Consider the following 65,946-nt stretch of genomic DNA (forward strand, 5'->3'; position numbering starts at 1 on the left):
CATGATAAAAATCCAGGAAGACATCTGGAAAGAGGAATATTTTAATTACCAAACAGAAACCTTTCACCTCAAGGCAAAACTGCACACACACACCCCCGCCCGCCCCGCCCCTGCCCTGACCAGCCCCACCCCAGCTCCCTTACAGACAGTGTTAGAATCTACAGATGGGCCTGAGACTGTCTAAAGCAATGTTATTGCTAAGCTTGATAGCGATTGTCTAGGCCAAAAAGGGACCTAACGCAGTGAGCCCATAGTTCTGACCTCCTGTGATCTGGGGAATTCATTAGTCGTTTGGGGATGCTGAAACCACCAAACTTCACAGATCAGTCTCCATAATGTGAATAAGACAGGCACTGGGGAGCCACTGAGAACCCACATTCCTTCCTCTGTGTATGCATTTTGCATTGCTGCTTTGCTCACTTCCTGATTTGCTAGCAAAACAAAGTCAAATTAACTTCAGCTCAGTCTGTGGACAGACATTCTGGACAGTCCTCCAGTGAGACCCACTCTATGTAATAAGTGTATGGATAGTGAGTTGAAAGGACATACACTAAAAACACAGGAGCAGTGTGGGACAGGGAGAGGGAACAAAAGGGAAAACAGTATGGGACAGGGATCCTTGGGATAGGGAAAAAGACAATTAACAATTTAAAAGGTTCTTGAATAAACTAACGGTGATAAGGAGCCATGAACCGAGGAGTGTGAACAAGTCAATTCACTGTCCCTGATGGCCGATAGAAAATAAGTGAATAAATAAATAAAGTGGTCTGTTTCAAATTAAATTCTGAGAGAGTGCACTGGATTGAGACAAAAAAGATGTCACCACTCATTCACAAAATAGCCACTGGAGATTTCGGGAAAACTCATTTATATTTACACCCTGATTCTGATTTGATATATTTGAAAATGTAAAAAATAGCCCATGGAAACATTCAAAGCATTGTGGGAAAACGTTCAAATCATTGTAGAAAATTCTACCACTTTTCTTCTGTTGAGTGCAGAGATATATAGTAAAAACGCCAAGAAAGGAAGAAATACCATGTGTGTGCCTGGTATACAGCAAATGCTTAATAAATTTTTATTGCACAGTAAACAAATTCAGCAATGCATATTTTGTATACCATATGTATTACAGACACACACTGTTGTGCAGGTTTTATGTATGTTTTCTTGCATTGGCTTTCTTAAACTAACATTTTAACTAACTCATGAAATCTTCCCTCTATGTATCTTTCTTGCTTTAGTTTTTAATTGGAATTTGATTTCACGAAGTAACCTCAAGAAACTTACTTTCCAAGCCTCTCTTTGCAATGTGTCTCTGTCCCATTTCTTCCCTTTCTTCCTTACACATACACCACACTCACACAACACACACTACAATCTAGTCCCCTTTATTTAACTCATACATAGTTCAAAATATACCTTTTTATCAGAATTTAATAATTATCCATGACATTAACAACATTTTATTGAGTTATTTACATATCTTATTATAAACAAAGTAATCTTGTTCTTCCCATATACTTAACAGGCCCAATGATAAAAGTCTTTGGAGAGCAACACATAGTTATTAATTAACACATAAATAAATGTTTTTGATGGCATAAATTGTTTCTATATAGTGACATTTCCTGTGACAGTTTTGAAGCATGTTCAATTTTCAAATATACTTTTATGTCCTATATTACATAAAAATGGATAGTTAATAAGAATTCTAAGATTATTTTTTAAAAGACAAAGTAAAAAAAATGCTTCTAAACAGAACTTCTTACCTGTTAACTTGTCAAGATCTAAAATATGGTTTTCTTGCAGGATATAAAATGAATGTGCAGAAATCTGTTGCATTTCTATACACTAATAATGAAGCAGGAGAAAGAGAAATTAAGGAAATAATTCCACTTACAATTGCACCAGAAACAATAAGATACCTAAGAAACAACCTAATCAAAGAGGTGAAAGATCTGTGCTCTGAAAACTATAAAAGACTGATGAAAGAAATTGAGGACAACACAAAGAAATGGAAAGACATTCCATGCTCATGGATTGGAAGAACAAATATTGTTAAAATGTCTGTACTACCCAAAGCAATTTACAGATTTAATGCATCCTTAAAAACACAAACAGTATTTTTTACAGAACTAGGACAAAAAAATCCTGAAATTTATACGGAACCACAAAGGACCCTGAATAGCCAAAGTAATTTTGAAAAAGAAAAGGAAAGAAGTAGATATCACAGTTCCAGACCTCAAGTTCAATTATGAAGCTGTAGTAATCAAAACAGTATAGTACTAGCACACAAATAGACACACGGATCAATAGAACAGAATAGAAAATCCAGAAATAAACTCATAATTATATGGTCAATTAATTTTCAACAAAGTAGAAAAGAATATTCAATGGGAAAAGAGTCTCTTCAACAAATGATGTTGAGAAAAGTGGTCAACTACAGGCTAAAGAATGAAACTGAATCACTTTCTTACACTATGCAAAAATAAACTCAAAATAGATTAAAGACGTAGATGTGAGATGTGGAACCATAAAAATCCTAAAAGAGAGCATAGGCAATGTCTCTGATATTGATCATAGCAACATTTTTCTAGGTATGTCTCTTAAAAAAAAAAGATTTTATTTATTTATTCATGAGAGACACAGAGAGGGAGAGGCAGAGACAGAGGCAGAGGGAAAAGCACACTCCATGCAGGGAGCCCAATGTGGGACTTCATCCCAGGACTCCAGGATCACATCCTGAGCCGAAGGCAGGTGCTTAACCACTGAGCCACCCAGGCGTCCTTCTAGGTATGTCTCCTGAGGAAAGAGAAATAAAAGCAAAAATAAAATATTAGGATTACATCAAAATCAAAAGCTTCTGTACAGCAAAGGAAACAACCAACAAAAGTAAAAGGCAACCTATTGAATGAGAGAAGATATTTGCAAATGATATATCTGATACAGGGTTAGTATCCAAAACATATAAAGAATTGATACCACTCAACACCCAAAAAACAAATAAACCAATTAAAAAATGGGCAGAAGACATGAATAGACATTTCCCAAAGAAGACATACAGGTGAACTAATACATGAAAAGATACTCAACAATCGTCATCAGGGAAATGCAAATCAAAACTACAATGAGATATCACCATACATCTGTCAGAATGGCTAAAATAAAAAACACAAGAAGCAACAAGTGTTGGCAAGGACGTGGAGAAAAAGGAATCTTTGTGCACTGTAGGTGGGAATGCAAACTGGTGCAGCCTCTGTGGAAAACAGAATGGTGTTTCCTCAAAAAGTTAAAAATAGAACTACCTTATGATCCAGTAATCACACTATTGTGTATTTAACCAAAGAATACAAAAACACCAATTCAAAGGGATACATGCAGTCCTATGTGTATATGTTTATAGCAGCATTATTTACGATAGCCAATAGCCAAATTATGGAAGCAGCCCAAGTGTCCATTGATAGATGAATGGATAGAGAAGAGGTGTTATATATATATAATATTCAACCACAAAAAAAAAAAGAATGAAATCCTGCCATTTGCCACGACATGGATAGAGCTAGAGAATATTTTGCTAAGCAAAATAAGTCAGTCAGAGAAAGACAAATACCATATGATTTCACTCATATGTGGAATTTAAGAAATAAAACAGATGAGCAAAGGGAAAAGAGAAAGAGAGAGACCAAGAAACAGACACTTACCTATAGAGAACAAATTGACAGTTACAAAGGGAAGAGGGGTGAAAGAATAGAGGAAGTAGGTGATGGGGATTAAGGAATGCACTTGTGATGAGTACTGAGTAATATATGGAACTGCTGAATTACTGTATTGTACATCTGAAACTAGTATAACACTGTATGCTGACTATACTGGAATTAACATTAAAAATTAAAATAAAATACAATGACAAAACTAACATTAAAAAAAACCCTAAAAACCAAAACAAACAAACAAATAAATACATTATGGTTTTCATGATTGCTGAATGTCTGTCTACTCATACATAGTCTTGGATAGTCAACTGAGAGTCATGCCCTACTGAGTCCTGGAGGAAATATCCTGAAATATTTTAAGTAAAGTGATGCCTATAACAATATTAGATTCTTCCCCATCTGGGGAACACTAATCTGGACTAATCCTATCCCATCTTTAATTTTTCACCCTCATTCACCCTCCCTTCAAGTCTGGCCACCTCTGTCTATGAATGTTCACGGCTTTGTCCACGTGTCTCTCTGTGCCTAAATGCCCTTAGTAATTAGACTAGAACTTACTTCAAGGCCAGCCTCAAGATCACTTCCTTTGTAAGGTGGCCTTAATAACTCATGACAGTAAAAACCATTCTCTTCTCTGCGTTGCTTGGTACTCCTGTGGCACTTTTCATCCAGGGATGTCTATTTCCCTATGTGACTTCTCCTTTGGCTTCAAGATTCTTAGAAGACAAGGACTGCACATGGTGTTTGACATATGGTAGAGAGGCAATAAGTAGTTGTTGAATAGACTTATTGAAGAATTTCTGGTCTGCATTAAGTATTTCTTTTTATACCTCTACTAATGATGCCCTACAGCTGTGATCAAAACTGACACCAGCCTCAAGAAGCAGAAGCCAGATGTCCTAACACCTTTGTTGGGTCTGCTTCTTTGGCAACAGTCTCTAGTTCTCCCAGTTTTCTCTTTCATTCTCTTTTTTACTCATCTCTCTTCTGTGTTTCCCCAGAAGTGAGAATGGGAACAAAGCCTCTGTAATATTCACTATTTGACAAAGTATTCCTGCTAAAAAGTGTTTTTTTAAAAAATGCAATTATATACTTCTGTAGCCCTCCAGCAATGCCTATCATGGTTCTTGCCTTGAAAACTATTTGCTCAATTAATACATGGTTTTATATAAAGCTATGTAATTCCAGGGAACTTAAGATGCTTAAGATAATCAAAATTATTTATTATGAGGATATAATTTTTATGGGTTTGGGGAAACTAAGTGCCTGAAAACTCTGTACCTGCCCTAACATTACCCTGACAAGCTACTGGGAGACTTGGTATATGCTATTGTGGTTAGCAAACCTGTTTCATAAACTTAGCAAAGGTAGACTTTCATTCAACCCATGTGAAAGTAAGAGCAATTTTGAATCATCGTATCAAAATGGATGAAAGTTGATTGTACATAGAAGCACAGCTAGCCCCCACATGCCTCTTTTGGTTGGACCTCTAGCCTCCAGCCCATTTTATTTTAGCCCATTTACAGCGTAAAGATGTCATAAATTTAAAGCACTTTTGGAGTAAAAAGTACTTTAGAGATCACCTAGCCAACTTGTTCCAGCTCAGAAACTGTAGGCTCAGGAATATACTAAAGAGACAACCATAAAGCCAGAGCTATCTTTAATATTTCAAAAAGTCCAGTGGAAATTATGCACTTAACCGGGAACATATGATAAAACCTCTTTTAAAAAGTCTGGTCTAAAAAAAAATAAATAAAAAAAATAAAAAATAAAAAGTCTGGTCTATTTATATTTGCTTCTAGTTAGGTTTTTGTCAATTCTGGGTTATAAAACTCTCTCTTGATGATCAAACTCTCTGATTAATTACAAATGGCAAAATAAATTCCTTAAAATGTAGAAAATTTTTGGAGGAAGATAAATCCTTGAAAACATGAAGTCCATGCAGAGAGGAACAATAAAAGAGGTCCATGGTGGTGAAAAGTTTGCAAACTACTGATTTCACCCAACACTCTCACTTTACAACCCAGAAAAGGAAACTGACTAGGGTAGAAAGACTTGCTTGGGTCACATGGCTAGCTGGTGGCAGGGTCAGGGAGCACCTGTCCTCTATTTCCTGGACCAGTGCTTTTAAACATTCCACACTAGAATATTATCAGTTGCCTTCCTTTAACCCTGTTTTTGCTTCCTGGTTTTCCTAAAATCACTGGATGGTGCAGAGAGGTAGGAGTACACCACACCCAGAGGGGAGGAGAATGAAGCAGATACCCAAGAGCAGGAAAAGCTGGAGACCAGCGACACCCACTGCTCAGGCTGTGATGTGAAGCCCAAGTGTCCTGGCGAAATGATCTCAGGACAGGAGCTCAGGGGGTTGGTGGGGATGACTGACAGAGGTGGCTGAAGGAAGTCCAATGGACAAGAATAAAGTTGGCTTCTGTTTCCTGGAAGCAAGGTTTCCTCATCAAAGGGGCATTGAGAATGGGAGCCTCTCACTCTGCCGGCTCATGATGGCAAATCACTGGCCCTATGGGATGGGGTCAGGAGGCATGTGTTTTGGTAGACAGCCAGGGAAGATAAAAAGAAATAAATGCAAAGGTGCAGAATGACCACCGATTGTATAGGGGACACACTTGCTTCTTGAGATTTCTAAGATTCCACGATTCCCCACTAGCTGGGATGGATTTTATTCCATTATCTCCACCCCAAGCCCTATTTACCCAACAGGCTTATTCTTGTGAGCGATGTTCCCTATTCAGAGTATTTATTTCTCTTTCTCTTCCCTTCACCCCCCAAAATCCTACAGGACCTCTAATTTGACAAAACCCTATACTCAGCAATCAGAAATATTTTTATCTTATAACATGTTGCCTCTCTTGATGGGATTTCCTAGCCCAATGGAAAAATCCAAATTCATTAACTGAGACAATTCAATTGTTTACAGTCTGATTCATAGAAGATTAAGGAAAGACAGGACTTTAAAGCTCATCAAGGTCAATCTCCTCATTCTACCAAGAAGGAATCTAAGTCCTGGAGAAGGCAGTGACTGGTTTTCGATTATACAGCCACTTAGAAACAGAGCCAGCTCTCTTCAGCCTTTTCTATTGGATAGGAAATGGTTTTTCCCTTTCAAGAAGTTTGTGATGGAAGAATAGCTACAGGCACTAGCAGGGGTGGGATTAAGGTAGAAAGACCTTCTCCAATCATTCCATGTAGGTGACTACCTACGAGGTTGCCCCCTGTCTTGGGCACCTAATGGTGGTTCCTAGAAATCTGGACCAGAGCTGGGGAGCCTGCAACAGGTAAGTAAGGTATAATTACAGCCAGAGCCAAATATCACAAAGGCCTCACCCCTGTATGCTTATAGTTTTGTTCAAGCAGCACCAGCTGCTTGAAAACTCACTTTCAGATCTTTGAATTGATAGAACAGACCAAGAAAAAGACATTTATTTGTCTCAGGTCTTAGATTTGGGGGAACATTTTAGTTCAGTACAGTTTTCTTTTGCTAGTACTCTCTGTTGGCTGCCTGTAAAATGCTGTATTCTTCAGGCTCCATTCTCCTCTTTTTACTTATATACTGCTGACTAATCTCATCCACTCTCTCCCCTCATTTGATGACCTCCTGGCAGTTCTCCCTGAGCCCCAGATCTCTTTGTTGAATGGGCATCTTCCCTCAGATGATGCACAATCTGTTAGACTCCATAACTTTCAGGCAGCCTTCATCAATCCTTTCCTCCAAGGCCTACCCTACACTGCCACCCTGACTGATCAATATCCTGTGATCTACTCTTATAGCACTCTCCATCCACAATATATTATCACTGGTAATAATTATAATGGGTAATTTTGTGTTTTAACTGGGCACTGGTTACCCAGTTAATTGGTTAAACATTATTCTGGGTATTTTTGTGAGGGTATTTTTGGTGAAATTAATATTTACATTGGTAGACTAAGTAAAGCAGATTGCTCTCCATCATGTTAGTGGGCTTCATCCAGTCAGCTGAAGTTTTGAATAGAAAAAAAGCTGACCCTAATGGCTAAAATGAGTAGCTCAGGAAACAACAGATGTTGGCAAAGATGTGGAAAGGGGAACGCTCTTAGACTGCTGGTGGAAATGCAAACTGGTGCAACCACTCAGGAAAACAGTATGAAGGTTCCTCACCAAGTTAAAAATGGAACTACTTTATGACTCAGCAATTGTACTACTAGGTGTTTATCTAAAGGATACCACAGGGGATCCCTGGGTGGCGCAGCGGTTTAGCGCCTGCCTTTGGCCCAGGGTGCAATCCTGGAGACCCGGGATCGAATCCCACATCGGGCTCCCGGTGCATGGAGCCTGCTTCTCCCTCTGCCTATGTCTCTGCCTCTCTCTGTCTCTCTCTGTGACTATCATAAATAAATTTAAAAAAAATTTAAAAAAAAAAGGATACCACACAAGGAGCACATGTACCCCAATGTTTATAGCAGCCATGCCCACAACAACCAAAATATGGAAAGAGCCCAAGTGTCCATCAATAGATAAATGGATAAAGAAGATGCAGGAGATATATATATCCCCACACAATGGAATACTAACCATCAAAATGAATGAAATTTTGCCATTTGCAAGGACGTGGATGAAACTAGAGGGTATTACACTAAGTGAAATAAGTCAGTCAGAGAAAGACACATGCCATATGATTTCACTCATATGTGGCATATAAGAAACAAAACAGATGAACATAGGGGAAAGGAAGGAAAAACAAAGTAAGATGGAAACAGAGAGGGAGGCAAACTATAAGAGATTATTAACTACAGGAAACAGAGGACTGCTGGAGGGGAGGTTGGTGGGGCATGGGGGAAACTGGGTGATGTGCATTAAGGAGGGCAGTTGATATAATGAGCACTGGTTATAATATGCAAATAATGAATCAACAAATTCTATCCCTGAAACTAATAATACACTATATGTTAACTAAATTAAATTTAAATAAAATTTTTTTTAAAAAGAAAAAGTAAAAATGCTGACCCTCCCCTGAGTAGGGGAGAATTCTTCTGTTTGATGGCCTTTAAACTGGGACATTGGCCCTTCCTGGTTCAACAACAGTCTTCTGGCTTTGGGACTTGAACTGGAACATCAATTCTGCAGATTTTGGACTTGCCAGCCTACATGGCTACGTGAGTCAGTTCCTAATAATAAATCTCATATATCCTATTGATTCTGTTCCTCTGGAGAACCCTGACTAATATAATAGTAATGGTTATTTTTTTCACTGTTTTACTATGTGCTAGCACAAACACATCCCAACCGCACTTACTCCTCTATACACCATACATAGTAGGTATGTTTTATTTCTATTTTATAGATAAGGAATCAGGCTCGGGGAGGGACAGTAGTATGTTCCAAGTACTCTCACTCCAAAGTTCAGCATCATGCTGTACTGATAGGACTCATCAGTTTTATGGTCACCTGTGTGTGACCCTCACCGAATGGGAGGTTTTCTTCCTCTCTCTGCACTGCTGACATTGATTAAAGTCAAAACCAAATATTTTAACTTTGCCTCCAAGTTGCTGTTGACAGACATTCCAGTCACCTGAAGGAAATTGAAGAGCACTAGAGATGCCAGATTTGACTATGCTGTCAAGTGTTACTCTAGAATGCTTAAAAAAAAAAAAAAACTGATGGAAGTTCCTACCACTAAACTTCTCAGTGCAATGCCTCATGCCTATCCACCATATAAACTCTTCCTCATCAAGATCTTTAAGTCTGTCCATTAACTTTTAAATGTTAACCTAGAAAAGACAAAACTCCAGTTTCATTATGAAAGTCAGTGGGAAATAGAATGCACTTCATTCATGCATTTATTCATACATTCATCACTATCAAGTGGCTACCATTTGTCAAGCATTGGGCTAGATATTGAGGTTGACAGGTATTTCTAGATAATATAGGATAATATGTTCCTATATGTTACCAAGTATACTTTATTTGCAGAAATAGAAATGATATGAGATGCACTATACAAATGCAAGACTTTTTTTAAAAAGAGTATTTATTTATTAATTTGACACAGAGAAAGAAAGAGAAAGAGAGAGAGAGACCACAAGCAGAGGGAGTGCCAGGCAGAGGCAGAGGGAGAAGCAGCCTCCTGGCTGAGCAAGGGGCCAGATACAGAGCTCTATCCCAGGACCCTGGGATCATGACCTGAGTCAAAGATAAATGCTTAACCAACTGAGCCAACTAGGTGCCCCACCAGACTTTTTGAAAAAGGAAATTTGAAGTGATTGGAGGTTTTTGAGTAGTATTTGAAATATGGCAGCATTCTGCAGAATGAATTAGAGAAATAAATGAGAGAGAGAGAGAAAGAGAGAGAGAGAGAGATAAGGCAGAGAAGGCAGAGACATATATTAAGGAGCAATTGCAGGAAGCTGGAGAATTTTGTAATTAGGTATAAGTTAAAGTGTTCGGGCCTCAAGTAAACAGAAAACAGAAATGAAAAGGGGATGGGGTGAGTGAAAAAGTATTGCAAAGAATTTAAAAGATGTGGTGACAAGCAGATGTTAAGGGAAGGAAGAAAAAGTGACTCTTGGGTTTTGAGTAGGGGTGGCCAGAAGAATGGAATTTGGAAGGAGGAAATGGTTTGGAGGAAAAGCCCTGTTTGAGATACACTGAAGGTGTGAGAATTTGGTCTCTGAAGGAGCTATGTGGTGGGAGATGGATGAGATAGAATACAAGATTGCATAAACCATGCCTTCTTGCTCCATTCAAATACTCCTTTAGTTGATTCACAGGAATATTATATGACCACTTAAAGTATATTTGGAGGGTGATGTATGGAATTGTTGAATCACTATATTGTACAGTATGCTAACTAACTAGAATTACAATTAAAACTTTTAAAAAGTTGAAAAAAACCCTTATATCTTCATGAAAAAATAAAGTGATGCATTTGAAAGTATATTTATTGATATGAAATAAAGTTTGCATATTAACTAGAAAAAGCCAGTGTAAGTCTGGAAGGACTTATCCCACATGTTAACAGTGGTCATCTCTGTCTGGTGGTATGATTAGGGGTGGTTTTTCTTCCTTCTTTATGAATGGCATTTTTAAACTTTTAGCATAAATATGCTATGTTTGCCTTTATCTGAGACTGTCCCCAGGTCAGGAATTGAACAAAATCTGCTGTTCTCTTCAGTCAGTGTGGGCTCATTTTTCCTGGACTGGTGTCCAGGATCTTCCCATAACTCTCTTCCTGGAGAATACTTCCTCCCCATTGCTGGGCAGTCAACAAAACTGCAGTGGCTATAGTTCATCTATTCTAAGCAAAGCTCCCCAAATGCAATGTGCAGTGGGGAGGGGAGCAGGGATGTCTTGGGGCTGTCAGGAGGTAAGGTCTGGCCTCAGCCCTACCCTACAAGGCATCCTCCTCTTTGAAGGAGTCAGACTAGGAAGCCATGTGGGGATAATTGGTCAGGGAGGCCATGTCAGGCACAGAGAACTCAGAGCCTGCTTCTTCTGAATGGGCAAGAAGTTCTCTGAGTGGCCCTACTCAATAGCTCTTTTCTCTTCCCATTACTCAAGAGGTCTCTGAATGTGGAAACCTTTTTCTAGGCCTTCCTGATGCAATTGAATGAACATGTGATTGGCATCCACGGATAAGAATATGCATTCTGGCTCTACTGCCTACTAATCGAGTGTGTGCCCGGCACTGACACTCTACCTGTATTAATTCATTTAATTGCCATACCAATCCTAAGAGACTGGTGACTATTATGTTAATATTTCTCCCAGACTCTGGACGCTGGAATGCTTTTCACTCCAACCACGTCTGCAAAGTCCTCCAATGATCTTCATGCTGCCAGCTCATGTATGTTTTCCATCATCTTATGTCATCTGTGTACTTAAGTTGGCTAGTATCTCTTACTCAGTTTCCAAGATTCTCTCTGTTTCCCTCAACTCCCCAGCCCTAGATTCATCTGTTGTCTTTCAAAATCTAGTTCAGACACTATATCTCTGGGAAACCATCTCTGATTCCTGCGTCTCTCCTCTCTAACTAATGACTCTCTCATGTTACCTCTTGACAGTATATTGTTGTACTTAACACATTATATTAATTTGTTTACTTATCTGTGTCTCCTGTTAGGCAGAGGGCTCCTTAAAAGTTAAAAACATACTCCATTGCTCAATTGCCAGTATATTATATGTAGTAGGTCCTCAATAAATTGCTTATATGAATAAATTAATAATTTAATAAATTGATGAATATGTACAGCTCATTTAATATGTTTACTAAGGAAAGGCAAATGGTGGTTGGAAATGTGACCAAATGGTAAAGGAATGTGGTTTTGGGGGGTTCCCTGGGTGGCTCAGCAGTTTGGCGCCTGCCTTTGGCGCAGGGAGCGATCCTGGGATCCTGGGATCGAGTCCTGCGTTGGGCTCCTGGCGTGGAGCCTGCTTCTCAGTCCTCCTGTGTCTCTGCCTCTCTCTTTCTCTCTCTACATCTATCATGAATAAATAAATAAATAAATCTTTAAAAAAAAGAAAAGGAATGTGGTTTTGTGTGTATGTTTATTTTACCTAGAAGGTGGCTAAGATCTGAGAAAAAGTGGTCTGAGGAGAGAGGAGAAGTTTTTAGGAAAGGGGAGAGCTAATCACATTTGCAGACTGAGGGGAAAAACTTTGTGGTAAAGAAAGAAGCAAGGAATGTGTATGGGGAAATGGCTGAAGCAAGAACATGTGAGAGAAAGTTAGGATAGGCCCAAGAGCACAGGGGGAGGGAACAGCTGTGGACAGAGGAAAAGCCAGTGCTCACTAGCTCACCCTGCCACCTGCTGTTTCATCACTGTCCTCAACTGGGATTCCCACCTCCTAAGGCAGCAGCATGTCCCCTATCACCTCAGTTGCCTGCTGGCACTGCCAAGACGCAGCAGGGAGGAAACATGCTGCTTCTCCTCTCAGTAATTTCTGAACCCTTGTGGTGGCAGGATCACCACCCAGATGCTAATAATTCCTCTTTTAGACCACAGAACAGAGCCACCATGTGCCCTTGGTTCTCTTGCAGCTACCCTAACCCCAGAGCTCCTTCCTTTGACTTGTTCCTTCTATTTAACATCACTCCTTCCTTAGCTACATAGGCCTCACTAAGTGAAAAGATATTGTGAGACCTTACACTTTTATGTATATACTTACCAGGCATGAAATGGTCAAAGAAAAATGTTTACTTACTGTGGGAGAGTGTATAGAGGTGGTGGTGTTGGGAGGGGTGTGCTCCAACGGAGAGAGTTTGTTTTTAGCTCAGATCTCAATCAGGAAGTTATTCACTCCAGCAAAGGCACTAAATAGATTGGGTCAGAAAACAAAGATGGGTCACCGAATGCTCAAAGAAGTGTAAAGAGTCCGCTGAAGCTGCAGCTCTTTGCAATTTAAGAGAGAGAAGCTGGTCCAGAATAATAATCAGGTAAACAGACAGAATTTTACAGAGCTTTATATTCAATTGCTCATTTGACAAATATCTGAGTGTTTACTATTTGCCAGACACAGTGTAGACACTAGAGATATAATACTCAATGAAACAGATCAAAACCACTGCCCTCAGGGAACTTACATCCCAAAGTGGGGAGACCAAAAGTAAACATCTGAAATAGGTAAATGGTATGGTTTATCAGAAGGTGGTAAGTAGTATGGAAAGAAATAGAGTGAAGGTGTGGTGGTCAGCCTTCAAGATGGTGTCCAGTGATCCCACCTCCCTGTGTTTCCTCCCATACTGAATAGGTCTGGCTTATGTGACCAACAGGATACTGCAGAAGAGATGGTGTGACTTCCAAGGCTAGGTTAAAATTGATGTGGCTTCTGTTGGCTGTCCCTTGGATCACTTGTTCTGAGGAAAGCCAGCGGCCATGTCATAAGGCATACTCAAGTACCCTGGGAGACATCCATGTGGGGAGAAACTGAGGCCTCCTGCCCAAAGTCTGGTGCATAAGCCAGCTTAGAAATGAATCCTCCAGCCCCAGTCAAACATTCAGATGACTTCTGCAGCCTGGGGTGATGTGTGACTGCAACCTCAAGGAACAACCCACACCAGGACCCACCTAGCACTTCAGATTCCTGACCCTCTGAAACTATGAGAGATTTGAGCTGCTCAGTTTAGGGAAATTTGTTATGCAGCAATAGTTAACTAAGACAAAGGAGAACCAGGAATGACAGCAAGGTGGGGTGGGGACTGCAATTTTAAGTAGGATGGTTGGGGTAAGCCTCCATGAAAACAGAACATTTGAGCAGAGCTTTAAGTGAAATATGGAGATAGGCTGGAGGATGAGCATCCCAGCCTGAGGAAACAGCCAGTACCAAGGCCTGGGGAGAGAGTGTTGGAAGATTTGAGGAACAGCAGGGCTGCATGGAGTGGAAAGAGAGGGAGCAAAGTTGGAGGTAAGGTTGGAGAGGTGATGAGGGAGAGGCAGTGGCTGATTACGAGAAATGAGAAATGACTACTGGATTTAGCTCCATAGAAGTCACTGTTGACCCTGGGAAAATAGTCTCAGTGATTTAATGGAGATGAACGCCTGTTTGTAGTGGGTTTATGAAATAATGGGAAAAAGAAATTGGAGGCAGCAACTCTTTCAAGGAGTTTTACTGTAAAGGGGAACAGGGAAATGGGATGTATTTGTGGAAGGAAGTGGGTCAAGAAAAGATTTATTGTTTAGATGGGAGAATACCAGCATGTGGGCATGCTGACAATAGAGGGTAAGTTAAACAGGCGCAGGGAGAATTTCTGGAGCATTGTGCTTGAGTAGGTGGAAGGGGATGGGATCGAAGGTCCAAGTGCAGGATCTGGATTTGGAGAAAAGACAGAGGGTTCATCTATACCAAAGTCAGAAAGGCAGAGTGTACACTGCAGATTCAGGAAGGCAGGCCAACATGCTGGTGACAACTCTTATCTGATTATTTGTCCTTCCTCAAAGAGAGAAATCAGCAATTTTCCTGGAAATAGACTGATAAAAACTGTGCATAGAGTGAACCAGCATATAAAAAAAGACAGGAAAGAAAGACACATCTCAGTATGGCCTCTTATTTAGAAAAAAAAATGGCATGGCACATAGAAGAAAATCTACAGAACTAGAATAAGAGAATTATGAATTGGACAAGAACACAGGTCATTCTCTCAGCCTGACTCAAGGACTTTTACCAGTACCATAGCAAGACTACTTTATATCTTTTGCAGTTTGTGTGTGCATTTATGTGTGCATTAGCCATATGGTAAAATATAGGAAATTCTAATTCCAGAATGTGAGCTTATTCATTCCTAATTCTTCCATTTTCATAAAGTGCTGAGGTAAAAAGACTTTTTTAGTTCTTGTTAGAGAGTGATGTCTGGATTGGATGGACCTTACCTGGCTTTTGAAATCAATATGCAGGTGTTCAAAATGGTCAGAACCAGGCAAAGACAGAGAACCCCCTGAGTTTTACTATCAGGGGTATCATGCTCTATATCATCATCCAATGTTATACTCAAAACCATCCCTCCTCTCACCCTATACAGCATCCTTGGATTGAATTGGTACATTTATCTAGCCTTTTTTTTCCAGGAAAGTGTTTCAGTTTGGGACATTATAAAGTATCCCATTATTAAAATGAGGACCAGCTCCAGCTGCTCCTGGTCTTCTTCCTTGATGCTTAGTAAAGTCACATTCAAATCAAACACATGATTCTCAAAGTTCTGACACTCTCTGATATGCTTGAGCTCCCTAAAGGCGTAGGCCCACTCAACTCCTCCACCCTGGATCCTCCTACACCCACTTTGTGCTATAAACTGAGGGGAGGATATTTCTTTATGAAGACCCATCTAGGTTAAGTTAAATAGCCTGCTGATTTTCCCTGAAATACCATGAGTTATCTTCAAGTCTCCTTACACAGTACTGGGGGAGAAAGGGGTGGGGAGAGTGTTTGACTCATGTTTGAGAATTGTTTTACAATAAAGATTAAAAAAAAAAACAAAACCCTGAATTCCTTCTGTATGTGACTTTCATTCAAACACATAGCATTTCTTTATTTAAGAAAAAAAAAATCCTTAATGTGCTAACAACTGTGCATTACCAAAGCCCTTGAGCTAAATTGCAAGAGAATTGAGAAAATAGGGCTATTAAAATATTTGGATTATTTAGTGAAGTTGAATGAGGAGAGAAAAAAGACAATTGCAGCTTTCTCCTGCCTTCTAGTCCCACCCACACTTCTATCTCTGTCTCTGTCTCTCTCTGTCTTGTTCTGTCTCTCAACCATACTGAAAGGGGAAATAGCTCTAGAAAATGATACAAGGGTACCTTGGGAACAATGTCCTGCCATGGCTTTAACTGACCACCATATGTACCCTCAGATGAAGTGTTGGGTTTGTCCTCTATCCTGCTCCGCTCCTCCCTTTCAAATCATCCCATTTGAAATCATTAATTGATGTGCATTGAATTCCTACTATGCTCAAAGCACTATGATCTGTAATTTGAGGTGAGGAAAGGCTTAGAAAATTGAAACATATAGTCTCTTTAGAAGAAAACAATTTTACATGAAATAAGCAACACATTATATTTAACAAGTATATAATTCTTTTTAAAAAATGCTTTATCTTAGTGAAGAAGAAAACCAAGATTTTTCCTTTGTCTCCTATTTGCCAGGCCCTGTGCTCTAGAGGCTTTATCTATTTCATGGAGTCTTCATGTCAAAACCATGTCATAGATACAGCCCATTTTATAGTTCGGGAAAATAAGTCTTGGAAAAGACGAGGAACCCACCCAAGGCTGCACAGATGCTATGAAGAAGGGGTCACTTTCAGTAAGAATAGATGAATATGCCAGAATTTTAAGGATTGACAGGGAAGAGATGGGAGAGCAACCCAGGTTGAGCCTAGAAGCCAGGCCATAAGCAGTAGAAGGCTGGGCTGGCAGGACTCAGGAAACAAAGTCAAAAGCCATCCTACAAACAGTGCAATGAACCATTATGGGACAGAGTCCTGAGCTTGCTAGGAAACACAGGAGAGTAGATCCATGATTCCTGAGGGAAGAGTCTCATACTCACCACCATCTAACATCTATCAAAATCTAGACCAGCAGACATATTGACTGGCTCCCTGGAGAGCTGCTTTTAATGAACTGAGTTTTGGTGTGCTCACCTCTAATGAGTTTCACCCCAGAGCCTACCTTAAGAATTGTTGCTGTTGGTGAGGGCCTATGTGATCTTCTTTAGGACATTCTTTCAGAAAATTTTTCTTTCTGGTTTTAGTATCAGGAATAGGTTGGTATGACTTGTTTGTATCTCATTACCCCTGTGACCAGGACAGTTGATTCAATCTCCTCTTTCTGAATGATCTCCAGCAAGCGTGGACCAAGAATTGGGACTCTAAGGGATATACATTTGTATCCCCCTCATTACCCACCCTCATTTTTCCTTTCTTTTATTCATCTACTTTTAATTTAATATTTTAAATTAATATATTATTAGGACACCTGGGTGGCTCAGCGGTTTAGAGCCTACTTTCAGCCCAGGGTGTGATCCTGGAGTCCTGGGATTGAGTCCCAGGTCAGGATCCCTGTGTGGAGGCCGAGAAAAATTAAGACCATTGCCTTTGTCAACAGGGGCCCAGGACCCATGATTGGGTTCTGCAAAGGATCCTCTGAAAAAGGGGGTAATGTGGGACCCAGGAAATCTAACAAAAATCCCCTACCCCTGGACAAGCAGAGCAGGACTAACTCCATTTTGTGGATGGTGGGCTCCACCCGCCATCTCATGTAAACACACTAACCCCCCCACCCCCCTACGAGCCTCCCCGACCCCCCCCCCACCCCCCGCACTACCTGCCTATTGTTTAAGGCACTCCCTCACCCTAGTTAGGTATTAAGCACACCCTTATCAGAAACCAGCATACTTAGGAATGCGGACCTCTGACCTTTAACCAGCCAAGGAATGAAAACCCCTCTTTTGCCCGCCAAACCTGGGCTCCAATTCTAACGAGAATAATAGGCTAGTTCAATTGGTCATTATAAGGTGAATCGTAATTCAATTGGCCACCTGCCTGTGGACCAACATGACTGTGCAACTTTCTGGTATGTTACAATCTCATTGGCCATGGACCCTATAACACTGCTGTGCTTCTTAGTCTCGGGGTCCAAGTCCTTGCTCTGCTGTAAGGAGTATACTTGGACCCAAGCTCGAGCTTGCTAATAAACTCTCATGCACTTGCATCGGTGTCGGCTCCTTGGTGGTTTCTCCGATTCGCAATCTTGGGCACAACACCCTGCATGGAGCCTGCTTCTCCTTCTGCCTGTGTCTCTGCCTCTCTCTCTCTGTGTGTGTCTCTCATGAAATAAAATCTTTAAAAAAATAAAATAAATTAAATTAATATATTATCTTGACCAACTTATCTCTACAGATACCTTAAATCATTTTCTAGAATGGGGAAGAGAAGGAAGAAAGGAGGAGGTAAGGAGAACAATCAAAGGTCACTAAAAGTTTGAGGATACCCTGAAAATCTAAGTCAGAATGGACTGCCAATTCTTAATAATCACAGGGTGGTAAATAAAGAAGAGCAAAATAAAAGCAAAAAATAGAAATTCAATCAGGGCAGAGTATCAGAGCTAGTCAAATGTGGGAACCATGAAGCAAGATGGGCATTTAGGAGGTACTCCAGGGAGCACAGGGACCTCTATGAAGCATGAGCAAGGACTATTTGATCCCACACAGATTTCCAAATGGCAAGAGAAGAGAGGAGAAAATAAATGAAATTTCATTCTTGTGTAGTTTGGAAATCCAGATCATATATATTACCTTTGGATTATCTTTCTGCTTGTGATAGTGTCAGTGATTTTGTTAGCCCTATGGTATTGAAATGTTAATATTTCGATAACCTACAAGTGTTCAAATTCTCTGACCTTTAATCCCCAAATGACACCAGCTTGAGCCCCTGTCCTCTATGGCTGCAGAAATCCAGCCTTTAATTAGTCTCACCTTCTCAAGCACCTCAAGTGTCACTAGATAAACTTACTTGTTCCATAGATTCTCTGTTTGTCACATGTCATCTCAGCCAAAGTCCTTGCTCTGGACTCCTAAGGGGTTAAGACCCTGCTTTCACCTCTTGTCATCTTGTAACTTGATTCTCCAGGAAGGGCATCTCACTCCACACACTGTACCTTAAGTGTGAGCATAATAATATTCTTTTTTTTTAAATTAAGATAGATTTATTTATTTATTTATTTATTTATTTATTTATTTATTTATATATAAGAGACAGAGAGACAGAGACATAGGCAGAGAGAGAAGCAGACTCCTCCCAGGGAGCCCAATGTGGGACTCAATCACCAGACCTGGGATCACACCCTGAGCAGAAGTCTCAACCACTGAGCCACCCAAGCGTACCAGCATAATCATATTCTTTAACTCCTTGAACATGGCTAACAGTGGTCAAAATGTGTAATAAATGCCCTTGGGACAAAGGACATACAACAGAAAGAGTAGCTAACAGATGTCATTACATCTGCATGTCGGGAACCTGGGCCCCACTTCCAGGAGATTCAAGTCCTTCCCTTCTTCAGTGTGAAGCCCACTTCATTTCCTTGTCTCTGTGACTTCATCCTCATACAAGGCACATCATGGCCCCTGTTTGTGACAAAAAAAATGGCCTGTTTGGTACTAAATAAAATCAATGGCACACCATTCACAGAGTCCAGACCTTCTCCAGTTTGTTCTCTGGTGTGCAGCAAAGAAGTTATCAGACCTGTGTGTCACATCTGCTGTAACCTGGCCTGTTGGCCTTAGAGAGCAGTTGCGTGAGCAAACCCTACTCATACCTTTCACATATGCACAATTTCCAGAATTCATGGCTCAAATGCAAAATGTCCTAATACTGTGGGTAATAGATCACACTCCAGAAAACAGATCTAAATAGCATACTTAACATGTGTGAAGCAGGCTTCCCCAAGGACAATGAGTGGATACTTCCATCTCCTCCACCACATTGATCACTAAAAAGACCCTTTCAGAACAAGAAGAAGGTATTCTCAAGCACACTCCAGCTTCCCCACCCGGGAGTAAAGACACTGCTACAAGTCCCCAGCTGACAGTGTCCAGCCATCAACATTAGGGTCCATTCTTTACTTAGTGATCTATTACCTCTTTTTGACTCCTTCATTGTGTCTATTCCTGATTCTGGTTCTAACATTATTCAAGGCAGCAAAATGTTACATAAAAAACATGAATACATGGAAATGCCCAAATCTACCTGCAAACTAAATTATCACCATAAGCACTGCAGTGGTGCTTGTGATGTGTTGTCATTTATGCTTTTTCAACATAAACTTGATCATTTTAGCTTAAGGATGTGTCTTCAAATATAGTCAGTTGAACATGAAAATAAGTAACTGTTTTCTAACCTTCATAACAGTTAGTGACTGATTAATAGATCAACCCCTGGAAGAATGAATCACTCTAGTGAGCCTAAAGGTTAAAATAGCTATGTGAATTGAGTTGGCATGAGTCAGACTTCAAAAGCTTGGACACTCCAAAGGTAGTGATAAAATGGGCCCTGTGAAGCTAAGGACTACACTCCATATTCCTGATGAATTCTCACAGTGCAGCCATGGCAGGAGGACCTTCCTGAGCCATCGCTTGGTCTCTCTCTCTTTGACATCTCTTCAACAATAGGAGCACTCAGGTGCCAGTTAAGGATATTTTTCACAAAATAACAACAAAGATCTTTTCATCAAATGTGAATTGACTGAATAATACTCTCAGCTGCAGAATACCCTAAGATTTATTTTCGGTTCTTGACCACTTGCTGCTGTTGTGGTTGGCTATCACTTATTGAGTTATTGCTAATTGTCAGTCTCTGTGATAAGCTATGTATGTATCCCCGATCTTTAAGAAAATCCTGTGAGGGGGGCATTATTTTCCTATTTTATAGTTGATGACATGTAACTTCATAAAGTTTAAATGTCTGGTCTAAGGCCACATTGAAATAAGTGGAAAAACTGGGAACCAAACGTACATCTGCCTAGCTCCAAAGCTTTCTCTTTTTCTTATTTCTTTTCTGAGTATTTCCTACCAGTCTATCAGAGAATAGATGTTAGTAGAGATGTGTATAAATCAAAATGCAATAAAGAGAGATATCACATAGTAATTTGAACAGGCGAAGTTTCATATAAAGAAATATTAACTATAACAGTGGATTGGAATAACAAGGCACTACCTAAGAAGCCCTCTATAACTCAATGATAAGGAAAAATACAACTCATTTTTTTAAAGGGTAAAGGATTTGAATAGATATTTCACCAAAGAAGATAAATGAATGGCTAATAAGTACATAGAAAGATGCTCAACATCACTAGTCATTAGGAGAATGTAAATTAAAACCACTATGAGGGCAGCTCAACCACCTCAGAGCTGGTGGCCCAGCAGTTTGGTGCCGCCTTCAGCCCAGGGCCTGATTCTGGAGACCCGGGATCCAGTCCCATGTCAGGCTCCCTGCATGGAGCCTGCTTCTCCCTCTGCCTGTGTCTCTGCCTCTCTGTGTGTGTCTCTCATGAATAAATAAATAAAATCTTAAAAAAAAAAACACACAATGAGACACGACTTCGTATCACTAGAATTTTATAACAAAGACAGATAATACCAATGTTAGCAAGGATGTGGAAAAACTGGAACCCTCATACATTGCTGGTGGGAATGGAAAATGGTTCAGCTACCTTGAAAAACAATTTCTTAAAAGGTGAAAAAAAACCTTACCATATAACCCAGTGATTCCATTCCTAGGTATTTACACAGAGAAAAGAAAATATATGTGCATATAGACATGAACATGAATGCTCAGAGTCGCATTAGTCATAATAGCCAAAATCTTGAAACAACTCAAATGAATTGTGAATAAATAGATAAATGGGATAGATTCTTACAGTAGGCCATTACTCAACCATAAAAAGGAATGAAATATTGAAACATGCTCAACATGGATGCGCTTTGAAAACATTATGCTAAGTGAAAGAAACAAGAGACAGAAGACCACATATTGTATGATTCCATTTCTATGAAATTTCCAGAACCGACAAATCCAAAGAGACTGAAAGTAGATTAGTGGTTGCCTAGGGCTGGGGAGAGAATGAGGATTGGCTAAAAATGGGTATGAGGGATTTTTATGGGGTGATGGAAATGTTGATAAAATTTCACTGTGACTCTGGCTGTACAGCTCTGTAAATGCACTAAGAATTATTGAATTGTACACTTAAAATGGCCAAAACAATTTTTTAAAGAAGTAAAGGAAACTCTAAAGAATACAAGAAGAGCAGATATAAGGAGCAGCCACTACCTCTGGGGCTCAGATAGAGCTCCCAAAGAACAGCACTCTCCATACCACAGATTCCACACCCCAATCCTCTCCTTCAGCTACCTGCTTCTCCTCCAACCTCAAAGACATTTGAAGCAATCAAACCTGAATTCCCACTTTCCACCTCTTCACTGGCGACCTTCTTCTCCTCTTTCCCCTAGACCTAGCAAGTGAGAATGGTCCCCTTCTCTACTCTCAAACTGGCCAGGTGCTCTGTATCCCACCTGTACTGTCCTGGGCTCTGCTTCACGCTTACTTCCCACCCCTTAAAGTCATCCTCTCCTTCCTCACTGCCATCTGCAACATGTCAAAATGCTCACACTTCTTCCACGTGAAGAAAAAAGAACACCCTCTCCAATTCTGCAGTTTCTCTGAACTATGTTTTATCTTCTTTCCTTCTCCCTAACTTATCAAAAGAATAGTTGGTGCCTACATTTCCACTCTTTTCTCATTTATGTGTGAACTCACAGCAATAAGCCTCCTGCCTCCACGCCTCCGACTATTGCTTTCTGAAAACAAAACAGTGACTTCTTCACATAACCTTTCAGAAGTTCTCTTCTCTCTGGGCTTCTGAGACTCCAGCTTTTCCTAATAATTGCCATGCCACTATGAGAAGAAGACTCTCTTCTCAGTTTCCTGCTGACTCTTCCTCTGCCTGGTGTTCCCTAATATTCTGACCTTGGGCCTATTCTCAGACTGTACCCCCTGCCTGGGTCATGTGTTCACTCTCATGGCTTCCTCAACCACCTCAGAGCTGGTGGCTCTGAAAACTTTATTTTCAGCCCAGATATCACCCCTGAGCCAGAGAGTCAGAGATCCAATTGTTTAATGCATCTCTCCCTCTGGTGGTACTCCCAAGCCGGCTCCTCTTCAAGGGCTCCCTTCTTAGTAAATGTCACCACAATCTACCTAGTTATTGAGTCAGAAATCTTGGAGACATCCATGTCTTCTTTTTCTCCCTCGCTCCCCATAATCAAATTACTAAACTGTATTGCTTTTACAATACAGTTCAGTAATCCCTCTTTATAACTGACCCCCTCCTGGGATACCTGGGTAGCTCAGCAGTTGAGCATCTACTTTCAGCTCAGGGAGAGATCCCGGGTCTGGGGATCAAGTCCCGCAACAGGCTTCCTGCAAGGAGCCTGCTTCTTCCTCTGCCTATGTCTTTGCCTCTCTCTCTGTGTCTCTCATGAATAAATAAATAAATAAATAAATAACCTCTCCTTTCTATCCTTAGTGTCACTGCCTGGCTAAGAAGCAATATCCACTTGTAGTGTGTGTGTGTTTTCTTTTAAAGCCAGACATGGAATTATCATCACTGGGCATGAGGACCCTGAAGCTGGAAACCCCTTTGGTAACTCTCTGTTCTGAGTCAGGATTTCCCATAGAACAAAAATCATAAATCCAGTCTACAGGATCCAGACAGGTCACCTTCAGCAGTAAAACTGGGGAGATGTGTACATAGGGGAGTGGTAGGGACAGAAATGAACTGGAGAACACATGCCCTATCTGAGGGCAGTGATACTATCCTATCCTGCTTCAGTCAACTGCAGTGTGGAAATGCAGGTTTTCCCCAAAGCTAAATTTGGATTTTTATCTAAAATCTTCCCTGTTCAATGTTGGAAAAAAATTCAATATCTTTTAAAACATCACATAGTCAAACAAAGCATACCTCCAGGACTGATATGACTTGCTTATAAGTTCCACCTTAGAAGGTTTTCTATCTGAGGAGGGACATACATGGTAGAAATGGTATTTGGGGAAGATGTTTCTGGCAGCAGTGTGCACACTTCCAACTGCAAGGAGAGGGTGAAGGTAGGGAAAACTAGCTGCAAGCCCAGGTATGGAGAGGAATGAGACTGGACTAGGGGAATGGTAGTAGAGAGAGCATGCCATGAGTACTCTGTATATCAGAAATCAACTGAACAAGACCCAACCAGAGATGAGGTCTCAATGGCATCATTTTGCAAAGGAATCCAGTGCAGTCTGAGTATGTACCTTCATTTCAAAGTCCACTCATCTACTGACATTTGCCTGGGTTCCTCAGCCCCATCCCATTCTCTTGAGGTGCCTGAGGGACGTAGGAGCTGTCCATATGGCACTGATGAGGAAGTCTGCCTGCTGGTCCCAGAGCTGCCATTGTCTCACTCTGTTACCTTATGCAAATGGCAGGCACGCAGAGCCTGTTTCTCCATCTGGATACCCAAAGGAAAGCATTCTGGACACCCTGAACTTCCTCTCAGAGACAGAGAAAGGAGCAATGAGGAAACATTTGCAAAGCTCCCCCACACACCTGTTGGCAGAGAAGAGTTGCTATATAAATTATTAAGGAAACTGGCCTGAGCCAAAGGGAGTCATGGAAACTTCATTGTTATGCATGGTGCATGGCTGTCTTTTGAATATTCTGCTTCCTTGGTTTCCAATTTCCTTTCCTTAGTGAATCTTTCTCCCTCATAAATCTTTGCATCTCAATGTTCTGTTCTTCCTTCTTTTGTGTTCTGAACTGGGAGTTCTCACAACCCCTCCATGGTTAATCTACTCCTCCAAACATTGCAGGCTCCAAATGGCATTGTGCACAGTTATTGCTCTTTTTGTTTATTTGTTTGTTTTTTGTTATTGCTCTTGAAGGCAGGTGATACCCTTCTGCCTCCACTCTGGAGGGCCTGCTGCCCTGAAGGACAGGTCCTGGAGGCGAGGCGAGGCGGGGCGGGGGTGGGGGGTGGGGTTGTTAAGGAGAGCCAAGTCAGTAGGGAATGCTCCCACCACTCTCTCCTCCTCTCCTAGCTGGCCAAGGAAACCCTCTCCAATCATTCTCTAGAACAAACAAACCAAGCACCAGGAGTTTTTTGTGAATCTGACAGCCAGTGATCACAGAAGGACTTCCAATTCCCCCAGGAATGGCACTTTGCCCAGAACCAGCATCAAGTGCCCTCTAGTGGGAATCAGAGCCACCTTCTCTGAGAGGCAAATTCTCTGAACTGGGGACTCAGACAACATCATTATATGATGGGATATCTTCATCACTAAACACCAGAGAAAGGCTTCCTTTGGGTGTCAAGAAGAATCTAACATATAAGCAAATGTGTTCCACTATAATTAGGCCCCATGTCTCTGGCAGAAGCAGTGCATACACAAGGGAGGAACCAGCAAGCAGTGTTCTCTGGTTGGGAAGGGAGTGTGTGGTAGGCACACAGAGTGCCAGGCCCTAACTTGTTTCCCCTTTGCCCTCGCTTTTGAAATGTGTTGAGGCAGACACAGCTGTTTAAACTGGCTTCCCGGTGGCAGCCTGGGTGGCTCAGCGGTTTGGCACTGCCTTCGGCCCAGGGCGTGATCCTGGAGACCCGGGATTGAGTCCCATGTCAGGCTCCCTGTATGGAGCCTGCTTCTCCCTCTGCCTGTGTTTCTGCCTCTCTCTCTGTGTGTCTCTCATGAATAAATAAAATCTTTAAAAATAAATAAATAAATAATAAACAAACAAACAAACAAACTGGAATCCCTGTTTATTGTGTGTTTCCAGGGCCTAATAGTTAAGTGACTGAACTGAATTTAAATTGCTCTAAGCTTATTAACGCCAAAGGAATAGAAAAATTTCAGGGGGATGGTGGTTGGGGCTGCATTTCTACCTCTCTGCTTGCTTATAGAGACACCCCACTCTGCAGAGCTTCTGCCAGATAATCAAAAGAATAGGGTTGGTATTGGGCTTAATTTTTTATGCCTAGAGGGTTAACACAGTATAATGAAAAATTGTGGGTTTGGAATTGGATGTGACTACAGTTCAGTGGGAGTTCCTCCACTTACTAGTTGTGGGACCTGTACAAGTTTGTAAAACTTTCTGCACATCAGTTCCTTCATCTTTAAAATGAAAATACTATTTCAGAACATACATATTTTATTTAGCCTAATACAAACTACTTAAATCACATATAGACATATTTAATGACATGGAGAATTTATGATATATTAAGTAAAAAAGAGAAGGCTATGGAGCAGTGCTACAGAATATCACTATTTTGTAAAGTGAAATAACACCACTGTGTGGGTGTCCCAAATTTCCTTTTGTTTTGGGTCCATTGCTATCATATGCACATGGCACTGTGATGGAAACAAGGGGACCCACCTAGTTTAGGGGTGCCTGCCCACCACTGCAGTCTCTGCCTGGCTAATACTTTTCAAGGCCACATCCTCTGTGATTTGTCTCTAATTGGTCCCCAGGGAGGAATTTCTACACATTTACCATCACACCGATACCTCTTTCACCACAAAAGCATCCTCTGAGGATTAGCATTTCATGCCTGAGAATTAAGAACACTGGTAAGCTGATGAGAAGAACTGCTTTACACTTTGGGGTTTTATAGACATTGAGAACCAATTTATGTATTTATTTATTTTTAAATATTTTATTTATTTATTCATGAGAGACACAGAGAGAGGCAGAGACACAGGAAGAGGGAGAAGCAGGCTCCATGCAGGGAGCCCAATGTGGGACTCGATCCCGGGTCTCCAGGATCAGGCCCTGGGCCAAAGGCGGCACTAAACTGCTGAGCCACCCGGGCTGCCCAAAAGAGAACCAATTTAATCTAAGATTCAGGAGACTCCACACTGTCACAAATGACTATTTAACCAATAATTATCTCATCTATGAAATGATAGGGAAAATGCACTGAGATCGGCATCCAATTGTTCTATTGTACACTGTTGATAATGGTAAAAGCTGGCTCAACTCTTTGTAAAATTATCCAACAAGACCCTTTAAAATGGCACACCTTTTAACTCAGTAATCCTGGGAATGTATCCTAAGAAAACAATTCAGAACACATAAAAACTTTTATGCACAAAGACATTCATTCTAGCATTATTCATGCTGAGGAAAAACTTAAAAAATAAAAGAAGAAACTAATAATGCTTAAACAGGCATAAGTAAATTATGATGTTAACCCAAATGTTAGAATAGTTACTTAACATGATGAGAAATGGTTCCAAAGATGGCAGACAACATTATAAGTGATTTTTTTCTCCCTATTTACACATTTGCCTCATTCTATAAGAAATGAGGATAATTTTGAATTTGTAAAAAATGCCTCTGTTACTTAAAAAATAGAGTCCAGGTTAGATCATTACTAACATTCATCACAGTTTGGGTTCTTCAGAAGCAGATGTTGAGTTGCAGTTCAGTTAGAAGATATTTATCAGGGATCAATGCTTGGGCAAGGAAGGGAGAGGAAGGAGGCCTAAAAGAAGTTAAATTGCAGTACAGACCTGAGGAGACTTTTGCCACCCCACTAAAGGAGCGTTAGAGCAAACGCTGCCCACATGATGGTTCCACATTGGGTCAAAATGGCCTGACCTTTCTAGGTCACTAAGTGTAGGCTGCGTGCAGAAGGTCATGACCTCAGGTGAAGAGTAGCTTCTGTAGCTGAAGCAGAATGAGAAGGACCTAACAGCTGGAGGCTCCATTTGATAACACTCCCTGCAACTGGGCAGTAAGTCTTTCCTGGAAGGGAGAGCTAGATAGTGCATTTCTGTATCTACTACTTCCCTCCTTGGTCCAAATTCTTACCTTCCCATTTTACATGCTTAGTTATTAAACAAAAGTTAATAACAATACCATCTTCTATAGTATTTTTATAATGCTTTCACATAAGGCATGCTTCCCTAGTTCACAGACAGAGCCAAGGAGATGACTGTGAGGAATATTAGTACAAGCACTGTACAGGTTTTTCATGACATTTGCTTTCTCTACTTCAATAAGGCCATTTCATCTAAGATTGGTCCAATTTGTGAATGAAGTAACATTAGCGCTTCTTCTTCTTAACACATCTCTCTCTCCTGCCAGCAACTCTCCCCTTGTTCCTGTCAGACACCACTGCTCTAATATTGACAAAAATCCCTTCACTCATTGTAACATCCTACCCCAGACTTTCCTTCAGGTAGCTCCCTCTCTTTCTTCTACAACTGGCTAAGGCTAGAAAATGACCAACACATTTACGCACACATATTCTAATGACTTACAATGCACTGTTCTTCCAAACACAGTGGCATTTCAAAAGTGATTACCATATGTAACATCAAAAGCACAGGTAACAAAAGAAAATAATAAATTGGGACCTCATCAAAATTTAAGACTCTTGTGTATCAAAAAGAGTGAAAAGACAACCCACAGAATGGGAGAAAATATTTACATATCGCATATCTAGTAAGGCACTGATATCCATAGTATAAAAGAACTCTTACGATTCAACAAAAAAATAAAATAAAATTCCTGGGCAGCCCGGGTGGCTCAGCGGTTTAGCACCGCCTTTGGCCTAGGTAGGGTGTGATCCTGGAGACCTGGGATCGAGTCCCGTGTTGGGCCCCCTGCGTGGGGCCTGCTTCTCTCTCTCTGTGTCTCTTATGAATAAATAAATAAAATCTTTAAAAAAAAATCTCAAACAATAGAATTCAAAAATGAACTTTTTGACTTGTATATATTCTTTTCCAAAGAATATTTGCAAGTGGCCAATAAGCACATGAACAGATGCTCAACATCACTAGTCATTGGGGAAATGCAAGACAAAACCACAATGAAATACCACTTCACACTCATTAAGATGGTTATTATAATTAAACAAAAAGAAGAACAGGGATCCCTGGATGGCGCAGCGGTTTAGCGCCTGCCTTTGGCCCAGGGCGCGATTCTGGAGACCCGGGATCGAATCCCACGTCGGGCTCCCGGTGCATGGAGCCTGCTTCTCCCTCTGCCTGTGTCTCTGCCTCTCTCTCTCTCTCTGTGACTATCATAAATAAATAAAAATTAAAAAAAAAAGAAAAACAAAACAGAAAATAAGTGTTGGCAAGGATGTGCAGGAGTTGGATTACTTGTGAATTGCTGGTGGGAATATAAAATGGCTTAGAAAATATTATGGTAATTCCTCAAAAAAGTTAAACATAGAATTACCATATGATCCAGCAATTCCACTCTGGGTATCTACCCAAAAGAACTGAAAACAGAGACTTGAACAGATATTTGTGCACCCATGTTTGTATCAGTATTAATAATGATATCCAAAAAGTGGAAATAACCTATTGATGGATGAAGTGGTATTTTCACAAATGGAATATTATTTGGCTTAAAAAGGAAGGGAATTCTGATACGTGCTACGATGTGAATTAACCTTGAGGACATTACAGATAGGTGAAATAAGCCAGACACAAAAGGCTACAAATTAGATGGTTCCATTTATATGAAATTTCTATAATTGGCTAATCCACAGAGAAAGTAGATTAATGGTTGCAAGGGGCTAGGGGAAGAGAGGAATGGAGAGTGACTGCTAATGAGTTTGAGGTTTCCTTTGGGAGTAATGAATATGGTCAGGAATTAGTGGTGATGGTTGCACAATTTTGCAAACATACTAAAAATCACTGAATTGTATACTTTAAAAGGGTGAATTTTATGATATATAAGTTATAGCTCAATTAAAAAAAATTATTATCAGGCTCAGCAGTTGAGCAGCTGCCTTTGGGCTCAGGGCGTGATCCCGGAGTGCCAGCATCAAGTCTCACATCAGGCTCCCTGCAGGGAGCCTGCTTCTCCCTCTTCCTATGTCTCTGCCTCTCTCTCTGTGTGTCTTTCATGAATAAATAAATAAATAATTTTTTAAAAAATTTTCAGATAGTTCCAACTATGAAGGTGTCCCCAAGCCTTCTAGTTAGAGTTAACCTCTCCTTCCTGTGCACAGCCTTTATATCAGACTTTTGTTGGGGAGTCATGTAATTTTTTGTAATATAACAGCCTCCTCTGATGCTTGTGAGTTCCTCCTAGACAGGACACAGGGCTTGAAAGTCAACACATATTCAATAAACATAGGTTGAATGGAAGATATTGCCTGCTTTCTAAAACTTTGTAGTGCAAGTAATATTGAGCAATCTATTGGTTGGATATAATAAATATCATCCATACATTATGGGTAAGACTTTAGTGATATAGAAATGAAAGATGCCTGGTCTCCACGTTTAAGGAACTTACAAATTACTAGCGGAAATAAGCATACATAAATATAGGCACACTTCATTTTACTGTGTTTTACAGATATTGTGTTTTTTACAAGTTGAAAGTTTGTGGCAACCCTGCATCAAGTAAGTCTATCAGTGTTATTTTTCCAATAGCATTTGCTTCGTTTCTCTGTCTCACATTTTGGTAATTCTTGTAAATATTTCAAACTTTTCCATTATTGTTACATTTGTTATGGTGATCCATGGTCAGTGATCGTGGATGTTACTATTGTAATTGTTTTGGGGCATAATGAACCATACTCATATAAGATGCAAACTTAATCTAAAACATTGTGTGTGTTCTGACTTCTCCACCCACTGAGCATTCACCCCATCTTTCTTCTTCTCCTCAGGCCTTGCTATTCCTTAAGACACAACAATATTGAAATTAGGCCAATTAATAACCCCACAATGGCCTATCAGTGTTAAAGGAAGAATCACATGTCTCTCACTTTATTTTTTTTATTTTTATTTATCCTTTTAAAGATTTTATTTATTTATTCATGAGAGACACACACACAGAGAGAAGCAGAGACACAGGCAGAGGGAGAGGCAGGCTCCATACAGGGAGCCTGACGCGAGACTCCATCCTGGGTCTCCAGGATCACACCGTGGACTGAAGGCGGCACTAAACCGCTGAGCCACCTGGGCTGCCCCCATGTCTCTCACTTTAAATAAAAAACTAGAAATGATTAAGTTTAGTAAGGAAGACATTGAAAGCCAAAACCTGATTCAGAGCGAAGCCCTAATTCTCTTCAATTCTGTGAAGGCTGAGAGAGGTGAGAAAGCTATAAAAGAAGAGTTTGAAGCTAGTGGAGGTTGGTTCATGAGGTTTTAGGAAAGAAGCCATCTCCAAAACATAAAAGTATAAGATGAAGCAGCAAGTGATGATGTAGAAGCTGCAGCAGGTTATCCAGAAGATCTAGCTAAGATAATTAACAGAGGTGGCTGCACTAAACAAAAGCCTTATATTAGAAGAAGATGCCATTTACGACTTTGATAACTAGAGAGGAGAATCAATGCCTGACTTCAAAGCCTGAAAGGACAAGCTGACTTTCTTGTTAGAGGCTAATACAGCTGGTGACTTACAGTTGAAACTGATGCTCATTTACCAATCTGAAAATCCTAGAGCCCTTAAGAACTATGATAAACCTACTCTGCCTGAGCTCTGATAATGGGAAAACAAAGTCAGGCTGACAGCACATCTGTTTACAACATGGTATTTTAAGCCCACTGTTAAGACCTACTGCTCAGAAAAAAAGATTCCTTTTGAAAATATTACTGCTCATTAACAATGCACCTGGGTGTCCAAGGGCTTCAATGTAGATGTATAACAAGATTAACATTGTTTTCATGCCTGCTAACACAGCATCCATTCTATAGCCCATGGGTCAAGAATAATTTCAACTTTTGAGCTTTATTATTTAAGAAATACATTTCATAAGGCTATTGCTGCCATAGATTGTGATTCCTCTGATGGAGCTGGGCAAAGTCAATGGAAAACCTTCTGGAAAATTCATCATCCTAGATAAGAACATGGTAAGAGGTCAAAATGTCAACATTAACAGGAATTTGGAGGAAGTTTATTCCAACCCTCAAGGATGACTTTGAGGGGTTCAAGACTTCAGGGGAGGAAGTAACTACAGGTATTTCACTGCTAGAAGTAGCAAGAGAATGAGAATTAGAAGTGGAGGCTGAAGATGTGCTGAATTGCTGTAATCTCATGATCAAACTTGAAAGGGTGGGAATTGTTTCTTAGGACGAGCAAAGAAAATGATTTCTTGATATGGAGTCTACTCCTGGCGAAGATGTTGTGAAGACTGTTGAAATGACAACAGAGGATTTAGAATATCACACAAACTTCATTCACAAAACAGTAGCAGGGTTTGAGAGGATTGACTCCAATTCTGAAAGAAGTCCTACTGTGGGTAAAATGCTATTAAATAGCATCGCATACTATGGAGAAATTGTTTGTGAAAGAAAGATCAATCAAGCGGCAAACTTCATTGTTGTCTTATTTTTAAGAAATTGCTACAGCCACACAGCCTTCAGCAACCAACCCCGGTCAGTGAGCAGCCATAACAATGAGGCAAGACCCTCCACCAGCAAAAAAGATTACAACTTGCTGAAAGCCCAGATGATGGTTAGCATTTTTTAGCAATATTTTTAAAGTATGTATATTTTAAAAGCACTTTGAGCTTTACATTGAGCACTTCACATACTACAGTATAGTGTGAACATAACTCTTGTATGTCCTAGGAAACCCCAAAATTCATTTGACTCGCTTTACTGCAGGGGGTCTGGAACTAAACTTGCAATATATCCAAAATATGCCTGTATCTACAATACAAAGTAGAAAATAAGTGCCATGTGAATGGGATGAAGATCCATGCCTAACAGTTTAGTGAAGCAAAAACTGACTACCTTGGGGGTGTTGGTGAAGATTTTGTTGAGGTAGAGGCATGAAAGTGAGCTTTAGGGACATAGGAAGATGTGAAAATGAAAGCCTCTGCTGAGGCACATACCAGAGCTATGTGTTGGACCAAACTACAAACACTTTCAAGGTAGGTGACAAAAAGTGGGGAAAGAGAGGCAGGTAACTCTTAAATTGTCACCCACACTGATGGCATAGAGGGCCACTGAATTGGAAAGAGTAAGCCTTTTGAAAAAAAGATTTCCTTGGAGAGAACTACTAGGTGTGAAGAATTCTACCCCAAGGGTGAATGAAGGAGGAGAGAGAGAGAGAGAGAGAGAGAGAGAGAGAGAGAGAGACCTGCTCTTTACCTCAAATCAAAGGGCAGGACTTTGATGGAACCACCTGCAGAGCTTAATGAGAGTCTCTGGCAGTTTGAGGCACAAAGGACTGCCACCTGGCATGCACTTGAGAAACATCAATGCAGAGGGCTGCGGTGTGGGGAAGCAGCTGCACTCCCAGAGTCCACCTGGGCAAACAGTGCTTCCTTCCAGAGGACCAGGGGAGGTCCTGGAGGGAATGGGAGTCGGTGTGGTATTGCTTAGCCTCTGCTCAAAATGACCTCCCACAGGGGTCGGGGCCTCAGCAGAAGCAAGCTGGAGGTGAACTGCTGCTCCATACCTTGGGCTGCAGAAGCATGGGGAAAGGGAAGGTCTCTTGGGAACCCATGAAGTCCCTAAAAGAGCAATCAGCTTGAACCAGCTGCAAAGTCCAGACAGCACCAGTTTGATCATTTTGACAGTACCAATCAACCAAGAATCGTGCTAATTCCCTTCCCTAATTCCCCTTTACTGATGCCCCCACCACCCAAACTCCAAACCCTGAAGGGGTCAGAAACAGGTAAGATGGAAGAAGAGAAGAAGGAACTTGAGAGGAGGAAAGAGACCCCACCTTCAAATATCAGACTTTTAGCCTAGAGTCAGCCCAAGCTGGAGGTGGGGAGAAATTTCAAGGTTCAAGTTCTAATTCTTCTCTGGGACTGTCATTTTAATTCCTGATTGCGATTTTATTTTGTGAGTTTAAAAAGTGACTGAGTACTTATTACCTCTGAGGGACAAGCTTTGTCTTTTCTAGGGGTGAGGAAGAGATGGAATCCTTGGTGCAGATGTAAAGATACAGTGGGGGTTAAAAATGAATTTGCTTTAAGATTCCATTCTACCAGTTGGGCTTGTTCAATGAAAATGTTATAGGCAGAAACAGGAGAAGGAGCCTCCAGCAAAAGAATAGAGGTAGCCAGATCCAAGCTTTCTTTGGTAAAGGAGACATAGATAAGCACGTCTATCCCACGGATGGGGAAGGTATGAAGGATGCCATAAATATAGACAAGGGGCTGATCCGAAGGACCTCCAGTGCCAAATTAGAGAGTCATTTAAATACTAAAGTAAAGGGGTGCCTGGCTGGCTCAGTCCATAGAGCCTGGGACTCTTGATCTCAGGGTTGTATGAGTCCCACATGGGGTGTAGAGATTACTCTCAAAAAATCTAAAAAAAATAAAAATAAATAGGGACATCTGGTGGCTCAGTGGTTGAGCGTCTGCCTTCTGCTCAGGTCGTGATCCTGGGGTTCTGGGATCGAGTTCTGCATCAGGCTCCCCACAGAGAGCCTGCTTCTCTCTCTGCTTATGTCTCTTCCTCTCTCTCTGTGTCTCTCATGAATAAAAATAAACAAAATCTTAAAATAAAATAAATACTAAAGTAAAATTTCAGTGTTATTTGGGTATTTATTTTACATAATGAATTTTAAGTACTTGAGATCAGTAAAACAAAGCAATACATTTCAAATACAAAAATTAATAATCATAAGTAAAATATAAATATACTAAATATTTATTAAACATATTCTAATATAAAAATAAAATGTTGCTTAAAGTAAGTACTCCATAAAGAAAGGTTAATTGGGATTAAAAATGAAATAAAATTATGATTTTTTTTAAAGTGATCTTAGGCTTTGGATGATGTCACCATTAAATAGTGAAAAACTTTTCAGTTGCTGAAAGTTTCCTTCTGAATTTACACCAGTTAAGGGAACAATAAGGAGATAATTGTAAGTTGTTCTTAAATATTTTTCTCTAGCCCATTATCTTCGAACAGTCCTATCTCCTGCGTAATAATTCTGGGGAAATTTAAGGAGGTGGGCAATGTTTGTTTCTCTGCAGAAACAACATGTTTTTTTTTTTTTTAATAACAAGCCATATATATATATATATCTTCATAAAAAGCATTTTTCAGGACACTTGGGTAGCTCAGTCAGTTAAGCATCTGACTCTTGATTTCAACTCAGGTCATGATCTCAGCGTCCTGAGATTGAGGCCCTGCATGGGGCTCACGATTCAGCAGGCTCTTCTGTTTCTCCCTCTTCCCCTCCTCCAGCACACATGTGCTTGCTCTCTCTCTCTCTCTCTCAAAACAAATAAATGAATCTTTTTAAAAAAGTATTCCTCATTTGTCTTCATCTTCCTATCTTATAAAAATAGAGATTTTAATGCAGACACCATATTGATACCAATAGGGCTCTGTTCATATTCCATTTGTTGGAAGGTTTTTGTAATAGACAAGAATTATTTCTGTACTAGAAGCTTTGCTTTGGTAGTTGCTACTTTCTTCTTTTGCTTGAAGCTTGAGGAAGTATAGAAGACAGCTTTCTAAATAAGCTCACCCATATTTTGACTCAAAATTTTAATGAAGTTTATCTCTGGTATGTCTTTTTTTTTTTTCTGGTATGTCTTAAGACACAAATGATTAATATTTTTTTTATAAACTCCAAAATGAAGGTATGACACCAATAGAAATACCAGTATTCCAGGACTATAAAATACCATGGACACTAGAGTAGTGGACCATGGAATACTGATACTGTGAATCATTCTGTGGGCAATGGGGAGCCAATAAACATGTTTAAACAAGGAAATGACAAAGATGTACAGAGGTACACTTCACTGAGAGCCTCTGGCAACATGCGCAGGGGGTTGATTAATGAGAGGAGGAAAGATCAGAGAAAGACATGGAAGGCATATGTATGTCCCCTCATCATCCACTCTCTCTTTGCTACCAACACTGAGTCTCTTATGAAGAACTGCTTGAAGCCCTCATGGCTCACATGGTTTGGGTGGGTTTGACTTCCCCTTCAACTCCAGGAATGGCCAGAAATTAACCATGTGTTCCAAATCTGGAAAATGGCTCAGAGGCCATTGCACAGAGGGAGAAAAACTCACTGTTTCCAGTTAGCTGAGTGGGGAAGCATGAAACTACCAGGGCCACTGTGCCACCCATGGGCAGCCTGGGAATAATCAGACAGTGTGAGGAGAAAAGCAACAGAGTGAGAGATGAACTGGAGGCTGCAAAAGAAACCAGAAACCATCTGCATGTCTTCTTTGAAAAATGTCTATTCACGTCATCTGCCCATTTTTAAATTAGAAACTAATGTTATCTGCGCTTCTACCAGCTAAGCCTGAGGCAGTTCTGAAGTTTTCCATAACGTGGACTAATCAATTCCTTTTTTTCCTTTTTTTCTCTTAAAGCAGCTTGAATCAAGTTTTCTGCCACATGCAACAGGAAGAGTTCTAAATGATATTCAAGGAAATTATACACTTCTAATTATATAATTATATATTTATAATTAATATATAATTGACATTATTATTATTATTACTACTACTACTGATGGTTTTTCTCTTTTCCAAGCTTGTTGGAGAAATCATTGCAGTAAATAATTTGTTGGAGGTGAAACTATCAATCTTTCCTGCCTTGATGTGTATCTTTACCTCCTTCTTTCCTATCTTAATAAAGGAGGTGACCTTTAATGGAAGACATAACCCTTCTGTCTATGGCTGATTTTTTAAAGATTTTATATATTTGGGAGAGAGAGCATGCACATGAGTGAGGGGGAGTGAGCAGAGGGAGAAGCAGATTCCTCACTGAGCAGGGATTGGGGGGGGCTGAATGCCAGGACCCTGAGATCATGACCTGAACTGAAAGGAGACCCTTAACCAGCTGAGCCACTCAGGTGCTCCTATGGTTGATCACTTTCCCATAGTCCTCAAATCCTCAAAAGCATTAGGCCCAGCACCCTTCCCACACACATACTGATTTTGCAGAAAAAAGAAACCATTAAAGAAAAATTTCTTTTTTCACCCCTCTAATTCTCATACTATAAATACCTGGTCTTTCTACTTTCTCTCCTGTCAACATGGAAAATATGTACTTTCAATCCTTCTGAGGCTACCTATGACATCTGAGTTTGTTTTTCCCTCCTAAGCACTTCACTTGATCTATTATCCTGTCTCTTATATTTTTAACCATTCCTTATCTAGAGCCTTCTTTCTATCAACATTTAAATATATATATATATATATAGTTTACCCTTGGACAACATGGGGTTAGGAGCACCAACCCCTCTCTCCCAGCACCTGCAGTCAAAAATCCATATATAACTTTTTTGAGTCCCCCAAAACTTAATCTCAATAGCCTTCTATTGACCAGGAGCATTACTGATAACACAAGCAGTCAATTAACATACATTTTGTACATCATGTGTATTATGTACCATATTCTTACAATCAAGTAAGCTAGAAAAAAGAAAATGTTATTAAGAAAATCATGAAGAAGAGAAAACACATTTATAGTACTGTATTTACTGAAAAAAATCCATGTATAAGTGCACACCTATGTTGTTCAAGGGTCGACTGTATGCACTTCTCCCATCTTCCAGACAATTCTCCCTTAATTTCATGAACCAAACACCTCCAGCTACTATACTCGTTCACCTCTTCTTAGCTAAGCTTCTTGAAGATGTCTATACTGATTGCCCATTTGCTGCCCACTTCTGCTTAATTTCTACCCCACAATTTCCCTGAAACTACTCTCATTAAAATGACCCAGAATTACTTTGTTGTTAAGTCCAATGGAGATACTCAGTCCATATGTTATTTGACCCCCCAGTTCCATTTGACACTGTTGTCCATTTTCTTCTTTGGAACATTTCTTGTTTTGGCTTCCTTCGTATCTAACTCTTTTTTTTCCCATCTCTGTGCTCCTTCCCATTCTCCTTCTCAGGCTTTTTCCTCTCTGCCTGTTCCTTAAATAGTGTTCCTAGAGTTCTGTCCTAGCCCTCTCTTGCTCCCCTCCATCTCTCCCCACTCACCCCATGAAACTTATCCATGCCTACTGTTTCAATTAATCACTATGTGCAGAAGAGTCCCATGTATACATTCCTGGTCCAACTTATTCTGAGATACAGAGCCACATGATCAATTGTGTAGAATGCATTTCTACTTAGATGCCTCAAAGATACCTCATAATGTATATATTCAAAATTACCTTGGTAACTGCCACTCAACTTCCTTCCAGGTAAATGGCATCCTCTCTACAAGCTGCCCAAGCCAGGAATTTAAGGGTCATCCTTGACTCCTTCCTCCCTCGCTCTCCTGTTAACTAATACTCAGAATGCTGCAATAGCCTCCTAATTGTCCTTTCCCTAGTTTTGCTCTCTTCCAATGCAGGATGATACCTTGAAAGGAAAGACCCCAGTTATACTGGCCATTAGGTCCTAAATATTTGCTGCAGTTGTTTGAAATTAGGCTTCAAGCTTCCTGTCAACAAAGGCAAAAATGAAGGAAAATGAATCTTCATATTTTTTAATGCTTGTTCTAATGCTAACATATTGCTCTTAAAGAAGTTTTTCAGGAGGAGATTTATATAGGGGGCAATAAGTGATGAAATGGACAAGGTCCTCAACAACATTCCTGTGATACATCCTATAATTTTATTCAGCAAGTATTCATGTAGTACTTACCATAAGCCAGGCACTGTGCTTACTATTGCAGATAAAACAGTGAATGTGGTTGTTTCTTATCTAATCTCATGATTAAAACCAAACTTTGGCATCATAGTAAATCCCTCTGCACACAATTTGGTGAGAGGAGGTTGGCTTTCCAAGTTATCCCTGCCTGATGGTAAAACCCAGAGCACAACAGTCGTTCAATTTGTCCACCTCGTCCCTCCTCTGCTGGGGCCATCCCCAGAGAATGATTTCAGGATTTCTATCCTTTCCTTTCAACTGCAGTTTACTACCACTACCAGCACCACCATACATCACATACTAAATATTTATAGGACTCCCCAAGGGTTGTCTTATATGTGCTGACAATACTCTCAACTACCACATGGAATCTATCCCTTTTCCAACCTTATCTGCTCTGGCTTCCTACAGAGATCTGTTGCTGAGACATCCCCAACAGAATGACCGCAACCACACATGTGTGTCCTGTCCAGATGAGCCCCTGCTATTGCTCATGCAGGTCAAAGGTGCTGCTCAGAATGCTTGAGACAAATCTATGCTGAGGCTGCCAGAGTGCATGGTGTGTTCTAGGGTGGCCTGTCAATTACTCTCAAAGATATTGGCACCCAGATGCCAATGTTACATCACCTTAAAGCTGCTCCAATGTGCTAAAACATCCAGTGCTCAGGGCCCAAGGTCTTTCTGCACAAAAGTTGCACCATATTTTTGCTGAACTATTGAGAACTGTTCTCTCCAACCACTGGGATTACATGTCATTACATGGTTTCTGAAGCAGTGTTGTCTGGCACTCCTGATGCCTTCTTTAGGCTATAGAAAAACAGTCTTTGGTTTGTAATCACATCAGGATGCACAATAAGACTCTGAAGAGTGAGTCCATCCATGGGCTAGGCCAGTGGGAAAACTGGGACAATGTGCAATGTTCCAAAATGACCATTCCCCCATAGTAGGGTACTCATAACAGTCTAGCTTGGTGAACAAGTTTAGATCCAGGCCAGGAGTCATACTCCATAATTATGTTGTTCTTTGCATTTGGTCCAGTTTGATCCAGGACTAGAATTTAGAAGGAATTAAGAACTGGTTTAGAGGGCATATATTCTGACTCTTCTCCCAAATGTCCCTCCTCTCAACTTGACCTTTGCCTTCACATGAACACAGCTGGTTCCTTTGTGTCCTGTTGCAAAGATCTGGAACACAGGCTTGGGGGACCCCTATATGCAAGGGAAACCAGACCAGCAGGTGGCTACTAGATGTCAATTAAGGTGTTTAGTCCTTGGGACACCCACAGGCAAGACCCGGATTTTCCCACAAGAAATACTATGGATGTGAGTAAACACATCAGTGAGCTTAAAGTTCTACATGTTTGCGACAATTCAGCCCTCTTTAAAATTAGAAGGGGTAGAGTAGGTGAAGATTGAATATAAAATGCCTAGTGCCGCCCTTCGCAAATGGTAATCACTCAGTAAATTGGCTCTTAGTTTCAGCGACCGTCGGTTCCAGGACTTCAAGGAAATCTCTTACACTCCACTCCTTAGACTTAAATTACTCCCCTCTGCCCCCCAAATCTATCCCAGCCTTCCCTCTTCCTACCCCATCGGCCAGGAAAACTCGCGCATTTGCTATTAAACTGGGCACCCAGTCCTGGAGACTTGCACCCGCTGGGACTGAGGAGCGAGGTCCAAGGTCCCGGGCGAGTAAATTCCTCCAGCCCAGGGCCCGCCGCCCGCAGCCTTATGGGAGTTGTAGTTCTCAAAACGTAGACCTTCCAAGCAGGCGACACCTCGGGACTCGTTTTCCCATGCTCCTATGCGCGGATCCACTTGGGACAGTCCTCGGATGGGTGAAGAGGTCTGTGGGAGCTTGCTGACAAGAAAGTGGAATCTAGTTGTGTGCGTTCGTGGAGTCTCTGCCGTCGAGGAACTCGGGGCTGGTTCCCGTGCCTTCCGAGCCCTGGAGGCCGAACTTGGAGTCCAAGTTTACGGTTCCCTGGAGGGCGAAAGATAAGGAGCAGAGCGGGAGCTGCCAACCCCGACCCGAGTTAAAACTCCCCGGGAGTCTTCGCTGTTCCCGCCTCCGCTTCTCCCGCTCCGCTCCCACTTGGGGGCTCCCTCTGGGGCCGGGAGTCGCAGCAGTCGCTGGATGTGCGCGCCCGCGGGTCCCCGGGACCTTGGAGGCGGCCGCTGAGCCCCGGAGCGGGCGGAGAGAGTGTATTCGCCTTGTGCAGCCTCACGCCGGAGGGCCGCCCGGGGCTTCCAGCATGATCACCCGGGTCTTCAGCGTGCGCACGTGGGTCCCGGTGGGCGTCCTGACCTCGCTGGCTTACTGCGTCCACCAGCGGCGGGTGGCCCGGGCCGAGCCGCGGGGGCCTGACGGTCGGCAGCCTGTCGACCGGAGTCAGCTGGAGCTGAAAATGGTGCAAGTAGTGTTCCGACACGGGGCGCGGAGCCCCCTCAAGCCGCTCCCGCAGAAGCAGCAGGTGAGAGGTCGGCCTGGGCGGGGGCTGCTGCGGCGAGGACCGCGCGGTCGACCGATCTCTCACCTTTGGAGTTTTACTCTCACTGAGCTGGGTTCCCGCTGGGTCCACACCCAGGGAAAACTGCCTTAGCCAGTTCCGCTGAGCAGTTCCTCTGAGCAGAGGTCCTGGCCTGGTATCCCCGAGGTCCCCTTCCTCCTCGAGGACCTTCCAGTTGTGCCCCTCCTGGTTGTAGTGTAGCACAGCTGGTAGCACTGCGCTGCTTAGGGTGCTTGTTAGTTAAATCGCCCAGGGATCTGGTTAAAATGAGGATTCTAATTTAGCAGGTGTGAGGTCGGCTGGAGATTCTGCATTTTAACAGGTATTGGGGGTGAACTTGAGAACAGAAGTGTAGTGCATTTCTGTGTGATGGTTTTGAAGGTTGTGGAGAGTTGCAGGAACCACCATAACTGGGATCACAGTGGATAACAGAGCTCTACATCTTTGGGAACAGATTTTACAGGAGCTTTTTCTCAGGGTTTGCTGGAGACCATTTGGGATCCCTTGAAGGCTTTGTTGTTGTTACAATTAAGTGCTGTATCTTGGGGCTCTCCTTTACTATTTTGGGTGTCTAAAACTTTTGTGGAAGGGATTTTTTTTTTTAATTGGCTAGTCTTGTGGCTGTGTCTCAAGATCTAACTGGTATTGTGAGGATAATTATGACTAAAGCACAAATGATTAATTTTTTTAAGTGATTAACCTTCCTGGATTTGATTTTTGGGGAGAAGCAGTGAAGGTCTCTGACCTTTGATAGCAGGCAGGCCTGTAATTGAAGAACTGGCTTCCCAATGAGGATAAAGAGGCAATCTGAAATCCTCAGGCCCCTCGCTGTCACACTTAACTGTGGACTGCTTTTGTATTATTGATCCTCCAGCTTAATGTTGGAGCATGTTCAACGGATGTCCAAACCTGATATTTATCATACTCTTCATGATCATAGTTGGCTTTCCAGAAACCCTTACAGTTGTGTCCTCACACCCTACAACTGAAAATCTACTTTTTAAAGCTGGCCACGCATGAACTCAAACTTTTGTTTTGTTTTTTGCATGAACTCAAACTTTTAAAGCACTTCCCACATAAATAAATACATTTTGGCAGGCACTTAATTCTATTACCAGATTTCTAGTTAGCCTTTCTGAATGATTATACCGCTTTCTACTTGGTATTGGAATTTCTTTCTTTTTTTTTTTTTTTCTTCTTCCCTCCTTTCCTCCTGCCCTGGGCTCCCTTCCTTCCTTTCTTTTTGATGCTTTTTCAATCCCTTACTCTGCCTTTTTGTATTACGTCACTAAATTTTCCTTATGATTTTTGTACTTAACACATCTCATGTGCACTCACTCTCCTTCATTTATTCTTGTTACAGAAAATCTGGAAAATAACATATAAGGGTAGAAGACTCATGTTAAAGACAAAGCTATCAGTGGTAGCAAGAGAATAAAAGTCTGAATGTCTAAGCTTGGACCTAGTTTGTACAGTATATATCCTCCCTTAAGGGGCTGAGAAACATTTAGATTCTTTTAGGACTTTATCCTGAGTCAGTATGTGTGTGAAGGCTGTGTGTGTCTCTCATGAATAAATAAATAAAATCTTTAAACAAAACAAAACCAGGGGTGGAACCAGCTCTCTTTCAATTTAGGCTGTGAGCGGGTGTCATCAGCTTCCTGTAACTTGTTTCTGGATATTTTCTCTAAGGTTTTCTTTTCAAGATCCACTTTGATAGAAGGTGTTATTGGGCTTTTCTGATCTTCCTGGTTCTGCTATTAACTGTAGTCAGAAGGGACTTCCTGGCAACAATTCTAAAACTAAAATTGCCTTTGGTAGATGTATACAGACTTGTGACTGGTTTATAGATGAACAAAAGTGACAAGTCATTTCATTCAGTTATCTCACAGATCTTCAGAAAGTAGCATTGTTTAAAAGTAGATTTTTTAAAAAAGATTTTTTAATTTTTCATTTGAGAGAGTGAATGAGTGAGAGCACAAATAGGGGTGAGGGGCAGAGGGAGAAGCAGACTCTCTGCTGAGCAGGGAGCCCAACTCAGGACTTGATCCCAGGATCCTGGGATCCTGACCTGAGCTCAAGGCAAACACTTAACTATAACTGACTGAGCCACCCAGGCACCCCAAAAGTTAGATCTTTTATGGAGTTGTTTTTTTTAGACTTGAATGGCTGTTGAATTGTCTTCGTTTAGCTGTGCTTGAGAAATAAAGCTTTGGAACTTGATTGGTTATTTTTTCTGATCATTAGATTAGATCCAAGTCCACATTCACAAGATAAATGTGGCCTTGCTTTCAGATTTCCTTCAGCTCACCTCTAGGCAAGATGGCCTCCAACTCAGGCAGGTTCTTCCGTTTTTATAAAACAAAGTCCAGCTTAGCTACACTATTGATTAAGGGATTTGGGTTCCTTTTTATTTGATAATGTAGGCAAGCTGGGAAGCATATTGTCAGTCTCATTGTTACTTAATACCCAAAGCTCAGCTAAGAGAAGCAGTAATCAGCTAAGAGAAGCAGTATTCAGGAAGCAGTGCATGAAGGATATGTCTAAGTCCATCCATTCCTCTGGAGCAGTGTTCTTAACTGCTCGTTCTTGGCAGGACATTGGATTCAGTGGAGTTTTAAAAAATACTAATGCTCGGTCTCCCTCCTGGAAATTCTGATTTAATTGGACCAGAGCATCTATACATGGCAACAGCCTCTCTGGTAAAGCGTTAGGATTATCTGGACTAGATAGCATTTAAAAAGTGAACCAACCGGATCCCTGGGTGGCGCAGCGGATTGGCGCCTGCCTTTGGCCCAGGGCGCGATCCTGGAGACCCGGGATCGAATCCCACATCGGGCTTCCGGTGCATGGAGCCTGCTTGTCCCTCTGCCTCTCTCTCTCTCTCTCTCTGTGTGACTATCATAAATTAAAAAAAAAAAAAAAAAAAAGTGAACCAACCCCAGGATATCCAGATGTGATGAGCTCAGGCTGGGGCCAGGCATCAGTTTCTTTAAAAAACTTTTTCAGGGGCAGCGGTTTAGTGCCGCCTTCAGCCCAGGGCGTGATCCTAGAGACCTGGGATTGAGTCCCATGTCAGGCATCCTGTGTGGAGCCTGTGTCTGTCTCTGCTTCTCTCTCTCTGTGTGTCTCTCATGAATAAATAAATAAAATCTTAAAAAAAAAAAAAAACTTTTCTGTGATGCCAGTCTGCAGCCATGGTTTAAAACCATTGCTTTATTCTAAAGATTTTATCTATTTGTTTGTGTGAGAGAGAGAGCACACATAAGCAGGGGGAGGAGGAGAGGGAGAAGTAGATTCCCCACTAAGCAGGGACCCCGACATGGGGGTCTATCTCCAAACTCCGCCATCATGACCTGAGCCAAAGGCAGATGCTTAACTAACTGAGTACTCAGGTACCTACCCCCAACGCCGCCCATTGCTTTATTCTAAAATCTACACGCAGAAAGGTTTTGTTTATTTTTATGTAGATTTTTTTCTTTTACCTCTGGAATGTAGCATATCAATCCTAGTATAGTATTATCTTCACAGAAATGTGCTTTGGTGAGATGTCATCATTCTGTGTTGAGGAAACTATGAGAAACAATCCCATAGAACCCATTGCTGTGACTACTGAAAAGATGTTCATTATATTACTCTATCCTCTTTATGAGGACCCTTGGGAGGAATTTGTCTGTTAGCATTAGAAGTGGTGTGCTTCTCCTGAACAGTTGTCTTGCTTTTATCTCTAGGCTTGTCTAGCTGATGGAGTTTCTCCTTTACATAAAAGCCAGAGAGCCTAGTGCCGAATCTTTGCCCCCTCTACAATTAAGTATATGGATCTTTATAGTGTACATTTTTGAGAAACTTTATTTCTGTGTCCAATTTTTGTCCGTATACTTGTTTGCTTTTGTCTTTCTTGCCTACTTTGAATTGATTGTTTTACTATATTTTAGCTATTGCTATCATCTACTTTAAGTTCTTGAAAATGGGGCATAAGTAAGTAAAATTATAAAGTTAGTCTTTGCCACTAACTTTGAAGCTGAAGAGCAAGAGTGAGAATGAGAGTTTGTTTAGGGGGTGGACACCATGTATGGAACTGGTGTATCATCTGTTCTTCAAATTTTAAAAACATGTACTGTAGCTTTGACATGACCTGCACTTCCAGGAGTCATCTTCTGGGAAATGCCAAAGAACCTTCTGTTGGAAGATGTCCTTAACAGGAAGAGATTTCTTTTTTCTTCTCCTTTTTTTTTTTGTTTTAATATTTATTTATTCATTTGAGAGAGTGAGAGAGAGCAGGGAGAGGAGCAGAGGGAGAAGGAAAGAAAATCTTAAGCAGACTCCCTGCTGAGCAAGAAGCCCACCACGGGCTCAGATCCCACAATCCTGAGACCAGGACCCAGTTGAGATCAAGAGTCAGATGCTTAACCAACTGAGCTCCCCAGGCTCCCCAGGAGATTTCTTTCTTTTTTTTTTTTTTCCCCAGGAGATTTCTTTCTTTTTTTTTTTTTTCCCCAGGAGATTTCTTAGTGAGGCTGAATAGGCCCTGTTGTTGACTTGGTGTCAGGACCTGGGCTAGACACTGGACTTACAAGGGTGGATAATTCAGTCTTGACTGTAAATGAATTTAAAATGTACAGGACGCCTGGGTGACTCAGTGGTTGAGCATCTGCCTTTGGCTCAGGGCGTGATCCCGGGGTCCTGGGGACCTTCTCCCTCTGCCTGTGTATCTGCCTCTCTCTGTGTGTCTCTCAATAAATAAATAAAACCTCTAAAAAAAAAAGAAGAATTTAAGATGTGCTGAAGCAGAGAGAAAAGAGACTCCAACTATGGGAATATGCTGGAAGCCCTGGGAACACAAAGGAGGTACCTCAAATTTAAAATGTCCAACACTGAACTCAGCTTGTCAATGGTCTTCTGTGCTGGTCTTAGTTTTAGTCACGGAGGACCTCTTGTCACCTTAGGCATCCAGCCTCAAAATCGAAGTAATTTTTTTCTTTATTCTTCCAAGTTGACCTACCAACATAGCCCCCAAATAAAACTTTTATCTACTTGCTTGCCAGGTTTGACTCACATGCATTGTGTCCATCCCTTCTGTTTCTACTGCCTTAGATGAGGCCTTAGGCCCTCATCAGCTCTATTGCAGACATCTTGAAACTGGTTTCTGCATCAGTCTTCCCATTCCAATTATGGTGATCTGTGCTGCTGGTTTTCCAACTATTCTTTGGAGTCTGTGGCCCAGGGGGATGCTGAGTGGCTGGGCTTCTGTGTTCCCACTCCTACTTCAACTAGAGGAACTCTAGTTTTTGCCTTTGTGGAAATCTAAAATCAAACTCTGTTTGGTATTTGCTAATTAAAAAGTTTGAAAACTGCTCCTAGGTTGAGGCAAACCACTTCTTTCCTATATGCATTCTTCGCCATCTCTGCCTTGCTCAAACTTTTACCTATTCTTGGAATTCTGAATACTACTCTCTCCTTACCTACCTCCTTACCTTGAGAATAATTCTCAAGTCCTGGTCTTTGCTCATCTAAATCCTCTCTTCACTTCGAAGGCCACTCATGCCATGAAACTTTTCCTGAATTCCCAGCCAGAAGAGAAGGTCTTTCTTGTCTTTGAACAGCTGTGGCCTTCATCTGGCTTCTTCTTGTAGTTTCTGTATTAGTGCTGCTATATCGTTTACATTCATAGCTTGCTGTCTCTACTAACTTAAAAATCCAGAAAAGGCAGGGTCATCATGTTCTTTCCATCTTTGTATCTTCCACAAAGGTCTGGCAAATTGTTGGAACGGTTAATTGTACCTATTGTGTGCCAAGCTCTTTGCTGGGGCTTGAAAATGCAGGGGTAAATAGACAACCCAGTCTGTTCTCAGAGCAGGACTGCTGAGCAGGGCGGACTTGTAATGGAGCTCTTCTAATACAGTTTGGTAAAGGCTACCAAAAGAGCCACTGAGGCTGAGAGCATGGGCCCATGGTCACAGCTTCTGGGAACATTTAAGCTGTCTTGTGGAATGAGCAGAAATCCTTCCAGATGAAAGGAGAAAGAAAATCCCAGGTAGAAGAAACATGAGGTTGAAAGACCAGGAAGTGTGAGGACGGTGCTATAGAAAACAAAGTTATATGGCTAGAGACTAAGTGTGTAGGTCAGGGAAGAAATACTGAAGTAGGGGCAGGGGGGAGGCAAGGGCCATCATGTATTTGTGAGTCATTGAAGGATTTATGCAGGGAGGTTATAGAGTCAGAACTCTGAAAGAAGGAACTGGGATTAAAAGACACTGGGAAGGGGATCCCTGGGTGGCGCAGCGGTTTGGCGCCTGCCTTTGGCCCAGGGCTTGATCCTGGAGACCCAGGATCGAATCCCACGTCGGGCTCCCGGTGCGTGGAGCCTGCTTCTCCCTCTGCCTGTGTCTCTGCCTCTCTCTCTCTCTCTCTCTCTCTGTGTGACTATCATAAATAAATAAAAATTAAAAAAAAATCTTTAAAAGACACTGGGAAGAAGGTCTGTGCTCTGAACACCTAGTCTTTTGATATCAGTTGCTGTAGCACCCCTGGGGGAAGAGGTTCAGGTTTGGGGGATTGGCTACAGGTGGGAGGGAGACAAAGCCTTTTGAAAGAATCGGGGTTTCCTTTGTGTGAAAGGAACCTGACATTCCCAGTGCTGCTCTCCTGGGAATTTCTGGGAGAGACCAAGATAAATATAATGATGCATGACATAGGGAAGTTTTCAAATGTTAGTTTTAAAACAAAACAAAGTAGTGGGGAATTGACTTAAATACGGTTCTTATGATTTTAAGTGCTGTAGGAATTCAGGTAAGAAGACAATCCACTAAAAGCTGGAGTAGTCACTGATGAAAAGTAAGACTTGAGCTATCACTGGACCTTGAAGAGAAAATGGATGGACAGTAGGGATAGGAGTCCCTACAAGCAAGGGAGAAGCAAGCTAAAAGAAGATGCAGAGGAAGCAGTGGGCGTGATCTGGTCTGGGGAGGGGAGGAAAGAGGCATAGTGACAGTACAGCTGGGAACAGGGGCTGAGCCAAGGTAGAGAAGCCCTGGAATGCCAAGTGCTTATTGCTTGAAACATTAGGAAAAAACTATTGAGTAACTGGGACAGGGACACCAAGGGTGGCTCAGCAGTTGAGTGTCTGCCTTTGGCTCAGGTCGTGATCCTGGGATTCAGGATCGAGTCCCACATCGGGCTTCTTGCAGGGAGCCTGCTTCTCCCTCTGCCTGTGTCTCTGCCTCTCTCTGTGTGTCTCTCATGAATAACTCACTCTTAAAAAAAAAAATCTTAAAAAAAAAAAGCTATTGATATGATGAAAATGACTTAGCAGGATTCATGGGGGTGAGGGGGAAGATAATCTGTGTAATAAGATTTTACACGGTGACAGTGAGATAAAAGACTTTTGGGAGTGACTTTTTTTCTAGACAGTGATCAATAGAGTTTAGTGCAAGACTGGTGGAGCAGTGGGTGAAGAGTGAGGTTTGAGTTTTGGAGCCTAGGATAACTGTGGTATCATTGTGAGTGACATACATAATATGTTGGGAAGAGAAGCTGGTATATGGAAAGAAGAAAGACTTGTTTTTAAAATTGAAGTCATCATATCTGACTCAATGAGTGTAAGAGTTTCATGGGCAGTTGGAGCTCTGAGACATATGGCTACTTGTGATATTTCGAAACCATTATAGTACAGTGGAGCAGGAGCCAGGTCTCTCTTAAGGAGAGAAGGAAGATGGTGAAGAAGTGAAGGTTTCTTAGGGGGCAACCAATTGCTTGAGAAATTGGATGAGAGGACGGGAAATAGGTGGTAGTTACAGGGGATGTTAAGTAGAGCCCTTGAGGGCAGGATGCATAGAAACCTGCAGATTGGTTCCTAAGGAATTCTTACAAATTTATGCTCACTGACATTATATTATATTCATTCATTTGTTCATTCATTCATTCATTCATTCATTTACCAAGTATTTGAATGCCAGGCATTCCGGCATTTCTCTCCTTTATTGGAGTCTGGGCTCAGTGCCAGAGCAACATCTCAATAGTGAGGACTAGTGGAGCAGTAACAGGACTTGGGCTAAGGATCCCTGGAGTACTAAATTACGGTCTTTTCTAGAGTTAGCTTTTTTCCTTCTTGTGCGAAAGTTGTGGGCCTAGCTAGTGTCTGTGGTTCCAGCTATGTCTTCCAAGTGCTGCTGGATATTACTGCTGTAAGTTTCAAGAAACTTCTAAACAATGTGTTGTTTTTTGTGGTCACAACAGGCAGAGTGGAATCTCCAGCTATTAGAGGTCCCACCCCATACTCAGTTTGATTACACCGTCACCAATCTAGCTGGTGGCCCAAAACCGCATTCTCCTTTCGACTCTCAATACCGTGAGACCAAACTGAAGGTGAGCAATGCTTCCCTCCTCTGGGAAGCTCACTGTGACGTTTCCATGGTTTTCTCTGGGCTGAGTTTAGCAGGCTATGAGGTATTTTCATTCTTCTCTATCTCTCTGCCCCATATTAGGGGGGCATGTTTGCTGGACAGCTGACTAATGTGGGCATGCAGCAGATGTTTGCCCTAGGAGAGAGGCTGAGGAAGAACTATGTGGAGGACATCCCCTTTCTTTCGCCAACCTTCAATCCACTGGAGGTCTTGTGAGTCACTCAAAAAAGGGATGCTGCACCCACTTGAAGGTCTTAAGCATTAAGAAACCTGTACTGACCCCCCCGATGATTCCCATTCTCACCCAACATAGCTTGGGGCTGTTACCCTTGTATAGTAGGATCCTGTGAACATGTGGTCAATGGAGGTGACATTCATTGGCTTTCAGGTCCCTTCTCTGGGGCAGCCATCCCACAGAGATTCTTCCCACCCCCATAGCTCCCCTTATGTGATCTTTAAAGCCTCTCAGCTACTCTGTAGGATAAAGTAATATATGAATGTCCTTTTATGAATGTCTCTACCTTTCTTTTTTTCCAGTGTCCGTTCCACTAATATATATCGGAATCTGGAGTCTACCCGGTGTTTGCTGGCTGGGCTTTTCCAATGTCAGAAAGAAGGTTTGAATTTGGAGTCTAGAAGTTAGCCCCTATCCCGGAGGAGCTTTCTTACTTCCAAAGCCCTCCTTGCCCTCTTTGTTGGTGCCTATTCCTTTGGTTTCTCCTCTCCTATGTACATGGCTTCTGTGGTGTACCTATCCTCATGAGTCCTCTGTTGCCTGGCCTTCTGCTGCCTTACCACTCTGACCCACACATCTGCAGTGATGCATCAGCCATACTGATGTGCCTCTGGCTCCTGACTTCTCCCCTTAAGCTGCTACATAGGCTGCATGAGGCAACCCTAATCAGGTCTTGTGAAACATATGGGGACTTTTAGCTTAGGTAAGACACTGCTTGAAAAGGAAGGAGGGCAGGAGGGACACTTAGCTGGGACCCCAGCTTACTACTGTTGCTCTGGTGGTGATGATAATCCACAGCATGACCCAGATGGTATTAATAGTATTCTGTTCAGCCTTTCCTCATTGAGAAAGTCGGTTGTGTTTGGGTTTTGACATGTTCAACTAGTGAATGATCACAGCTAGTGGTACCCAACCTTTCACCACCAAGGACCGCATTTGTTATTTTCCCTCATGGACCTCATGTACTGAGGCCCTTTGACTATCAAATGGAGCTGCATTTTGTCATTTGTACTTGATGCAAATTTACATTTAATTGCCAGTCTGAGTTTCATGTCAACATGACCTCACCAATATCAAAATACTAAAATGGTGCCGTAAGGCAAAGGTGCTTGCTTAGCTTCTTTAGCAGTATCTCAAATAGATACAAGATTTTCATCAGCCTTTAGAAAAATAAACTATGTAAGATAATAGAAACCTCCAGGCCAGAGGAGGTTGGCCTTACCCCACTCCGGCTTGGGTACAGCTGCTAATTCCAGCTACAGTTGGCTAGTGAACACAAACAGCATGTATCTAAGTAACATAAAGCAAACAGAATGGGCTTCCTCTTACTTCCTAGGAGCCCCTGAGCTTTGGAATAGTCCACAGTGCCTGGCCTCTAAAAACTCTTACTTGCCCAGCTTTTAAGAGGCAAATGCCCTCTCCTCAGAAACACCAAAAGTACAATTGGAATAGGAAAGCTGTTTCTTGGAGACAGCCTGACCTATGGGCAGGTCTCAGACTGAGACTGCCTCCTGTTCCCAGCAGAGAGGGAAGTGGTTTATCATCACTAGACACTGGACCCAAGTATCCTGGGACTCTAATTTGACCATGTACCAAACCTTTTTCTAATAGTTTTGTATATACTAACTTGTTTAATTCTTGTAATAACCCTATGATGTAAGTAATATTATCCCTAATTTACAAATAAGAGAATTAAGGCACAGAGAGTCCCAGGGACACAAAGCTGGTAAATGGTGAAACAGGGATTCAAAGTCTGGCAGTCTGGTTCCAGAATCTACACTCTTCACCTTTATGCTCTTCGCTCAGAGAACATATATTTGGAGAGAACCCCTGATTATTTGATCAACAAAGTGGTGTCTGAATTTAGTAAAGTTACCATATGCTACTGGAGTTTTGACTATGAATAATTTGTTTGAGAATACTAGCTCTTTGGGGCTTAGATTCATCTAATCAAAAAAAAAATTCATCTAATCACCTCACATATTGACCTCAGTGAATTCCAGAGAGCTGCTGAAGAGGCTCTTTCTTTTGCCATCAGAGAAGGTCAGGCTTGAGTTATGTAGAAAGGGAGGCTACCAGTCTGTACCTTCACTATGTACCTGTCTGGCACAGGGCAAAGCATCGGAAGGTATAAGAGCACCTTCTCTGGGTATTGATGAAAGAGGATAAAGATACTTGTGAGCTCTGAGCAGTAGCGAGCTACTGTGAAGTATACAACTGATCTTTGAACAACATGGGTTTGAACTGCATGGGTACACTTACACATGATTTTTTTTATAAGTACAGTACAGAAGTGTAAATGTATTTTTCTCTTCCTTAAGATTTTCTTAATCATATTTTTTTCTCTAGCTTACCTGATTGTAAGAATACAGTAATGTACTACATATAACATACAAAATATGGATTAATCAGCTATTTATGTTACTAGTAAGGCTCCCAGTCAACAGTAGGCTATTAGTAGTTAAGTTTTTGGGGAATCGAAAGTTATATATGGATTTTCGACTGTAGGGGGTAGGGATCAGTGACCCTAACCCCTGTTGTTCAAGGATCAACTATATAAGAAACATTGTTTGTAGTCTAACGTGTGTGGTTCTTGGCAGTTCACCTGGAAACCTGGCTTCCCTTTCGGGCAAGGCTGTGGGGCTGACAGGATTTGTGACCTTGTAGTCACTTTTCTTAGATTGCCATGTGCTAAGTCACCATTTTGGTCTATAGGATTGGACTTTGAAAAGCAAGAAAGTCACCTAGTTCTGATAGAGTCAGGGACAGCCCATTCTTTGTTATAATGCACAAGTGCTGCTAGTGCTTTTATTCAGGAATATTTTGGAATGGGTCAGGGAAATGCTGGTCTGATCCAAGTCTGTGCCTGCGCTAGTCTATACATGGCCCAATAGGAGGGGTTGTGCCAGATAGAACAAGGCTGCTACTTGCTTTCTCCATTTCTCAGACCATAGAAGGCCTTCTGTTGGCTGTTGGCAAGGCCAGGGCATATTGAAGGCAGTTATTGTCCCTAAGGAATAACCTTGATGATCTGTTCCCTGAAGCAGACCAGAGAAGAAGAGAGTGGGTAGATGCTGGGAAGAACAAGCTGAAGTCTCTTTTGCCTGTGCTTTCACCTTCCTTCCAGGACCCATCATCATCCACACTGATGAAGCAAGCTCAGAAGTCTTGTACCCCAATTACCAAAACTGCTGGAACCTGCAGGAAAGAACCAGGTAATTGTCCTGGGTTCTTGCTCATCAGTGGGGAACAGACAGCCTTTTACCACTTTTGCTGGCAGACTCTGCCTGAACACAGGGCCTGCCTAGGCTTACCATGTTGGTGGATAAGGGGCGGGAAGGATTGCTTTACAGTAAGGCCTGACATTGCTGTCCAGGAAATGAAGAAGCTCTTGTTCACAGTCACAAATTCATAGTGAAGGTACAGCAAGCTTAAGAATAGCCACGTGCTGGGCTGGAGAGATGGTATGTACAACCTGAGTGGAGTTTGCCTTTATAAACCATTGTCATCTTGACCATTGTGGGCTCTCAGAAGAGGCAGATGAAGACACTGACAGGTTAAGTAAAAGATGATTAAGCCAGCGGTTGAACTGCAAATCTAGGTGGGCAAGCAGAAGACACAGATTTTCCTTCTCTTACTAATTTGCTGCCCTGTAGAATAGATTGGCTTGAGCTGTTGACGCTTTACAGTGTTCAGATGTTTCAGGGCTGTGTGAAGACTGTGTTCCACAGAAGAGAGAGAATGTTGTTTTCAAGCAGACCTAGGCCTTGGTTGTATTGTTCTTGGTATAATAGAAGAAAATGCTAGAGTGGAATTTGGAAATCCAGGCTTTTATTCTAGCCCTGGTACCTGCTAACTTACTTTCATAAGTCATCTGAACTCATAGAACCCCAATTGACTCGTGTAAGATGGGAATAATACCAACAAATCCCAATGTCTTGTTATTGAGCAATAAATAAAATCCCAAATGATGAATGAGATATACTTTACAATATATGGGATTACTTTTTATTTTTTGGCAGAGGACGGAGGAAGGCTGCCTCTTTGCAGCCAGGAATCTCAGAGGATTTGCAAAAGGTCAGGGAAGGGATGGGCATCACCAGTAATGATGGAGTGGACTTCTTCAGCCTACTTGACAATGTGGCTGCCGAGCAGGTTGGATGACTATCCTCCAGCCCTGGGAGTGGGGGATCTGGGGATAGGAACCTGGACAGGCTGGCTCCTGAGTTAGAACCAGGTGGAGGGGTGTGTGTGGAGGCAACTGTGTGGGACTTGCAGGTGGAATGGGTGTGGGAACTGAGTAATAGGACACAATCAGGGAAGACTCCTCACTTTGTTAGGCGCATGGATATTTAACTGTAGATCAGAATTCCTTGAGGTGTGCTCTCCAGAATACAAGTGTGATATAAGTGTGTATACTATGAGCAGGCAGGGGCTGGGTGGGTGATGTGTAGGGAGGGATTGTCTAAAAGTTTAGAATCCCCATTATATCACTTTTTGGAGAGTCTATGTGCACAGCAGCGTATTAAAGAATCTAAGATGTAAAGCAAGCTGGTCAATCTTTAAATCTATTTTCCCCAAACTTATTTAGCCATAGAATCTTTTTTATCTAATAAATACTGAAGACCACACAATGGGAAAGCCTTCTCTAGATTCGAAAGCTAGACTCCTAAAGGTGTAGTATAACCTGGATCCTCCTTCCCTCAATTGTCAGGATGACAGTGTTCCCAGAAGGCAGAAATGCCCCATGCTATGGGTAAAATAGGTGTAAGGTTATAAGATGAGGGTTTATATAAAGTATTTACATGGCATACTTTTTAGAAATCCATTTGGGGAAAATGAAAGTCATGTAGAAATTTATGAATTCTGCACTCTGTATTTTATTTACTTATTTTTTATGGTTTTAAAAAATACAAATGTTTTTCATTTTGAAGTAGGTAAGGAGCCATCAGAAAGGAAGGAAAAGCAGCTTTCTTTCTTTCCCTGGGCCTTCAGATCTCTAGGAATTGCTTCAGAAGGGCCTTGGGGATAGGTTTTTGAGCTGTTAAGACCCCTCCCCAGGAGAAGACAGGCTCCCGAAGGCTCTGTGGAAGCTGATCGGCTGCCAAATTCAGTGAATGAGAAGCATTTCTTTGTAAAACTGTCCCTGTGGTCCTTTCAGGTGCACAGCCTCCTGAGCTGCCCCACACTGAAGAGGTTTGCACGGATGATTGAGCAGAGAGCTGTGGACACAGCCTTGTATGTTATCCAAGGGGAAGACAGGTGAGGAGTCTCTTCAGCTGCTGGCATCAAGTCATGCTTGGCCAGGCCTCCCAGTATGTGGGGAAGAGAGTTCACCAGGCCTGTTCACACCTGCCAGCTGGGTCTCTATATATGCTGAGGTAGAAATCACCATGTTCTGCTGGCCTATTGAATGGATTCAGCTTTAAGTCCTTACACTTCTGGAGCTGGGACTGGTGACCTGGGGTGCTTCCATTCACTGTTATACAAAACCAGGAGCCACCACTCACCGCTGAGTTTCTCATAATCACTGACTTTTCCCCCTTTTACTTTAAGTTTCAAAGGGTTTGGGTGTTTGGGTGGGGACAGCTAACAGAAAAATAATGACTGCCCACTTTGTTCATTAGTTTACAACTTAAAAGTCATTTTCCTATTCTCGCTATGAGGGGCATGTCATTATCCCTGACAGTGTCCACATCCTGGATTGAGAGCTGAAGAAACTGGACTTGAGTGATGTGGGTTGTCTCACCTAGGCTTGACGAGCAAGGCAGAGCCAGGACTTAGGCCAGATCACCTATCAGCCCTGAGTGTTTTTTGTGTTCCTGGGATCTGTTTTTAGAAGGCCTGTTTCTTGTCTACCAGAATGGAGAGTTTCTCTCTTACCAAATTTAAAAGAAAACAACACCTTTCTTTGATAGATTAAGAACATTTGGCTTGCACTGAGAATAGGTAACTTGGTAGAGGAGGAGCTGTGTAATAGAGGATCAGTCCTGGGGAGATGAGTGGGAAAAAAAAGTGGCTAACATTTCAAGAATTTTCAGGGCCTGTTACATAAGAGTAAGAACCTCTGGCTGCTTTTCTCCCACTCAGAGTCAGTACATCCAGAAGGCTCCAGCCATGCCATACACCTTGCCACCACTCACTATGACTTACCACCTTCCCCCCATCTGTTCCTGAAGTGGCCCCACCAGCCTAAATTGTCACTGCCCTCCCCTACACACACACACACACACACACACACACACACACACACACACATTTGGTAAATATTTTAGGCTTCGCAGCCCATGCATTATCTGTTGCGGCTACTCATCTCTGACCACGTAGCAGAAGAGCTGCCATAGATGATATGCAAACAAATGGGCACAGCTATATTCCAATAACACTTTATTTACAAAATAGGCAAGTGGGTTGGATTTGGAAAATGGCCAGAGTTTATTTTCTCCCAGTGTAAAGCATTTTAAATAAGGTCTGATTCTTCTTTCTATTTAAATTAGCCCTGCTTTCATAAAACTGATGTTTCTTCAAGAACAAATTAGATGACCTCACAGTGCCATCCAGCTTGGCTTGGCCTGTGTACATTCTTCTGGAAAGTATATGTTGCATACGGTATTGGTTGCCTACTCCTCACCCATTGCTTCAACATTCCTTGATTTATAAAGGCGGTCATTTATTTACCCTGTCACCACAAAAGAAGATTGGCCTAAGCCAATCAGGACAACCGCATTCTCATTAGTCCGTGATTAGGCTGTGGGAATTCTGGAAGAGGTTTTTCCTCCTCTTTGATAAAAGGTAAGAGGCACCAAAACCAAGCCTTTTTGCCCCTTATTGGCACAGCTGCCTGCTTTGTTTACCACTGTGAGATGACAGGCTTTGGGTTGCGGTAACCACCTTGTGATGATAAGGTGGCAAACCTGAGGGTGAAAGTGGTGGAGATGGGCAGCCCTGGTGGCTCAGCGGTTTAGCGCCGCCTTCAGTGTAGAGCGTGATCCTGGAGACCTTGGATCGAGTCCCACATCAGGCTCCTTGCATGGAGCCTGCTTCTCCCTCTGCCTGTGTCTCTGCTCTCTCTCTCTCTCTGTGTCTCTCATGAATAAATAAATAAAATCTTAAAAAAAGAAAGTGACGCAGCCACTGCACCAACCCTGTGCGCACTACTGCTGGACTTTGTGTAATACCAAATAGATAAGACATGTCCTTATGGTCTAAACTCCAAAGAGGGAGGGTTGGCCTCTGGGAAGCATGGATTAGGATGCTATTTATTCTGATCACTTTTCTAAGGGCCTTCTGGAATTCTTGGAAACCACTTACACCCTGTCCTTCCCAGCTTTGTTCTTTTATACCTGAAGGACTAGTTCTTCATGATTTATCCTGGTTACCACTTCCATCTCAGTTGTTTTCATACCAGGTCCATATCCTGGTGCTTGTATTGTTGGAAGTCTTCGTGCACAGAGAACACTCAAACTGAAGATGGCGCCATTTCTCCCCTTCCTGCCTGTCTCTGTCCCTCAGGCGTTACTTGTCTTCTCAGCTCAGGAGGTCCTCAGGGCAGAACCAGCTTGCATTCCTGAGTGCTGGTGCCCACTGGTTGCTTCAATGTTGTTTACTCGCCATAGGGAAAGCCTTCAGATGGCAGTAGGCCCGTTCCTCCACATCCTGGAGAGCAACCTGCTGAAAGTCGTGGATCCTGCCACTCCCCCAGACAAGACCAGGTACCTGCCACAGTAATCCTGCTTTGTGCAGCTGAGGGCAGGGGGGGCTCTGGCTGCAAGGAGGGGACCCAGGTTTTAGAGGGGCAAGGACCAGGTTGTCAGTCCCTGAAGGTAGCTGTTGAAGATGTCATGAGTCCTAAAGATGTTTACAACATCGTTACCTTTCTTCCTGCTGCACCCATCCCACCATGGTTTGAAATTTTTATGTTAGCAAGAAAGAACTCTAAATTTCTTTTTTTTTTTTTTTAACTAATTGAACACATGTGAAAGAGTAGCTGATTATGATGTCACACTGATATAACAGCTTAATAGGTTGTTTAGTTTGAACACCTTCACTGAGTGTTTAGAAGGGTATGATATCCACTAGGCATTTTTAAATGTTGGAATTAGCTTCTGAACTTCCATCACCACTTTTGTAGTGCCTGGAACCCCAGTTAAGAGGCACAGAGTTAGAATGTTCTATGTCCTAAGCACTTGGCTGAGCAGTGTGGTCTGCAGATGAACAGCTTCACTGCTGCCTGGGAGCTTGTTAGATTCTGACTTACTGAATTAGAATCTGCATTTTAACAAGATCCTCAGGGGATTTGTATGCACCTACTATTGGAGAAGCACTCTTGTAGGCTGCCTTCTTTAGAAAAAGAGAGACCGTAAAATAGCTAGAAACTCACAAGCACCAGAATAGTATGGGTCAGTGAGGTAATAGGAACATTCAAGAACTTTGGGCCAGATTTATAATAGCAGATATGCCAGTGCCCTTCCCTATACTTCACAGCACCTGCAATGCCAATACATTTCTAACCGGCCCTTGCTACCTTGCCCCCCTTGACTTTTTATCTGTCAAATACTATAGGATCCAATGCTAGTCTTCTAGCTTAGGAGTCAACACATAAAATCCTTGATCTTTCCTAAGAGATAGATACAAGGGACAAGCAGATATAGATTAAAATGGCACCTTTCTTACGATTAAAGCCATTTGGAGAATGTGTTGAAGGCCGAACAACCTTATTAATATGCCTTCAAAATGAGCTTAGTTTCCTCAAACTACAAGCCTCGCTAACAAGGAGGAGAGAGTGTTCGCTAAATGCATCACACAGCTGTAAGTAGGAAGAACATTTGCCACAGACAGGCGGCTCCCAAGGAGAGAAGAGAGGTAGGGCCAAGCCACACATGCTCAGTTTCTACTTTAGAAGATGACTTCTAGATGTTACCTGGTTTTGAGGCAAGTGTTGTTTTTTACTTAAAGGAGGCAGACAGCATCCTGGCCTCCAGAGTCCTGAGGTAAAGGACTGTGGAGGACTGTTTTCTCCTTGCAGAAAGCTGTACCTCTATGCTGCTCATGATGTGACCCTCGTGCCTCTCTTAATCACCCTGGGGATTTTTGACCACAAATGGCCCCCATTTGCTGTTGATCTGACCATGGAACTCTATCAGCACCAGGAATCTAAGGAGTGGTTTGTGCAGCTCTATTACCGTGGGGAGGTAAGACCTGTGAGGTGCAACTGGGTGGTAGCTAGGCCCCTCCAGCCCCACTCTCCAGTCTTAGCACCAAGCCTCCCTCCTCAGGCTCAATGGAGTCTCCTTGGTACGGTCAGCTCTCTGGATCCAATGGAATGACTCATAGCTGTAACCCAGAGATGAGGCAGAACTGGAAATAGGTGGCAGGCTAGGACCTGGGCCTTCTCACACATCTGCTATAGACTCAGGAACGGGACCACCTTCCTCTTCCCCTGAGTGTCTCTGCCAGGATGTAACATCCTGACTGGGAGGCCTGTTTTGAAAATTAATGATGATGTCTTTGGGAGGCAGTGTACGCTTTCAGAGCTGTGGGTGCTTTGGCTGCTTCAGCAAGTTGCTGCCCAGGGCAGATGCTAGAGCACTCCTTAGTGATTAGACCTCTCACCCTTCCAGCTTGGGGTATAATGTGACTGTGTCTCCCCAGTCAATTCAATAAGCAGTACTTGCGTGACCAAGCAGGGCGTGGTGCTCCTACTTTAGAAGCTGACTGGGTAGTGGGGCCTCCTTGGCTGTTATATGTGTGCATGCACACACCATTGGGTCAAAGCCTCTCGATCTTTGGGTATAGGAGAAAATAGCAGGCCAGGGTCCTTAGTGGCTCTGCTGAGTTTTGTCTCTTCCACAGGAGCAGGTGCCAAAAGGTTGTCCTGACCGGCTCTGTCCACTGGACAAGTTCTTAAACACCTTGTCAGTTTACGCCTTGAGCCCAGAAAAATACCACACACTCTGCTCTCAAGTACAGGTGATGGAAATGGAGAGTGACTGATTTATACAAACAGAAGGTGTTGGTTTTTCAATAAATGCCTATACACACTGCCTTTGTCTGTCATATTTGGGGAAGGTAGGAACAAGGGTTAATGTATTTTAGCAAGGGTATTATTTCTTTCTACTAGGTTTACTGAAGTCTCTTCTTGAAAGGAAGAGAGGTGTTATGTTGAAGCCAAAGAAGTATTTCCTATTTTTGTGGCTTGATTTCCATGGTCAGATGCCTCTGCCATGATGTATGCTGGGGACATTATGACCCTGCGGAAATGTTGGTTTGGGACTTGAGTTATTTTCTCCTGTCTTCATTTTGCAAACATATATTGAGCACCTACTAAGTAGTGAGCATTATAAAAGTGAACAGGGTCTGTCCTCAAGTTGTTTCAGCCTGGTGGGAGAGGCAGGTAAGTCAGTGATGACAATGCAGTATGTTTCACTGTATGATAAGGCGTATCAGGGGCTGAGTACAAAGAAAAAATCCCCCAGCCCCAGCTGGCAGGGACTGGTGGGGAGCAGTTTAGAAAGGCTTCTAGGGAGGTTCCATCTTGATTTGGGTAGGAAAGGTGAGTAGGAATTAACCAGTTAAGTAAGGGGGAAAGGGTGTTATGTGTAGGTAGAAAGTAAGCTTGAAGGTCAGGGGACCTTGCTGGTCAGGAGATGGAGCCCTGCTGTGGAGACCCACCTGGAAGATGCAGGACAGACACTCGGCTTCTGGTGGCTGTAGCTCCAGGAGCAAGGATGAGGGCTCTGCAGTGGAGGGCTGGAACCACTCTCAGAGTATGAACTCCACCTTTACCAGGCCCCAGGGGTACCAGATGGTCTCCCTATTTCCTATTCTTTATCAATTTTCTTATTCTTCCCCAGAATCTCTTTCAAACTTGCACTGATCTTAAACCACCAATGTCTTTACCTCTTAGGGAAAATAGCAGTCAAAAAACTTGTCCACTTCTAACTGTCTTTATGTTGACAACTCCCAGACCTACTTTTCTGGCTGAGGTTTTTTCATCTGTGCCACTTGGATGTCCCAGAGGCACAGAATTTTCTGTGTCAGAATCAAACCCCTCTCTCCTCTCAGACCTCCTCCCTCAGCCTTCTGTATCTGAATGAAAGACACTCCACCATCCACTCAGGTGTCAAACCAGAAATCCATCCTTATCTTTTTCCTCCCACGTTTTCCAAGTCTAATCAGTTAAGTTCTATAAGTCTCTCCTGTTTACTGTTTCAGTCTATCCACATCTTTTCATTTGACTACTGCTGTCCCTCCCCATCCTCACTCTACTAATTACTATATTTCTACTTTCACTAAGAAAGTAAAAGCAACGGAAGAGAATCCTATATCCCGGCCCCCGACTACCGCCAACTCTCTTCACCTATAAGACCTTCCTTCCTTCCTCTTACTAAGAATGAACCATCCATGCTCCTATCCAAGACCAACCTCCAGCTCTACACTGAGACTCCTACAATTATCTTTTTTCTGAATTGTTACTTTCATCTTCCTACCCTAATTATTCCCATTAGCATACAAATATGCTGTAAAATCTCCCGTCTTGAAATTTTTTCCCACATCTTTGAACTACCATGCTACCTCCCCCTTTACAGCAAAACTTCTCAAAGGAGTTGTTTATACTTGCCATCTCTGATTCTTCTCTTCCCTTTCTCTCTTGAACCAACTATGATTAAGTATTCACCCCACCACTCCATGGAAACAGCTTTTGTCAACATCATCAGTGACCTCTGAGTGCTAAATCCAACAGCCAATTTCCAGTCTTACTCAGCTTCTCATCAGTAGTCGTGGAATATTTTCTTCATTTGGCTTCCATGACAAATACTCTCTTGGTTTTCCTCCAACTTCTCAACTTCTTAATTTTTGCTGAATCTACATTTTCCTAATTTCTGAGTGTTGGAGTATCTCAGGGCTCAGTCCTTGGATCTTTTCTCTACATTTTCTCCTATGCACAGCCCCCTACATGATCTCAAGCAGTTTCATAGTTTATTTTTTTATAGGTCTGATTCTGCTTTTTATGTGTTCATTTGTTTTTTATTTTATATTTATTTTTACTTAAATTTTAGTTAGTGAACATTGCAATGGTTTCTAGAGTAGGTTTCAGTGGTTCATCACTTACATGCAACACCCAGTGCTCATTACAAGTGCCCTCCTTAATACCCATTACTCATCTAGCCCATCCCTCACCTGCCTCCATCAACTCTCTGTTCTTTATTGTAAAGAGTTTATTATAGTTTGTTTCCCTCTTTCATTTTTTCTTTTCCCCTTTCCCATATGTTCATCTGTTTTCTTTCTTGAATTCCACATGAGTGAGATCACATGGTATTTTTCTTTCTCTGACTGACTTCACTTAGCATAATACATTCTAGTTCTATCCATATCATTGCAAATGGCAAGATTTCATTTTTGATGGCTAAGTAATATTCCATTGTGTATATATACTAGATCTTCTTTATCCATTCATTGGTTGATGGATGTTTGAGATCTCTCCGTAGTTTAGCTATTATTGATAATGTGGCTATAAACATCAGGGTGCATATACCTCTTTGAATCTGTGTTTTTACATCCTTTGGGTAAATACCTAGTAGTACAACTTCTGGGTTGTAGGGTAGTTCTGTTTTTAACTTTTTGAGGAACCTCCATACTGTTTTCCAGAGTAGCTACACCAGCTTGCATTCACACCAACAGTGCAAGAGGGGTTCCCCTTTATCTGCATGCTCACCAATACCTGTTGTTTCTTGTGTTGTGAATTTTAGCCATTCTAACTGGCATGAGGTGGTATCTCATTGTTTTGATTTGTATTTCCCTGGTGATGAGTGGTGTTGAACATCTTTTCATGTGTCTCTTAGCCATCTGGATGTCTTTGGAAAGTGTCTAATCATGTCTTCTGCCCATTTCCTAACTGGATTATTTGTTTTTTTGGGTGTTGAATTTGAGAAGTTATTTATAGGTTTGGGAATACTAACCCTTTATCAGATATGTCACTTGCAGGTATCTTTTCCTATTCTGTAGGTTGCCTTTTAGTTTTGTTGATTGTTTCCTTTGCTGTGCAGAAGATTTTTATCTTGAAGTCCCAAGAGTTCATTTTCACTTTTGTTTCCCTTACTTCCCCTGACATGTCTTGTAAGAAGTTGCTATGGCCAAGGTCAAAGAGGTTGCTGCCTGTGTCCTCCTCTAGGATTTTGATGGTTTCCTGTCTCACATTTAGGTCTTTGATCTCTTTTGAATTTAGCTTTGTGTATGGTATAAGAAAGTGGTCCAGTTTCATTCTGCATGTTGGTATCCAGTTTTCCCAACATCATTTGTTGAAGAGACTGACTTTTTTCCATTGGATATTTTTTCCTGCAAGTAGTTCCATAGTTTAAAATATTTTTACATAATGCCTCCTAAATTTATACCTTCAGCCTGGACTTTTCCCTTGAATTCTCGTGTCATTTTCAACTGTCTGCTTAACATCTCTACGTGGATATTTAATATATTTAATTTATATTAACTTCCCATTGTCCACGATAAACTCTTAATTCTCCTGCCTCTTCAAACATACTTCTCCCACAGGCTTCCCTATCTAAGTAGATGGCACCACCCTTCCTTCAGTTGCTTGGGCTAAGAACTTGGGAATTACCCTTGCCTCCCCCTTGTTTCTCATATCCTCATCTAATGCATCAGTAAATCCTATTGTGCCCTCTTCAAACTATATCCAGAGCTGACCACCTCTCAAGACTTCCATTGCTACTTTAGTCTCAGCGTCATCTCTTACTATTTCTGCTCTTCCTTCTCCCTCAACTTCTCAGCATAGGTGCTTTTAAAATGTGGTTGGATCATGTCACTCTTCTCAGAATTCACCCCAGCTTCCCACCTCAAAGAGCCAGTCATCAAGGCTTTATGACATCCTCTCCATCCTCATCCTCCAGCTGCAATAGCCGTCTTGCTGTTCTCATGCCACATAGCCCTGCATCATGTCCTCACCTCAGATCAGTTCCATCTCAGAGAGGCCCTCCCCATATTATCCTACGTAAAATATTTCAGTCCCTTCTCTTCCCTCTACCTCCAGCCTTAGTTACATTCTGTCACTTTGTGTTGCAGGCTGAATTATGTCCCTTCAAAACTCATATGTTGAAGTCATAACTCCCAGTACCTCAATGTGACTATGTGTGGAGATAGAGCTTTTAAAGAGAACTAAGGTAAAAAGAGGTCATATAAATGGGCCCTAATCCAGTGATTTATAAGGATCCTCATGAGAGGGGTAATTAGGACACCGACACAGAGGGAGACCATGTGAAGACACAGGGAGAAGGTGGCTATCCATAAGCTCAGGAGAGAGGCCTCATAAGAAACCAATCCTGTCGATACCATGATCTGGGACTTCTAGCCTCCAGAACTGTGAGGAAATACATTTCTGTGGTTTAAGCAACTTGCTCTGTAGTATTTTGTTATGGCAGCCCTAATCAACCAATCAACCTAATCCTGTGGTTTTTTTCTCTGACCATAGTATTTATCAATGTTTGATGTGTTTGTTTTCTTGATAGAAAGCAAGCTCCATAAAGACAGACTGATATGCCTCTAACACCAATAGTGCCTAACACATGCTAGCACTCAAACATTTGTTGAATAAATGAACACATCCCTTCTGTCACTACTATCCTGGGGCCCATAATTATCCTCTTGGGTTACTAAGTGACTTCCTAATGAGTCCTATCCCTTCTTGCCTTTTGTTTCTCTTTTAGACCTGTCCCCTGCTTACCTGTCCAGCCTCATCCCTCACACCCCCTCACATAGCACACATTACCCATCTCCACACCCCCACCCTGCCCCATTCCAGCCAAACTGAACTGTTTTAGAAAAAGGAAATCCCACTCCTCTGGTCTCTCGACTTCAGTACACATTCACTATCCCCTGACACACCCTTTGCCCACCTAATCCCTGCTCATTGAGACACCTCTCATATTTCTACTTGTCTCTCAGTAGAGGGCCATCTGTCTTGTTCATTATTGTGTTCCTAGAGCCAAGTACAAGATTTGACACAAAGTGGACTTGAGCAAAGATTTATTGAATGGATTCTGAACTCCCTTTGCCTGGTACAAAGGTGGCTTCTGTGCACTCTTCCCCACTCACCACCAGGAGGAACCATGGAGTAAGGGAAAACAAGCCGGCTTCTGGGGGTTCAAATTCTGGCAATACTATGTGCCTCTTTGTGACCCCTGGACAGGGTTTTCTGAGTCTGTTTTTCCTTTCATGTCAAGTGGAAATGATTATACCTACTAATTAGGGTTTTTGTGAGAATTGAGTAAATGTAAGGATCTTCAAAGTCTTTTTTTACCTTTTTGCTATTTCTGCCCTCTAGATTCTGAGCTGTGACAGGTTCTTCACCTGGTAGGAAGCTTTGGGAGTGTGCTTTTTAGCTCCCCTCACCGCAGAAGTGCTTCCTCTATTATCCCTTCCTGGGGGGAGTGTGCCTGTGTGTACAGAGGGACCTTGGCTCCCTTGGTCACCAGTTATGTGGCTATGGGCAAGTCACTTAACTTCTCTGAATTTATGTTTCCCCAACTATTAAACAGGGATGTTACTATTTGCCTACTTGATAATCTGTCCTGAGAATGGATGTGAAAAGCATTTCATAAACTCCTAACCTGGACAGCCTGGGTGGCTCAGCGGTTTAAGCGCCTGTCTTTGGCCCAGGGCGTGATCCTGGAGACCTGGGATCTAGTCCCACATCGGGCTCCCTGCATGGAGCCTGCTTCTCCCTCTGCCTGTGTCTGTCTCTGTCTCTCTGTGTCTATCATGAATAAATAAATAAAATCTTAAAAAAAAATAAAATAAACTCCTAACCTGCCCTTGGCCTTGAGTTGTTTCTCTTAATGTCTGCTGTAAGGTTAAAAGGATTTGCAGCATGGGTCTCTCCTTGGATGGCCAAAGTTAGGGCCTCCCAAGATAGAGTGGTCACTCTTCTCCCACATACCCAGGCTTGCTTGGGTAGATTGACTTCAACAGGAATTCACCTGACAGATCCTCCCCGGGGCCACATGGCTTATCTTACTCACAGAGCTCTTGGCTCTGGCAGGCACTGAGATGAAATAACTGTCATTAGACAAGGCCAGTCACTCTTATGTGCTGAGTCCTCTTTAATAGTTTCATGTAGACGGTTCAAAAGGACATGAGGTGTTCAAAACTCTGAACGGCCCACCTGTAGAGAAGGAGGAAGACAGAGTCCCCATCTCACCTCATCCCCAGTCCTCAGTGCACTGGGACCTGGCATGCTGACCTGTTTGTGTTTATTGTAAGCAACTCAGGTCTTTGCAAGTGGTACCTGGCACCCCTTCTCCTCAGCTGGAATCCTTTAGGGTGCTGTCCATCTATCTGCAAAGGATGATGGGAGGAGTTAAGAGCAACTATTTTGTTTACTATATGCCAGGGAAGTATCATTCTTCAATCTTGGGGCTAAAGCTGAGGTTCCCTGTGTACCCTGGAGTT

At 42.0% G+C, this 65,946-nt stretch overlaps 1 protein-coding gene across 1 annotated transcript; it reads left to right on the plus strand.

Moving 5' to 3' along the window:
* The first annotated feature begins 40,124 nt into the window (after positions 1–40,124).
* Positions 40,125–59,526, plus strand: ACP6 (acid phosphatase 6, lysophosphatidic). The gene is made up of 10 exons (XM_041756786.1): positions 40,125–40,812; positions 49,084–49,212; positions 49,332–49,462; positions 49,788–49,867; positions 52,613–52,700; positions 53,508–53,640; positions 54,647–54,747; positions 57,102–57,197; positions 58,511–58,676; positions 59,338–59,526. The coding sequence occupies exons 1-10, from the start codon at positions 40,594–40,596 to the stop codon at positions 59,476–59,478; spliced, it is 1,284 nt and encodes a 427-aa protein (XP_041612720.1). The 5' UTR covers positions 40,125–40,593; the 3' UTR covers positions 59,479–59,526.
* The last annotated feature ends 6,420 nt before the right edge of the window (positions 59,527–65,946 follow it).

Source organism: Vulpes lagopus, chromosome 5 (assembly GCF_018345385.1).
Source record: "Vulpes lagopus strain Blue_001 chromosome 5, ASM1834538v1, whole genome shotgun sequence".
Classification (NCBI taxonomy): Eukaryota; Metazoa; Chordata; class Mammalia; order Carnivora; family Canidae; genus Vulpes; species Vulpes lagopus.

What these genes read in the sequence shown, in the direction of transcription:
- ACP6 (XM_041756786.1), top strand. Translation starts at nt 40,594, where the DNA reads ATGATCACCCGGGTCTTCAGCGTGCGCACGTGGGTCCCGGTGGGCGTC. An exon ending in ACAATGTGGCTGCCGAGCAG is followed by an intron (nt 53,641 to 54,646) that starts GTTGGATGACTA and finishes TGGTCCTTTCAG; the next exon opens with GTGCACAGCCTCCTGAGCTG. An exon ending in GTTATCCAAGGGGAAGACAG is followed by an intron (nt 54,748 to 57,101) that starts GTGAGGAGTCTC and finishes TACTCGCCATAG; the next exon opens with GGAAAGCCTTCAGATGGCAG.